Source organism: Uranotaenia lowii, chromosome 3 (genome assembly GCF_029784155.1).
Source record: "Uranotaenia lowii strain MFRU-FL chromosome 3, ASM2978415v1, whole genome shotgun sequence".
Taxonomy (NCBI): Eukaryota; Metazoa; Arthropoda; class Insecta; order Diptera; family Culicidae; genus Uranotaenia; species Uranotaenia lowii.
The window spans coordinates 59821620-59893708 of record NC_073693.1 but is presented as its reverse complement, the minus strand read 5'-3'; the positions used below and the strand labels follow the sequence as shown (position 1 = coordinate 59893708).

General features: G+C 36.2%; 3 protein-coding genes across 3 annotated transcripts; 1 reads left to right on the top strand and 2 right to left on the bottom strand.

The window, feature by feature from the left end:
* Positions 1-14583: 14583 nt before the first annotated feature.
* On the bottom strand, positions 14584-17221 carry LOC129755983 (polyserase-2-like). Its single transcript, XM_055752728.1, has 5 exons — positions 16452-17221; positions 16153-16389; positions 15872-15945; positions 15721-15812; positions 14584-15656 (listed from the first exon to the last, which is right to left on the bottom strand). Exons 1-5 carry the CDS (start codon positions 17176-17178, stop codon positions 14897-14899), a joined length of 1890 nt encoding a protein of 629 aa, XP_055608703.1. The 5' UTR covers positions 17179-17221; the 3' UTR covers positions 14584-14896.
* Positions 17222-26662: 9441 nt separating this feature from the next.
* On the top strand, positions 26663-38615 carry LOC129755984 (uncharacterized). Its single transcript, XM_055752729.1, has 4 exons — positions 26663-27387; positions 37488-37727; positions 37800-37962; positions 38021-38615. Exons 1-4 carry the CDS (start codon positions 26667-26669, stop codon positions 38610-38612), a joined length of 1716 nt encoding a protein of 571 aa, XP_055608704.1. The 5' UTR covers positions 26663-26666; the 3' UTR covers positions 38613-38615.
* A 4134-nt stretch (positions 38616-42749) lies between these two features.
* LOC129755985 (uncharacterized) lies at positions 42750-64477 on the bottom strand. The gene is made up of 4 exons (XM_055752730.1): positions 64128-64477; positions 50762-50936; positions 50523-50694; positions 42750-43725 (listed from the first exon to the last, which is right to left on the bottom strand). Exons 1-4 carry the CDS (start codon positions 64146-64148, stop codon positions 42807-42809), a joined length of 1287 nt encoding a protein of 428 aa, XP_055608705.1. The 5' UTR covers positions 64149-64477; the 3' UTR covers positions 42750-42806.
* Between the last annotated feature and the right edge of the window lie 7612 nt (positions 64478-72089).

Sequence of the window (72089 nt, the reverse complement as noted above, 5' to 3'; positions counted from 1 at the left end):
ATAAAAAGCTGTTTGAAAATGGTTAGTAAAAAAAATTTTCTTTTGTTTTTTTTTATTTCTTCAGCTCTAAAAAATACACCATCCAAAGCTAATTGGGAGCTGAAAGCACTGCGTTAGGCAAAATATTCGGCAAACACTCCAAAAATTGTTCCGAAATTAAAAACAATATAACAAAACGGAATAAATTTACTGAATGGAATACAGCAAATGATACGCACATATTATCAACATACAGTTATTTATTGAACAAGTTACAAAAATTAGATTTTAAAAGACCCGTTGAGTTTGAATTCTTTGGTTTAATTTTGATAGAATTGAGCGGGACGATTCGAGTAAAAGGAAAGAAGGGAAATGTAAAGAAAACTAGGAAAAATAGAAAATGGACGCCAAATTGAACATGGTAAGACGAAGTTTACCGGGTCTGCTAGTAATAAAATAAAAATTGATAAGTATTGTGGTATAGATACAAATGTTGCATGTTGCCCCGTTTGACGGTAATTCTAAAAATTTAAAAGTCAATTCCTACTTTGTTACTTGAAGTTTCATTTTACAAATGTAGCTAGTATCAGCCTCAAAATGCATTGATTAGATATGTGGACTTGTCAGCCAATTCGTCGAACGGCCAAAGTCGCATTGAACCCGCTATGCGCATTTAATAACACTTTCTCCTATTTAGGCGCGCGCTTTTCCAGGCGCGTAGCGTTAGCGTGATATCAACCATCGATAGAAAAAAAATTGAGATGGTTTCTTCACAACAACGAACTACGATGATGCTTCGAATGCTAATACTATGATCATCCCAGACGTCCAAAACGATTATTTATTTATTTACATAGTATTCCGTCTCACGACATAACTTGACGAACATAATTCCTAAAATTCACTCGGTTCATAGCAACCGTTCTCCAATTTCTCGGGCACCCCACGTTCGCCAGATCACGCTCCACTTGGTCTAACCACCTCGCTCGTTGCGCCCCCGCTCGTCTTGTTCCTACCGGATTCGTAGCGAACACCTGTTTTGCAGGACAGTCGTCCGGCATTCTCGCAACATGTCCCGCCCAGCGTATCCGGCCAGCCTTCACCACCTTCTGGATACTGGGTTCGCCGTAGAGTCGCGCGAGCTCGTGGTTCATCCTTCGCCTCCACACTCCGTTCTCCTGTACGCCGCCAAAGATGGTTCTTAACACTCGTCGCTCGAATACTCCGAGTGTACGCAGGTCCTCCTCGAGCAATATCCATGTCTCGTGCCCGTAGAGAAAAACCGGTCTAATGAGCGTCATATACAGGTTACACTTCGTGCGAGGGCTAAGTCTTCTCGACCGCAGTTGCTTGTGGAGTCCATAGTAGGCACGACTTCCGCTGATAATTCGCCTCCGGATCTCACGGCTTGTGTCATTGTCTGCGGTCACCAGTGAGCCGAGATAGACAAAGTCTTCGACTATCTCCAGCTCGTCGCCGTCGATCGTGACCTTGTTATTACTGGACAAGCGGGTTCGGTCGGTCTCGGATCCGCAGGCCAGCATGTACTTCGTCTTGGACGTATTAATCATTAACCCAATCCTTCCTGCTTCGCGTTTCAGTTTGCGGTAGATCTCCTCCACCGCCGCAGATGATCTGCCGACTATATCAATGTCATCGGCAAAGCAAATAAGTTGACTGGATCTGTTGAAAATCGTGCCCCGCATTTCGCCCACCGCTCGTCGAATAACACCTTCTAGCGCCACGTTGAACATCATGCAGGATAGACCATCACCTTGTCGAAGCCCCCTGCGCGATTCGAATGAACTCGACAATTCACCCGAAATCCGCACACAGCACTGCGTTCCATCCATCGTCGCCTTGATCAGTCTGATCAGCTTCCCGGAAAAGCCGTTCTCGTCCATGATTTTCCATAGCTCGTTACGGTCGATCGTGTCGTATGCGGCTTTAAAGTCGATGAATAGATGATGCGTAGGGACTTGGTGTTCGCGGCATTTTTGGAGGATTTGCCGCAATGTGAATATCTGGTCCGTCGTAGACCGTCCCTCCATGAAGCCGGCCTGATGACTTCCCACGAATCTGTTTGCTTGTGGCGTTAGGCGGCGGAGTAGGATTCGGGACAACACTTTGTAGGCGGCATTGAGGACAGTGATCGCTCGGTAGTTCTCACAGTCCAATTTGTCGCCCTTCTTGTAGATGGGGCATATTACCCCCTCCTTCCACTCCTCCGGTAGCTGTTCTATGTCCCAGATCCGGATTATCAACCGATGTAGGCAATCGGCCAACCTGTCCGGGCCCATTTTGATGAGTTCAGCTGCGATGCCATCCTTCCCAGCCGACTTGTTTCTATTCAGCTGGCGAATGGCTTCCTTAACTTCACTCATCGTTGGGAGTGGCTCCTCTTCGTCGTTGGCTACGCCGGCGATGTACCTTCCCCCACCGTCTTGATCTCCTGCATGTGCGCCGTTCAGGTGTTCATCGAAGTGCTGCTTCCACCTTTTGATCACCTCACGATTGTCCGTCAGGATACCCCCGTCCTTATCCCGGCACATTTCGGCTTGCGGCACGAAGCCTTTGCGGGATGCGTTGAGTTTCTGATAGAACTTTCGTGTTTCTTGGGAACGATGCAGCTGCTCCAGCTCCTGGAGCTCCTTCTCCTCCAGGCGGCGCTTTTTCTCCTGGAAAAGTCGGACTCGCTGCCTCTTTGCACTACTGCCGCCCGCGCGGCATTTTCTTCGTCCATCACCCTCCTACACTCCTCGTCGAACCAGTCGTTCCGTCGAGATCGCTCCACATAACCGATGACGTTCTCCGCCGCACTGTTGATGGCTGTTTTGATGGTATCCCAACAGTCCTCGAGAGGGGCTTCGTCAAGCTCGCCCTCTGCCGGCAGCGCTGCTTCGACCGATTGCGCGTAGTCTGCCGCGACCTCAGGTTGCTTCAGTCGCGCGATGTTTAACCGAGGCGGGCGCCGGTTTCGCTTGTTGTTCACTACGGAGAGTTTTGGGCGCATCTTCACCATCACCAGATAATGGTCCGACTCGATGTTGGCGCCCCGACAAGATCTGACGTCGATGATGTCCGAAAAGTGCCGGCTGTCGATCAAAACGTGGTCGATCTGTGATTGCGTTTGGTACGGTGATCTCCAGGTGTACTTGTGTGGGAGGCGGTGCTGAAAAAAGGTACTACGTACGGCCATTCGTTTGGAGGCGGCGAAATCAATAAGTCTGAGGCCGTTTTCGTTGGTCAGCTGGTGCGCGCTGAACCTTCCAATTGTCGGTTTAAATTCCTCCTCCTGGCCGACCTGAGCATTGAAATCCCCGATGACGATCTTGATATCATGTTTTGGGCAACGGTCGTATTCACGCTCCAGCTGCGCGTAGAATTCGTCTTTGTCGTCACCGGTACTTCCGAGGTGAGGGCTGTGCACGTTGATGATGCTGATGTTGAAGAATCGGCCCTTGATTCTCAACCGGCACATTCGTGAGTTGATCGGCCACCACCCGATCACGCGCTTTTGCATCTTTCCCATCACTATAAAAGCTGTTCCAAGCTCGTGTGTGTTGCCGCAGCTCTGGTAGATGGCACGCCCATCTGGATACGTTCGTACCGTGGAGCCCTTCCAGCATACCTCCTGCAGCGCTACGATGTCGAATTTGCGGCTCTTCAATTCGTTGGAGAGCACGTGGGTACTGCCCACAAAATTTAGAGATCGGCAGTTCCATGTTCCAAGTTTCCAATCGCTAGTCCCTTTTCGTCGCGTGGGTCTTTGCCGATTTCCATCCGAAATTTGTTGTTCGTTATTCGTTGCTTATGTTTTTTTAGTAGTCACAGGCTCGCAAGGCCCGCAGCTAACCCCACTATCTCGCAGGAGGACCGTCGTGATGTTGCTGTTTTGGGTCCCGAACACCACCAGGACGTTGTTGCACTCCGCACGCCGCCCCTAACATGGAGAACAGACGCGTACGAAGCCCCCTAACTCATTCTGCATGCGACCAAAGCATCCACCGGGGTTGGGTACCCGATCTCCGCTAAGGTTGCTCGCACCCCAGCTAGTACCACGGGGAGGTAGAGAATCGGAGTTGCAGATAAGAGGTGATATGACCACTACCCGAGGGTTGGGTGTATGGGGTCTCGAGTTGCACATTGTCTACTTCACGTCCAAAACGAATGTGGCACCAAAAGATACAAAATATCAAATCAACCATAGCAGCCCATGAAATCTGACCTTCCATGACTTTTTGATACGCCATTTCAGGAAAAACGCGCTGTTGAGTCCCCCAGTATCGATCACTCACCTCCAGCATCTTTCTTACGTTTTTCGCCTCACCGATGAGCTCTTTTTCCTCCTCGTACTTTCGCAGGTTTAATTTCCGCTTACTTGCTGGGCGCTCATTGACATTATCTTCCGGTTTACTGGGCCTGGTATAGCTTTTGGGTTTGGAGGCTGGACCTGTGCGAGCTTCTCGAAAAAGGCGCCTCAGTTCCAGTTCCATGGCGGTTTTCGGTTTCGTCACATCCAATAAGGGGTTATCAACTGAGATGCAAATTTGACAAAATTTGAGTCGCTCACTTTTGATTAGATTCACTTACCAGTGGCCGTCATCGTTGCAAGAGGTTTGCTGGAATCACTTCAAAGAATTCTAATCTAATGCAATCAGTTTACTTTTTGCAATTGGATACACAAAATGTATAAGATTGACAACGTGTACGAACCCAATGAAAATCCCTCCTCACTGAAACGAGCCGTTTGAAAGACTAAATCTAGAAAATATTCAAATATGTATTTCTAACATCGATGGTTCCTCCGAAAACTCTATCGATGGAACCGGTCTTCTGGAATATGCTTAACTATTCGCCGAAACTAATCTTGCCAAAAACCATAAAATTTTGTGTTTTGATTAAATTTGTTTCGTAGTCGAACGCCTGATAACGGCCAACGATGAGATAATACCATGACCAACTCAACGCAAGTCTACAACGGCCTCTTGATTCTCTGAGATGATCAAAACCTACGATATGAACGGATAAACCTCCGAAAACGACGTCATCGATTCTTAACCGGTTGGAAGAACCGCTCGAACCTGACCTGTACGATAAAAAAAAACTACGTTTTCTTTTTCGAAGTCTGGATCAAAATGGATTCGATTTTGTCGATCCAACATTGTCTCATCCATTGCTATAAATTAAAGAAACAGAAAATTTGCATACATTTTTTCTTCACCATATTTTTTATTCAAACATCTTTGGAATTCGGTTATTGAAAACAGGAAAGGGTGTTTAGAGTGTCTAGGGACTGTAACAAATTTATTCAGCATAGGAAAACATAGAGCCAGGATTCGGGGACCATTTTGCCGAATTAGATATTGCACTAAAACCGGTCCCAGAAGATTTCTGCGTCACGCTTCTTTCTGTTCATCACATCTAAGAATTTAGCTAAATACAGAAAGAAAATGTTAATCAAGCGAAACTCAGAATTATTTTCTCTTCGGAAACATCCTCAGCTATGTGCAGAAACGTAACTATAGCTTATTCCAATGTAGGTAAATAAATTTAAATCTGGAAGAAGCGCGCTATGATTTTTTCAATGTTGAAATGATAGAGCATGTCTAAAATACAGATTTTGCGCTCTATCTTTATTGAATGCATTTATTATTTAGCAGTGTCTTCTAAGCACTTTTATCAAATCAAGTTGTCTATCATGAAGCATTCAGCCGCAGCCCGTCTCGTAGAGGATAGCCTTCAAATCCTCTAAGCCTGCAGGCATGAGATCAAATCTCGGTCACGGCATACATAGTACACTTTCTATGTGTTGGTGGTTTTAGCATTTGTAACAAGGTATCCATCATATTCTCAGAAGATGTACGCTTTGAGTTAAGTAAAAGGAATCTCTTCGAGGAAACATCCAATTTTATTGAGATCCTGTACGTGTATGTGTTCGTTTTTTAAGCATTAATTAGTTATAAGGCTTTTTCTATCAAAATTACGTATTTTTCAAACTGGCGTATATAAGATTGGGGCAAACAAAAAGATTTGACAAAGACAGAGTTGTTTTTTTTCGTGGAAAAGTCGCATTTACATCGTACAGTCTGCTTTGTGCTGCCGTCGCGAATGGTTCATTTGTGTGTGAAGCTTACTTTAAGCTTCTATATCGAATATTCATTGCAAAGATGGTGGTGTACACGCAAAATAATTTTCACTTAAAAAGTAAGTGATTTCTGTAGTAAATTCTCGCCATACGTAATTTCATTTGAATTTTAAGTGATGGGTCAAATGAATTCACTTAAGTGATCGGTCAAGTGAATTACATTATGAGGTTCGAATGAAATTTATCTGAATTTCTAAGTAAGTTTAGGTTAATTATCTCGCGCGATTTTAAATGAAAGAACATTTATAGAACACCACTTCTGTTTCAAATACTTATATTACGCTTTCGCCATAAATTTATTGATTGGAAAATTCCATCGTAATCCCGAGGCACATCGGTTACTGCGGATAGTGCGACTTCTAAATCTTCCCTGCTGCAAACCAGAAAATTTGTCCAGTCCAAGCTGAAACATGATAACACCTTTAAATAAATTTTTCTTACATCTCGTTTAACATAAACTACCGCCAAAATCGCCTAGTAAAGAATTGGGAAAATCGAAATCCAGCATAAGCTTTAAACGCTGCTCTTTAGAATTTGCCATTTTGAACTCTGAAAATAAACACAATTAGGTACAACCCAACATTCACTTGAAATTTAAGTGATGGGGAAGTGAATATTTTTTCTCACTTCAAATTCAAGTGACGACTGAAGTGAATGTGGATGAACTCACTTGAAATTTAAGTGACTGCTAAGTGTCGCTCTTGAATGAAAGAAAATCACTGGATCTTTGTTTTTAAGTGAAAAATCATGTGCATTTTCAGGGTGAATCTGGGTTCACTGTAGTAAATTTGTAATTTGGATCACGAAAGGAAATCTTTTGAAGAAAGTAATCAAATTCGTTTTCTGCAAACTAACACGACTTAGAAGAAGATACGCATTGCATGGACGTGTAATTTGCTTTTGCGGGTCATCAGTTTTGGCATATAAAACAGAAAAGACTGTTCCTAAAAGCAATTCCGAAAAATGTGAATTTGAAAAGTCGATTATACTAAGCGGCCCATAGACTACACCCCATTCGTGCAAATGCGATGAAATTCGATGAAATTCTTTCGCTGTGAATACGATTAGCATCGTGTATGGCACTGCTTGAATGATCGCGCAAACGGTTTGAGTAAAATTTGTCGGGATCGAAATATTTGCACAAACCACCCTCTGTGGCATAGTGTATGGTGCTGTTTGTTCAAACTTCAGGCCATTTACTCAGCCCCAGCCGGGGTGGAGTTGGTTGTCGTTGTTACTGTTGCTGTTTTCGTCAGCAATCGTTTGTGTTCGCGTTAAATATGTTTGTATCGTGTGTGAGCGAGCATGGAATCAAATAATCTTCGTGAAATCATCGAATTTGCACAAGCCATTTGTGTAGTCAATGGCCCGCTTTAGGCTTGGTTCTGGATACTTAACTGCTTTTTTGCAACTCCGTACTCAAATCCAAGGTTTTTAGAAACACAAGGTTCTCTGACTTTTGCCACTTTTTTATTTTGAAGAAAAAAAAACAGATATAGGTACTTTAACCGATATACACCACTAAACGAGAAAAGGGAAGACACGAATAGCATTAGCGGAAGCATTACATTTTGATTTTTATCGGAGCTTTGATCAAAGATGCCAGCTGTACTGATTTGTTCCGATTTTCGTAGATAGATTTGAAAAACTCTCGAATTGTCCCGATTGAAAAAAAAAGTCTTCAAAATATCCTGAATTGTCATGATTTTCATTAAAAAAAATCTCAGTAAGGATCGAATTTTTAGTTAAATTATGAGAACATCCAACAAATTTGCAATAAAAAAGTTGAACCCAATCAACCCATGGTAATCTTCGGTTCAGATGATATTTAAATGGTGTTTTTCGATATGAACTGCAGTCCAGTCAAGAAGATGCTCACTGTTGTTGCATAAATTGAAGTGTCCACATCAGCTAGTCATTGCTTGTTTGTTAGTGATGTCCTGAAAAATAAACCAAATCCTGTTTTTTGACAATGCCATCTGGCACCTCTGTTGGAGAATCGCAAAAATTGTTGATCGGAGATGCCGCTTTTATTTGGAAGATTTATTTGGAGATGTATTAGCTTTTTTAAATTTATACTACCTAGTTGCAAAAAAGAAATATTTATTTTAATTATGTTCATCTTTATCCAATCAAAAATTCGTACCAGCTATTCGAAAGACTTAAGCCTGAAGTTTCTCCAATCCACATTGAAGTTATATTTCCATGATAAATAAATAGAAATTAACAAAGAGATCGTTGCGCTTGACCTCACTTGAAAACTTAAAAAAAACTTTCGTTCTTATAAGAGATTGATGCAAATTTGCCTGTATCGAAAGATTGGTGATACGTATCGAATGTATTATGGCAAATGAATAAATTAATAATTAATATTTTTCTTTTTCATGTTTAAAAAAAAATTATGTAAAGTTGAGCAGTTTTTTATTTAAGGCGATAAAATCCAAATCATTTTATTCGAAAATGAAATATTGCCGCGAGCAAAACATTCAAATCCACTTGGCATACACCTAGGGATTAACAATAAAAACAAATTTGTCTGGAGTATTAAAAAATACTTATAATTGCAGATTTTTGAATATGCTAAAATAAAACATTTGTCTAGGTCACATCGAGCTTGCCAGATTGCTCGGTTTTATCCGGGTTTGTCAGCATATTAAATGCGAAATTTAAGAATATCCGGAATATTCTTAAATTTCGTATTTAATTTGACTCAGTAGACCGGATTTTATTGAAAAATGCCCGATTTTTTCCGAATTTATTCATCAAATAGAACAAAAAAAAAACAATTATATTGCAATTTTTTTTTGCGTTAAAAGCTAGTTAAAAAAAATTAATCATAAATGGTTTTGTGGCAGACTAAAATACGATTTAAAATCTTCTGATAAGTTTTGATGAAAAAGTTCTATTTCTTGAATTTTTTAAAGTAGTTCCTGGGTATTGATCAAATTTGCTCAGATATTGTTCTTTTTTTTGGTCGGCTATTGTAAAATAAAATGCCAGGTTTTAAGATAAAAAAAAAGCCCGGATTTGTCCGATCCGGATACGCAATGAAAAAAACTGGGAATCTTAGTAAAAATTCATCTTTAAAAGTCATTTTAATTACTTGCATATTTTAACAAGTTTTGCTCCATTTGAAAAATAGTAGAAACATTACGCAATACAAAATGAATTATCCCTGAAAACTGATGTATTTTCGTCAATCTTTTCAAGACATTAAAATCCTCCTCGGTTAATTCATCCCAGAATTATCAAATCGCGTGACTGAAATGGACATTAAGTCAAAGTTATAGTCTCCCAACATAAAAAATGACCTCCCATTTTCAAAGTTTTTAAGTTCACCGTTCCCCTTTATAAATTGTTAGACAAATTTGATTAAACCGCAGAGTGAAATTTAAAAAAAAAATTAACTTCACAAGGTTCTGACATTTCTACCGATAATTTTTTAAACGAACTCTAACTATAACTTAAATAATATTGATTTTTCAAAGTACGGACCCCACACAATTCAACTTTTTTCATATCTCGATTTCACAAGTGTATTGCAAAAGCCTTCTATAAACAGGATGAAAATGAATTTGATTCTTTTATGATCATGGAAACTTTTTAAAGTGAAAGCTTTGCAAATAAAAGTCGTTCTTCTGGGAAATATGTCAGTACGAAACCGGTTCTAGTTGAATTCTACTACCAAACTGTATATTTTGTTTAGTTTTTCATTATTGATGTACAAAAATACACGATGCCAATTAAAATATATTTGGATTTGGTTTGATTTTCAAAAATATACAATTCCTGTTAAAACTTAACAAACGATAACAAATTGGAAAAAATACAGAGCAAACATTCGATATTCACATAACCAAAAGTTATTAAATAAAGATGGATGAACGAAGTAGTTGAAGTACAATTCAAGCTACGAATGGTTGAAATTTTTGTAAAAGTATAATTTTAATTTTGATGTTGATATGATTCGGTGTTTTTTTTACGATTTTTAAACGATATTGATTCGATCTTACTATCTTCCTGGGACTATCAAAATTCCTCAATATTAAAACTATCAAAACTAAAGCTTGGATGTTCTTCATACCAATGCATTTCATGAAAAATTTCTAAATTTTAGGGGAAAAGAGGCAAACTGAGTCACTTGTCGTAGTTAAAAGCAAAAATTGGAATACACCAATCGGTTCAGCCGATATCTCTTATCCATAAAAATGGAGGCGTTTTCTTTGTTACACCATCACGTATGAATGGTCTGTCGGAATGAAGGGAAGTTTGGTATCCGAGGGTTTTTCGGGTCAGAGATGGTTTGTATAATAGTTTCAAGAATCTAACTTTTTATGGAAGGTGGTCCCAATACAAATTCAACTTCAAATGGGACGCAAGCCATACAATTTTGTTACGATTTCCATAAAAATTGATTCGCGAGCACGATGAAGTTAAGTACGTGTAGATGAAATTTAACATTTATTACAATTTATACATTAGAAGGTAAAACGAAGTTTACCGGGTCAGCAAGTTTTAACATAAAAATGTATGGTTTGTATGAATTTTTAGTAGCAAGGCCGATTGCTACAATCGGAATTCTACCTGGAAAAAATGGGCTAAATGAGACGTTTAGAGTCATTTTTTCGAAAAGCGGTGTAGACCATTGGATTCCTCGTGTTTTTTTTTTTTCAAATAAAGAATGTTTGTTTTTTCAAGCGAGACATTCTTGCCAAAATTGGGTACCATTTTTGGCTCGAAAATCCCCACTGTGCAATGATAATAGTCACCAAAACCCAATCAGAAAACATTGAAATGTTTGATGGAATTTACAGTTATTTTTTCATTTATTTATTTATCTAGTATTCCGGAATACACAGAGAATGTGGCCAAAATCGTACAATTTTGAAAAATTATAATTGTAATTGTATTTATATTCAGTAAAAATAACCGTTTTTGTAAAATTATATGAGGGCCTCAGAGCCAAAGTTGTATAAGTGCAAAAATGATCGATTCTGAGTTAATAATGACAAACGATCTTTCATGTTTGGAAATATGTTTGGTAAATTTTCTAGATTTTTAAAATTATATTCGCATACTTTCACTTTCGAAAGAAAATTACAAATGTTCAAATGTATGGAAAATGGCCAAACATAACAATTAAAAAGCGTGTTTTCTAAAAATAAGTTTTTATACACTTTTACCCCTTTGGCTTGTATAACTTTAAACCGATTTTCAGATCTTTGCAAAGCTTTGTATTGAATTTAGATAGTGTAGATTCAAATATATTTATCCACACGCAGACGCAGACCAAAAAAACGTTCAATTCTCAGAACATGGCTTTTCCAAAAAGTGCTTCGCGGGCCACAAAAAGTTGGGCCATGGTTTGGCCACCCATACTCTAAACAATGCTCATTGGAATTATTGAAACTAATAAAATTCCAGTACCCTTGAGGAAGACCACCAAAAATGGTCGAAACGTCGGGCATTTCAAAGTTCAAGAAAGCTGTTTGCTTCAAATACATGACCGAAAAATAACCAAAAACAAAAACATAAAAAAAAACAATCGATAATATAAACCTAACCTTACATCATGGCTGACATACGAAACGGATTCTTTTTGCATAGTAGGCGATGGAAGCGAAAAGTTATCCTTTCTCTCCTCAACAAAAACCCGTAATATCTGTCAAAAGTTGCGTGAAATTTTAGCTGCATCCCATTGCACTAGTGGAGAATCATCACCCAAATTCGACACCGCTTCCATCGCCTATGGTTTCGAGCGTTTCGCTCCTCCTCAGTGGACTTCAAAATTAAGTTTATTAATTGTATAATTTTCCATTTTGTGGAGTCGCAAAATAGAGCATTTCGTACACTTCCGACAAGCGTCCTGCTTCGTCAACGGCCCGGAGATGAAAGAGGACGATCAAGGGGGTGACAGCCCTATCCTTTGTCATTGATTTTGACCTGGGGGAGGAAGACTGAATAAAAAAGAAAAAAATCTTTCAAACGTCAAATTCCTCTCATCAATCTACCGACCAGTGCGAAGGTTCAAAATTTTACTTTCTTATTTAGTGATTTTTAATAAAACTTGTTTGATGCTGAAAAGCATTTGTTGTGCATAAAACAATGATTTAATTAGGTTTTGTATTGCTCTGGCAAATTCTTGCATGATCAGGCGTATTGAGTCGCTCAAATTTCGTCAAAATTTTGGAGCTGATAAATAAAAATGGTTTGATTAATGGTTGTTCTAAAAATAGCTAAATCTAAATTTAGCACCTAAACAACTGTGTTACATGACTCGCTACACGAAACGTATCATCTAAAATTAAAATTTGAACGATTATAAATCTTTTCAACAATTGCTGGCTTTTGCCAAACAGTAAAAAAACGATACAGAAAACGATACAGCAAATTTCAGTCTTCCTCCCCCAGATTTTGACAACCATCAAAATTACGGGCCCACGATATTGTGGGCCCATAACAAACCTGACATTTTGCTGTCAAGGGACCGGACTAGATGTCAAATCCTAGAGAATTATGAATGATTGCACACTAACACAACAATCATTCTGGTTCCTCATTGGTTGAAATTTTGACTTTTTCAACTCTGTACTGCTTTGAGAGGAAAACACCATAAACGTTTCTCCCGATGGATAGAAAAAAAGAAAAAGATTCTTGTTCGCAAGAAGAACCAGATTGTCACCCCCCTGAGGACGATGTAATCAAGATGGTTGCCTCATCGCCTGCTTGGTTGATGACGTCTCGGCAGAATGTGTCGTGATGGTTGGTAGCCCTGTAGGGCAGATGTCACGACCATTGTCATCGCATGGGCACATCATTTTCAGGGGCACATTATAGCCGTCACACATTTTACAGTAACTAATTCTAGAGTTTGTTTTGATTAGGTCGTAAAAACCAACATAGTCAAAATAGAGTTATTATCTGCAAACGATTGAAAAACATGTATTCCACGTAGGGTAAAAATTTGGTTTCATTTGATCAATAAATAAATTTTGGAACATGAGTTAAAATTAAGGCGTATGATGACTTTCTCATTTTCGCGTGCAATTTGGTTTTTACGACTATTTGCGTCGCCCTAAATTGCCGTGCATGCAAAAAGTCGCAAAACAACAATTCGGCGTAGTGGTTGAAGCGACCTTTTGCATTTTTCATGTAAAGTGCCCCGGGAAGCGTACAAAAGTGAAAATATCAATCGGAGGTCGTGATATATGGTAGTTTTAACTATCTTGGTACAAAAGAGGCCTTCAATATGTAACTAGGTAAGTTCAATTAATGTTAATTTATGCTGCGCAAAATCGCAAATCATCAGTCTCATATTTTACAGAGGCAATCAATACTAGCGGCTATTTGGATACGTTTCCGAACTCCTGGGATCATTGGGATAACAAAACAGCAAGCCAGCAATGTTAAGTCGGTCGACTACAATCAATCGTGATGGACAGTCCCTCGCAGCACCGATTCCGGTAATCACTGAACGGAAACTTTCAGGTAACACCTCTGCATACTAAGTTAGATATAAGTTTTCCATTGATTTCGATGGAAATTACAAAGATTGAGAAACATACAATCAATTTAAAATGGAATTGATGTTCATCTGCATAACGGCGTTAGCACCAAGTAGGTAATGCAGAATGTCGTAAGAACATTTTCACTGAAAATAACTAAACCAATAGCCATATTAAATACATTAGCATGTTCTCCAACTATTTCCACATCTCATAACAGTTTTCCAGACAGCTCTTAGTGTTATTCAAAATACTAGAATTAAAAATGTATTTAATAATTTCAACAGCGATTTTCTCGGAACATGCAATGTGGCTCATACGACCTAATCAAAACAAACTCTAGAATTATCTTACTTTATCTAGCTATCGTTATACTGTTATTCGCTGTCTGTTGTTTGTTTTTTTTTTATGTTAGACATTGTAAAGCCTAGTCCACACTAGGCAACATGAACTGCGATATTTGTTATGAGACGAACTTTGTTGTCTGTTGTTGTTGTTGGAAACCTGAGACGGTCTCAGTGTCTCCCGAAGCAAATGGGAGACGCTGAGACCGTCTCGAGACGAACCGTCTCCTAGTGTGGACTAGGCTTAAGACACTGACAGATCAATGTAAACATAACATCAAAAAACAAACAACAGTAAGCGACAGTTTCAAACTTCCTTACAATTTTTTAAGCTCGAAGAAAATTCCTGCAAAAGCTTGATTTCTCCCCGCATATGGTTTTCATTTTGAAGCACAACTATTGTACCGTTCTTATGTAGCCTTCAATCGACAGATGTCGTCTGTAGTTCTTTAGTTGTCTATTTAATGAAATCCTTTTTTTTTTCAATAACTCCTTTTTCATAATAAATTTGACAAATCATACGTGCCGTTTAATTTCACAATTTTGAATTTTCTGAACTAATTTGAATTTCTAAACAAATTTGAGAGAGAATTACTAGTCACTATAATTGATTTTATATTTTGATTTCCATTTTATTGCGGTATCAGATTTTGGGAGATGAGATTTAACTTTTGAGCTATGCCGTCAAAATCCAAACCTTCTCAGGTTTGGGGATTTTTGAGATTCAGTGCATTAAACTAACATGTCAATTTGAGTATCGGATAAAAAAGCACTGTAAAACCTATCAAAAGAGAAGCATCATCGACAACAATAGCAGTTATTTCAACGGATCTTTGAAATGAAACCCTTCCACACCCGAACAGAATTGACTAAATTAGACATAAGTTAAAAGGTTTCGAAAAAAAAACAAATATTAAAATTTAATCCGTGAGTCGATGATCTTGCCAAGCGCTGACGGTGCCATCAAGGTTAGCTTCATTTGGCTCAGGTGTCGTCGATGCGTTCCCGGCTAAGTTATAAGCAAATTTGTGTAAAAAGCGTACACGGGGGCGCGCCAAGGGGACGACTTTGTTCGGTTTTGTCAACGGAATCGCTGTGGTGGTCGGCGTCTGATCCGTACTCAATCCCGAGCCCCAAATGATAGATTCCATCCAATCCAGATCACTAGAGATTCGCGAAAACAGATCCACCAGTTCTGTTTCGTTGGATCCGGCTTCGGTCCCGGCAAATAACATTCCTACTACCGTATGCATACAGGTGCGAGTGTTTACCGATTGTAGGGCACTTCCAGACGATCCGTAATTTCCTCCTGATTTGCGTTCCACGTCGGTGCTGATGGAACAAATGACGGTGTCGTTAATTGAAGTCTTGATTCGTTGGAAAAATGGTAATTTGTTGCAGTTGTCCTTCGCAACGACTCTATTTTCTGCCGATTCTATGAACTCTCGCTTTTCATCCATGGAGGTAAATCCTGTCAGCAAAAGTGTATCGTAAAGGTTTTCGGACCAGCTGTTGGCCAAACATGCCGGAAGTATGGAGGACGATAACTTCACCGCCGATTCCAACTCCAGCAGTGCCAGATCGTGGTTGAAATATGTTGATTCCGGGTGACAAGCTGCTTTCGAGACGTTAATCTCGTTATAATCCCCGATGCGAACTTTCTCAACAGGAAGATCTGGTCTGTGGATTAGAAAAAAATATCGCTCAAGCAACGGTACCATTTCCATGAGCCACACCCACTTACACTTTAGCGCAATGGCAGGGTACGAGAACAAATTTTTCGCTAACTAAAATACCCGTACATCGTTGGACGTTTCCTTCATAATATACTCCGACCTAGAAATGTTCCCCTTTAGGAATCTTTTTAACTGGTTAAACTCCACAAGGTTACTTACCGTGTGAGTTCGACGAGAATTGTAACAAGCTCCGTTGGATCGCTTCCGAGCAAGTTCCTTGTAACGGTCGCATTCTGAGAGAGGAATAAATGTCATTAGGAACGTATTTATGAACAGTGGTTAGCTATGGATCACAGCTGGTATATCATTCGATAAATTATCCAGGCCTAAATAAGGCTTAATCAGGCTCTGAATAGCAGAGAACTATTAACTAACAACACCCGAATATGAAGATCCGGATAAGCACATTAAATCTAAAAAAAATACTGCGCGTGCCTTACCGATTTCACTTTTCCGCTTGGGTTTTACAAACTTTGCAGAGTCTCCGCTTTCCTGCTTGGTAACGTTCCTGATCCAGGGTATGTAGTAGTCAACGTTGGCAAAACCAACGAATCGTAATGTGTCACATGAGCCGGACTTATCCTGGCCCGAAAACGAAACGACTCCCCGTAGCACCCAACGATCTCCTTCGCTCAGAAACAATCCTCCTCCGCTGTCCCCACTGCATACACTTGTACCTGTAAGATGTAAGTACTCTTGGTTTGTATCAAATCATTCCAATAACTTTGATTAATGTTACCATTAAGTTCTCCCGCACAAAACATTCCAGGGTGGGCAAATCTTCCAAAAAGGATGGGATCATTCTGAACACACTGAACATAATCGACGATAGGCATTTGAGCCGTTCGCAACATCCGTGAAAGGGAACCTTTATCCGTTTTGCCCCATCCGGTGACGGAACCACGCTGCCCAACCACGGTCAAAATGTCGGACTCCGGTTGATTGTTGAGGCAAACTGGCAGAATGAAATCCGAGTAGCGCACCGATGAATTCAGTACCAAAATTGCCACATCGTTGCGATTGATCTCGAACTCCGGATGGACGTGAAGCTCGCTCACATTCATCACCTGAACGTGTTCTTCCGGGTTGAGCAGATCATATTGTCCTAGGAATGTCCTTAGAATAGAAGGCCTCAACGGCCGACCATTCCTATGAGACACACAATGAGCCGATGTTAGGACATGTCGATCGTCCAGAAGAGTGCCGCCACACTTATACACCGGTTTTCCGCTTTTGGGATCCAAATGGTGCAGTCCCACGTGCCATGGCCATTGACCGAGTTCCACCGGCCAGGAGTGATGAATCAGCTGAATCCCGAATCTCCTTCGAACGCCACACTGGTAAAGAGAATTGCTAGCCTGGATCTCGGATGCATCAAGGGCAAACACTTCTACTAGCAATGTCGTCGTCACCCCCAGCAGCGCTAAGATGATAACCGGGCTTAGAAATCGAACGGACTGCATCATCTTATCAGATGCGAAGCTGAGCGAAAACTATTCGTTGCGGCAAATATTCTCCGGGTGCTGCATCGAGAAGCAAGCTTGAATCTGTGTATATAATTAAAAGGCAATGATGTATGAGAATGCAGCTCACTTAAAAGTAGATTCCGCAGTTGAACGGGTTAGAAGTGTTCATAAACAGAGCCAGATTCGAAACTTCAGGAGGTGGGGACATTTTTCTTGGAGGTTTTTCTAATATTATTCATTGTTCGAAAATAGTTTCGATACAATTAAATCTTAGGCAGGCACACTTCCTACCGAGGTCGTTGGATCTGGAGAAATTTTAGAAGTTCGATCTACGTCATCAATCTATCTTAGGCTGGCAGCCAAATAGATCATGTCGAATTTCTGATGATGATTGTGTTTCAACATTTTATTTAAATATTTGATAAATTATCTAAAATCATTGATATTTGACCTATTCAACTGAATACTAGCTCAACTATTCGGTGAGCCGAATATTCGGCTTAACGGCTTAATTTTCACTACCTTTCATTCCTTCTAACTTTCTATCCATCTATAAAATTTCATAATCTTAAGATGTCCCTACTCAAAAGGACAATACTTTTCACCGATAAGGCCGATAAATTAAAAAGTAACAAACATGAACTACGGTGATTAATCTCTTCATGATATTTTTACCATGCCGGTTGCATAGTATTTTCAACCATAAATCATGTCAGATCTGCTTACCCAGCTAACATGAAATCATAATAGAAATGATAATCCAAATCGAATATTAAGACATTTTCAATAACCATCGTAAACAAGTTGTTATTGAGTGATTTTCTATCATTCATTTACGACAAGCTTTGCCTCAAAACAGCTGAATCGGATAGCAGTTCAATCCATTCGTAAATATGTCTCCAGAAAGTTGAGAATATGCTAATTCGACATTAACGATTTGAGTGAACTGATTTACGATAAATGAGCGGTCCTTCAATTAACGCTCTATCGGGTCTCTCCCTTTCTTCCTTTGACAGGTTCGTAAAAAGAAAATCTCACATATAGAGCTACCGCATGCATAATACCAACTGGTGAGTTGGCACCGTGATAAGATACCGGACAGCAAACTCGGAGGACTGGAGTTCAAATCTCGATCGCGAAATTTTTTTTCGGTTTACTCAAATTACCTAAAATCGTTTTTTTTTTTAAATATATCTTTATTAGTACCAATTCATCATTACATTTATATTACACTAGCTGACCCGGTGTGCTTTGCTACACCTTCCCAAAATATATGTAATTTGTTAAAATTTGTTCAAATTTAGATTTTTGTTAGCATGCTGGAGTTCAGAATTGCAATTCAAAGATGATATATATTATTTATTGAAACTTGATCTCTAAATTTGTTTTTCAAGATCTGAAATTTGTACTCTGTTTTGAAAGCTTCAGAATGACTTAAATAATGTCAAAACTCATGGATTTTCCACCTTTTTCCCAAAGTGGGAAGTTACAAACTTCTATAAAAACATTTGTCACATCTATTTTTGAGTTATGTCAAATATCCGTAAGCAAAAAACCCTCTTATAAAATATGGTCCCTTCTTTGAAAAGATATTTATCTTAAACTTACATGGGAGTTCCCCCATCTTTTCCATTTTGTCCCCCACTGCTTGAAAAAGGTAGGCTGATTTACCCGGCTCGAGTTTACAAATATTTCAAATTGAAAGAAAATGATTCGCATTGTACTTTATGGAGATAGAATTTTGAAAACCGATCAATAGTGTGAATCGGGACAGTTTTTTGAGTTTATTCTCTATATTCTGTATTATCAGCACTTCCAGCTCTTGATTTGCTTTAGATGGTGTATTTTTTTGGAATTGAAAAAATAAGCTATAGAAATTTGAAAAAAAAAACGATGAAAAGGATTTTTAATAACCATTTTCAAACAGCTTTTTTCATCATCCTCGCCCTTCAAAGCATTTTGAATATCTATCCTTTTGCGCCATTATGAAAAAATGTTTCGCAAATGCCAATCTCGTGGACATGAGACATTACAGCTTGAAGTTTTCCCAAACAGCACTTGTCATGGTATAAAAATTATCGAATTTATACAGTGCAAATTCCTTTTTTTTTCTAATAAATTTATCATAGCAAAAAATATAATTATTTAAAAAAATACCAGTTGCATCACTAAATAAATTCTCACCATTTTTTTATTTTCTCTTTGAAAGTCAAATATTTAAAAATGTTGGGAAAACAAATTTTTTAGTTAAAATTTGTCTCGTAAATTGTGGCAAATGTAAATGCAAAGCTTATTTTCAAATGCGTCAAAGTAATGGCTTTAAAATGGATTCAAAACGTATTTCTGCCCTTGCCCGATTGCCCTTGCCCCACCCCCATTTCTCATAAAAATTTTGCTTCCAGTTGAATATCAGTTCTAAAGTCTCACTTTTAAAAAAAAATCGGATCAAAAGTCTCTTTTATGCAACCATGTAACACAAAAACACTTTTCAACACATGTTAAGTACCTACTTGAATTGGAATGTAAACAAAAAGTACGATGTTCTTTTTCAGAATTTTTTGATATAAAAAGCTCCTATTTTCATTTCTAAATTCGTTTCAGTTGTGTAATTGGGGCGAAGTAACAATTTCTAGAAGAAAACATTTTTTTTTTTGTAACAAAAAAAAGTTGAACGTTTGAACATGCTCTATGCTCTAGTGTACTTTGGATGAAAAAATGAAATTTATATTTTTTAGACAACAAATGCTACCTACATTAACACGAACTAAATATGGAAGTATTTTTGCAAATCTTTCAATTGGCTTTCATTCGATTGATAAAATACCAATCCGTGTCCCATCTAGGCGTCATTCATTACGTGCTGTGTACAATTAAGCACTAAAAAACACATCTAGGTTGCATATCGCCTCCACGTGCATAAGAAATATAGGAACTTGGTTGAGAAACAGGCGCCCATTTGTTGAATTTTTCCAGCGATCAATGAACAGTATGCTTTAGTTACTATCCACTTGCGACGACGTTTGCTTGACCTTAGAGACGAATAACAAACCCCTCATAGAAAAGAAAATCTCTAAAAATGGATGCCATGATTTTTCAATTTCAGATTTTGACAAAAAAAATGTAGGTACCTACATGTTTTATTCGATCGGCGAAATGTTATTTAATCTGGGTCACATCTAGGCGTCATTCATAACGAATGAGCTAGGAATCAAGTAGAAAAAAATCACATCAAGGCTTCATATCGCCACCACTTGCATTGAAAATATGCTTGGTTGAGAAATACGCGCCAAAATATTCCAACTGATCAGTATGCTATGCCATGGTTACTATCCTCTCGCGACGTTGGTTCGCGACGCCTCGAGCATGGAGACGAAAAACAAACCGCCCAAAGGAAAAAAAATCTCGAGAAAATGGATGCCATGACTTTAATTTGTTTCGCAAAACTACAAATTTTGTTTGGGAGCCCCTCCTTCCTTAGCGGTCGGAGCGGTTTGTAACTATTATAGAAACCATCCCCGGCTCCAAAAACCCTCAGAGGCCAAGTTTCACGATGATCGGTTCAGTAGTTTCCGAGTCTATAGGGAACAGACAGACAGACAAACATTCATTTTTATATATATAGATTAATACATTAAATTAGGTGTTCAGTTCAATAATGAACTTTCAGAGCCCTATAGTTTAATAATCACTAAAATTTATTTATTCGACTTAAATTTGCTGAGCACAATCAAGCATTTTTATAAAGGAGAACATCCTGTAGTGAAAAAAAATATTTTAAACTAAAAACTAAAGCTATCCTAAAATTAAACTAATTGTAGAGAGAGCGAATCTCTGCGATGGAAGACTGCATCGATTTGCTTCTGAAGTTGGAGATGATTTTGTTGGCCATCTCTTCGATAGATTCAATGCCTGCAATCCGGTGAAGATCTTCGGTGCTGTGCCAAGGTGGAAGCCGCAAAATCATTTTCAGAACCTTGTTCTGAATCCTCTGGATGGCTTTCTTCCTCGTCGCGCAGCAGCTAGACCAAATCGGAACTGCATACATTTTCGCTGGTCGGAAGACTTGCTTGTAAATAAGCATCTTATTCTTCAGGCAAAGTCGGGATTTCCTGTTGATGAGAGAATAAAGAGATTTAGTGTATTTATTACATTTAGATTGAATATCTTCAATGTGATTCTTAAAAGAAAGATTCCGATCAAGTGTGAGTCCCAAGTACTTCACGTGATCAGACCATTCTAAAGAAACCCCATTAAAAGTTATGGAATGATTTTCATTAGGTTTTAAAAAATTTGCTCTTGGCTTATGGGGAGATAAAATAAGTTGAGTTTTGGAAGCGTTAGGAGAAATTTTCCACATTTTCAAGTAATTCAAAAAGGAATTTAAATTTTGTTGCAATCTACTGCGTACCACCCGTAAATTTCGACCTTTGGCTGAAAGCAAAGTATCGTCAGCAAATAATCTTCTACCTTTTCCTTCTGGGACATCAGGAAGATCAGAAGTAAAAATATTGTATAAAATAGGCCCAAGTATACTGCCCTGAGGGACACCAGCTCTAATGGGTGTCCTTTCAGAGCATGAATTTTGATAGCTTACTTGTAAGGTTCGGCTAGTCAAATAATTTTGTATAATTTTGGTGAGATATACAGGAAAATCAAATCGAGCTAATTTAGCTACTAAACCTTTGTGCCAAACACTGTCAAAAGCTTTTTCAATATCAAAAAGAGCAACACCAGTTGAATAACCTTCAGATTTGCTAGCGTTAATCATATTAGTTACACTCAAAAGTTGATGTGTAGTAGAATGTCCATGACGAAAACCAAATTGTTCATCAGGGAAAATAGAATTCTGATTAATGTGAATCATCATTCTATTCAAAATAACTCTCTCAAATAGTTTACTTAAAGAAGGAAGCAAACTAATTGGTCGATAACTTGAAGGCTCTGAAGCACTTTTTCCAGGTTTCAAAATTGGAGTTACTTCGGCATTTTTCCATTTATTGGGAAAATAAGCCAAGTGAAAACATTTATTGAAGATTTTAACTAAAAAACTTAAAGTGCTTTCTGGCAACTTTTTAATAAGAATATAGAAAATCCCTTCTTCCCCCGGGGCTTTCATATTTTTAAATTTTTTGAAAATCAATTTAAGTTCATCAATATTTGTCTCACAAGAACTTTCTAACACAATTTGCTTAGAAAGAATATCATCAAATTCTAGGGAAATTAGAGCATCAATTGTACTTACAACGTTTAAATTAAAATCATGAGCAGACTCAAATTGTTGGGCTAATTTTTGAGCTTTTTCTGAATTAGTTAAAAGAAGTTTATCCCCATCTTTCAAAGTAGGAATTGGCTTCTGGGGCTTTTTTAGAATTTTAGTTAATTTCCAAAATGGCTTTGAGTAGGGTTTTATGTCCTCCACTGCTTTAGCAAAATTTTCATTACGAAATTTAAACGACGTTTGATCTCTTTTTGAAGGTCGCAATAAATAAATTTCAAATAAGGATCCCTAGTTTGTTGATATTGGCGTCGACGAATGTTTTTCAGTCGTATCAAAAACTGAAGATCATCATCAATTAAAGGTTGATTAAATTTATGTTTAACTTTAGGAATTGAAGCGGCTCTAGCATTGACTATTGAAGTTGTCAAATTTTCTACAGCCAAATCAATATCTTCTATTGAATTCAATGGAACGTTTACATCTAAATTACGTTCAATAAAATTCATATATCGCTCCCAGTTAGCCTTTTGAAAATTAAAAGTTGATTTTAAACGGTTTTCAATGGGACTTTGGGATAAAGAAAATGTTACTGGAAGGTGGTCTGAATCGAGGTCCGCATGAGTAACTAATTGACTACAATGCTCGCCTAAATCGGTTAGAACCAAATCAATTGTGGAGGGATTTCTAATTGAAGAAAAACAAGTATGCCCATTAGGATATTCAACAGTGTAATAACCTGCAGAGCAGTCATTAAATAAAATATTCCCATTTGAATTTGATGAAATATTATTCCAAGATCGGTGTTTTGCATTAAAGTCACCAATAATAAAAAATTTAGATTTATTTTTGGTGAGTTTTTGTAAATCTCCCTTCAAAAAATTTTTCTGTTCACCCCTACATTGAAAAGGCAAATATGCGGCAACAATTATAATTTTCCCCATAGAAGTTTCTAATTCAATTCCAATTGTTTCTAAGACCTTTGTTTTGAAAGAAGGAAGAAGTCTAAATTTGAGACGACTATTGATGACAATAGCTACACCCCCACCTTGTCGATCAAGTCGATCATTTCGTAAAATTTTAAAGAAAGCATTGCTTTTCAAGTTATTGTCTGGCTTTAAAAAAGTTTCAGTGATGGCAGCAATATGTATGTTTTGAGTTTTCAAAAATAAAAAGAACTCATCTTGGTTAGCCAGCAAAGATCTAGCGTTCCAATTCATAATATTTAAACATCTATTTGGATCCATGAGGGAATCGTAAAGTCATAATAATTTTGTTAGCATAATTAAAAGAAGTTTGGATAGCTTCAAACATTGAATTTGCTTTCAACATAAGTTGCATCATTTCCATTAAATTTTGATGCAAAAATTTTAATTTTTCCTCAGTAATCTCACCCAAATTAACAAAATTGTTAGAATCAGAAGAGGAAGGAGAAGAAAAAGTATTTGAATTTCGGGAATTTTCCCAAGCCTTCGCATGAACGTTGAGACTTGGTTTTTTCCCATTTTTATTAGTTAAACCTGAAGAGGGCAACCCATTTTCAACCACCTCTGAGAACGATAAACAACGAGTCTGTGGCGCAGAATCAGCCCAGGTAACATTAAAATCACTTCGGGTATTACCCAGCCGTGATTCCAATGTAGGCCGAGGCTGACTGCAAACAGGCAGGTTGTTTGCCGGTCTGACGTGTGTAGACGAAAAAGAGGAAGGAGGAGAAGAAACTTTTCTGGAAACTTTGGGGTTTTTCCTAGAAGCAACAATTTTTGCTCTAACGGGACAACCTAGAGAATTCGAGGAATGATTACCTGCGCAATTCGCACACTTAAAAAATTCTGTTTTTGGCTTATCACCACCAAAAAGGCATTTAGATTTTTCATGATCGAATGAGCCGCAAAACATGCATCTGGCATTCATTCTACAATTTTTAGTGCCATGACAAAAAGCTTGACAACGACGACATTGCCTAATATTTTGTAAAAAATTGGTATGGGATTTACGAAAAGGTTCAAATTTTACTCGACAATGAAACATAAGACGAGCCTTTTCCAAAATTTTCAAATTATTAACCTGATCCTTTTTAAAATGGATCAAATAAAGTTCAGGAGCAAAACCAACACTAGTGGTATTATTCGTGTTGGTTCTTTTCCTCATTTGAATTACTTGAATTGGAGAAAAACCTAACAAAGAATTTAATTCATTTGTGATCTCATCCGGTGTCTGATCGCCGGTGAGACCACGAAGTACAACTTTAAAAGGACGATCACCTCTAGTGTCGTACGTAAAAAAATGGTGTTTTTTATTATTCAAATAATTTAAAATTTTTTGAAAGTCATTAAAAGATTCCGCCAATATACGAGCAGTTCCCCTTCGACCGATCTGAAAAGAAATCTTCACATCCTTGATGGAAGTGACGATTTCTTTTCGAAAGGCATTGAAGTCAGGAATCGTGACCGTTATTGGTGGAATCTTTTCGTTTTTAAGAGTATAAGAAGAAGACGAAGGTTTCTTAGTACTCTTATCAGAATTAAATATGAATATTTCCTCATCACCGATGTTATGAAGGACATCGAATGAATTGGAAATTTCAACTTTTTTGGCAGATGGCCCTGGATTAGGTTCAGCAATCCGTTTTCTTCCGGCCCTTGAGCCGGCCGAAGACTTCCCCATGCTGGAAAGAAAAGAGAAAATATGAATAAAAGAAAATGAAAATAATTTTAGCACTGAAAAGTGCTGATTGAAATACAGGTAAGGAAAAAATAAATAATGTAAAATGTTCCTGCAGGTACACAGCAACGATACGATGCTCCGGCGTACGTGTTGACGGCTCAACGGAACTGATGGAAGTGATCTAAAATCGTTTATTTTGCTTTTTGTGGGGCAATCGAATCGTTGGAATTTTGTCATTGTAGATATATGTCCTCCACTTTTGTAGCTAAATGCTATTTTGGTAAGTTAAATACAATCTTTTCATCTGGTATAATTGTTTGAATAATTCTGTTGTTCCTGCAATATACAGTACCGTTCATAATTGTATAGAAATTAGAAGCACGCGCACTGTCACTTCGACTTTGAACTTCCATAACTTTTGACTCTGATGATATTTTTTGATCAAATTTTTTGCGTTAGATATATCAACTATCTCACTATTATATCACAAAATTTGAAATATGAAGCTAGCATGGCTGAAGTTTTTTGAAAAGTTCTATCGATGAGATCAAAAGTTACGCGAGGGGCAATATTTCAGGCATGAAATGCGATTTCTATAGAGTTTTGGACGATTCATGAGAACAATATCGTTTCCTCCACCAATCAGACAAAAAATGTCATCCAAAAGCAATGAAGAAATGGAAAAATGGAATAAATGATCTATTTGTGTTTTGAAATCAGAATCTCGCGATATTGTTGTGATTTTTTGGTTGAAATAGATTCATTGGTTGTTAAACAGAGAATATGATTTTCCTATGGAAACATTCGTCCAAAATTCTATAGAAATCGCATTTATAGATCCATGCCTGAAATATTGCACCTCGCGTAACTTTTGATTTCATCGATAGAACTTTTCGAAAACTTCAGACATGCTAGCTTAATATTTCAACTATCACTGTGCAAAATTTCAATAAAAAATGTAGCGTAGTTTCAGAGATATTGCAGTTTGAATGAGAAAAGTCCAAAAAGTCCTATTTTCGTAAATTTACTGTTTCTCAGGCCACACAAACTCCAGAAAGCTCAAATTTTGTGATATACATAATTGTGAGATAGTTGATAAATCTAACGCAAAAAATTTGATCAAAAAATATCATCAGAGTCAAAAGTTATGGAAGTTCAAAGTCGAAGTGACAGTGCGCTGGCTTCCGATTTCTATACAATTATGAACGGTACTGTACCTTCTAAAATGTTTGCTGGGTAAATGCATATACTGATTATACAAACGAAAAACCCTTTTTTATTTGTTAAATGATCAATAGCGTTTTCTCGAGTACTTGGAAAAATTGCATTCCTGCAATCCGGCCCTGCATAGGGTAAATGTACTTATTCCTCCCATAAACCGTCTGATAACAGATTTTGCTGAAGGATGTCTTAAAAGTTACAGCTTATACGAGTGATTGTTTGTGCACTTCATTTCCAAACTATTCACACGTCACCGTGTTGTATACGTTAAGCCGTACCTACTATAACATAACATAAATAAATAATCATCGCGAATTAGAATGCAATCTTCCGGTATCGAACAACCCGTTCGGCGAGAACTGTTTCAGTTGCAAACCGCATTTAGATGTCTCCGGTTCTACTCGCAGTAGGATTGTTGTTGCTGCTAGAGCCGTTTATTGTGGCTGGCGTCAGTCAAACCCAGCAACAGCAGTCGCCACCGGTATCAGATAATAATGCGCTGTTCAGATGTGGTGTTCGCAAAAGGCTTGGCATTCAGCTAATCCACCACGCCTGGCCCGCGGAGCTGGGCGAATGGCCCTGGCATGCGGCCCTATTTTTCAAATCCGGTGGGTCCGGTGCAAGCGAATTCAAGTGTGGTGGAACGTTGCTGGACCAGCGTCACGTTCTCACGGCTGCTCACTGTGTCGTGCGACCGAATCAGGCTGTTCGAAAGGTTTCGGAGCTTCGGATTCACCTGGGACAGCACGATCTGCGGGAAGTGCCGGAGTATGTCCAAGTGAAGAATGTTAGTGCAATTCACGTGCATGAGGATTACGGTTCCAAACACAACGACATTGCTGTTCTGGTGCTCGATTCTGTGGTGCAGTATTCCGATTACGTGATACCGATTTGTTTGGAAGATCGACCGCCAGGAAGCATTGACCAGCTTGTCGGTTCCCGGGGTTGGGTGACCGGTTGGGGTGAAACGGAAAATGGAACCATCTCCCAGATACTGCAAACAGCTCAGATGCCGATAGTAGACTATGTTCGGTGCGTACAGAGCGATAAGAATCTCTTTGGACGGGCTCTGCATCCTGGGATGTTTTGTGCAGGAGATGTCAATGGTAACTATGTTTCTGTTTATCATGTGTGTAGGTATACTAAAGTTAAGATTAGCTTAGCGTATCACTGTTTCGTCGCTGTATTGTATTTTACAAAGAATATATTAGCAATTCATAGCACGGGTACCTTAACCTTCAACAAGACAAAGTGCAATTGACCTCTCAATCTGCACAAATTCACGGACGAAATAATAACAGCCATCGATTCTATGATTTGTAACCAGCATGACCTGTACTGCCTAGTTCAGTAGGGATCTTTGATTAAAGCGCGTACCATGCAAGGAAGCGCCTTAGTGAGCAACGAAGGAGGACCACCTGACATTCCCTAGCGCACCACCAACCAGCGCGATTAGGTCAACGGGAGCGTATTTGGCGGATAGATGGTGCTGTACGTCTTGGTAGCACCATTACCAAGAATGACAAGAGGGCATGATGGGAGGAATCCATGGATGCACCATAAAGCCTTTGACCTGGATCGGGGTCAAAGACCGCATGCAAGATCCGCTTCATTTGGATGGAAGATCTCGACGAAGCCACACAATCCTGTGAACGCCATCAACCAGCTGTGAAGAGCGTTCGAACATCCAGGTAGCAATCCGACTCCACCCCGAAAAGGCAAGAATATAACGCTGGTGCAATCCTTTCTCCCATCATGTTCCTACACGACCCCGATATTTGGCTTTGGAAAACCATTCCGCCGTGCCAGCGTCCGTCAACCAGTGCTGGCCGTTTGGGGCTCATTCCTTCGCGCCACCTTGGCAGCATCCGTTTACCCGTGCTGGCCATTCTAGGGCTTGAACCCATTGGTCGGATTACCGGCCTCAGTCAACCTTGCCGTACGTCATTAGGCCCGTGCCGCACCTGGCCTGGCTCTTCGACTGCCCGTACACTGACCGCGTGTGTCGACCATTTGCACCGGAGTTCCCCCCAGAGGTGTTCGGAATTTGTGTAGTGCAATCAGGCAGCCATCAACTACCGACGACCAGGACGTCAGAGGTGGGCAAGCCGTGCATGCAGTATCAGCAGTGATCCGTTGACCTACCTGTGACCCACGTTCCAGGGGTCCTTCAGGCATCCGATCCGGGGAGAAGCCCTTCCTTGGCCCACGTGCTTCGGCGGTACCAGCTCGCCACCTGTAAGACGCCACCCTAAGACTCCTTGTTCCGAAAACTTATCGAGTGTGCCGACCCTGAGGCTTAGAGGGGGGTTCTTGCTCGGCTGAGCAGTCTGGGGAACCGTTGGTTATAGATTATCTTATCTCTTAGAGAATTACCGCTTTCTTTCACGTTTAATACATGAAAGTGCACTTTGTGCTCAAACAAAACCCATCCTAGATTCATCTGTTCCTAGAATGCCCCCTAATCATTGGTGAGACCAGCAATGTTCCAAGCTTTATGTATGTATGTATGTATGTATGTATGTAATGAATTCACCTTGGGTTTACGGCAGCGCCGCGGTTGTGGCAAAAAAAATAAACCACACGTCCATCTTAGCTATCACGCAACACATTCATAACTCATAACCACTCGTGAGACTTGTAAGGGAATGGCATCGTAAGCAGAGGCACTTACGGTATCCAGGGTTAAAAGGGGAAGAAGTCTCGAGAAGCTATAACCATGTTGTTGACTGACCAAGATAGCATGCAACCAGCAGTGCTCCAAACATTATAAGGATAAATCGAAAGCATTCGAAGGTTTTATTAACCTTCCCATGCCGTTCGGGTCAATATGACCCGAAGCGCACATTTAAAATCTCTTTATCATCATTCCAATATACTGAAGAACTTGGAATTTTGACAGACCAAGTATGTTCTATGAAAATAATGATCAAATTAACGTCAAAAAATTGATATTTGAGTTTTTAAAATCGGTTCATTGGGAAATGAAATACAGCTTAGCAAAGCAAAAATTGGAAATCGTTTTTTTAAAGTTAGATTTTTTTCTACTGGAAGATCTGAGATAGCGGTAAAAACTTTCATTGGACCCCAACATATCTATACACTGTCGGATAGATGGATTCTTGACAATTTCAAACATCAATGAAACACTTAAATACAGAAAAGCTGTCAAAAGTTATGAGCATTTTAAAAATAAAATTGATTTTTCGGACTTTTTACATTCTGAACCATTTTCTGAAAACTTGGTAATACATATCGACTTTATTTTAAAATTTTGAGTAATAAGAACAAATTACCTACAAAATGAATATAATATCATCAAAATCGGTTAACATTTACAGCCAGGAGAACGAAATCAATCTACAACTCAAATTTCCCCGAAACGGATATTTTGCGAACGGCATGGGAAGGTTAAAATGGAACTCTCGTCCTTTTTCAAGCATATGTTTTTTTTTTAAATTGATCAAGAAGAAGAAAAAGTGCGTATTGCAAACATCCTTGAGTACATGCTCGCAGGGGCAAAGGAACAAACGATTGTTTTGCTTTGCTGTATTCAGAGATACAAATGGCGTACGTAAAACGTGAGCAAATGGCTTTAGTGTTTCTAGTCATAAAGCGAGCTTTTGATGCAGTCTCAAAAGATGTTTAGTCAGACTAGTTGCACTCCCGAGGTCTGCCACCACAATTGAACAACATCTTATACAGCTTGCTCTGTGAGGAACATTTGAACATTGCTAACGGGAATCTTGCGATTAGAAGGACCTCTTACATGGGCCTCCCGCAGGGTTTATGTTTAAGTCCAATTTTGTATAACTTCTACGTAAGCTACATCAACAGTTGTCTCTCTGAAGGATGCACTCTAAGACATCTTGCAGGTGACGGCGTAGTGTCTGTAACAGGATCTACTGAGTCTTATCTGCACGTACCTTCATGTGTAGCCGATAATTCGAGAGCAACACTCTCTCGGCTTATAGGCCTTTACACTACACGCACACACACGACGGCGGAGTTGTCGTGTCATGAGCGGTTGTCGCCAGTTCACTTACGATCCTCAGCGAGAGTGGACGCGTGTCTCCCATTCAGCCAGTGTAGTATACATATAAAGTTGCACACTTCACAAGATACTTTTAACAGATTGTCTTCCTGGGCTTTGGGGCTTGGGATTGAGTTTTTCCCGCAGAAAATGGAGATGGTTGTTTTCTCTAAGTAACATAGCCCTGATCACCCAAGCTTCAACTCCTAGACAGAACCATCACTCAATCGAAGTGTTTCAAGTATCTTGGGCTTTGGTTTGATTCCAAGTGTATTTGGAATGAGTATCTGAAAGGAAAATGCTAAAAAAGAATCAATTTTCTCTGACCAATCATTGGCACTTGATGGGGAGCCGATCCAGACAACCTCGTAAAACTGTACCGAACAACTATGGATGTGATGGAATATGGTAGCTTCTATTTCCAGTCAGCTGACAAAACTCATCTCATCAAACTCGAGCGTTTGATGAGATGAGTTTTGTCTGCTGTTTGGTTTGGGATGTATACCCTTAACGCATACCATGAGTCTTAAAGTTTCGGCAGGAATACTACCTTTGAAAGATCGATTCAATTTACTATCTTTTCGATTTCTTATCAGCTGTGAGATCATGAATCCATTGGAGATTGTAAATTTCGAAAGGCTAATCGAGTGAATTCTTTAAACACGATGCTTGCATGCTCACGTGAATTTCAAAGATGGTCATACTCAGAGCTTGATTTTATATTTTTTGCTATTTTTCTTTTTTTTTAACTGATGTTTAATGTTTTGCAGAGAAATACGAAGTTTGTCATTGATCTATTTTTAGTCTGTTCAATGGATTCTAGTCGAAACGGGTCGAAACAAGTAGAAATGGATTGACAGTTGATCACCTGTCTCTTTCCAATTGACTTCGACCGATTTCTACCAGGTCGAAACGAATCCTGCTGCCGAGCTGGATTGGTTTCGACTGATTTCAACTTGCTCCGTTGAACAACGACCTGACTAGTTTCGACCAAAACATTGGCTCGTTGAACATCTATCAGTTGACAGAAACCAGTTGAAACCGATTTTTACCAACGGTTGAACGAAGCTTTTGTGAACGACAGACGTGTCTGAGTGAATATATGAATAGAGATTCGTAAGAATCATAAAATCACAAAAATGGCGTAGTTGGTAGAATAAGAACAGAGAGCGTAGATTGTCACGGCTGCTGCTACAAAAAATTTGTTTATGATTCAGCCTCCGATAGAAAAGATTGACAAAGGAGCGCAAATTTTAAAGGCTGCTGCTGATTGTTTGTTTTGATTTGGCCTGATTTTCCAGTAAAAAGACGGATTGACTTAGGAAGCTTAGATTTTAAAGCTGCTGCAGCTGATTGTTTGTTTTGATTTGGTCTTCCGGTGGAAAAGGGTGGATTGGCTTAAAAAGAGCAGATTTTCAAGGCTGTTACAGCTGATTGTTTGTTTTAATTTGGCCTTCCGGTGGAAAAAGATGGATCTATTATTGTGTACGACAGACGTGTCTGAGTGAATATATGAATAGAGATTCGTAAGAATCGTAAAATCACGACAATGACGTCGTTGGCAGAATAAGAACAAAGAGCGCAAATTATCTAGGCTGCTGCTACGAAAAATTTGTATATTATTGGGTAGAAAGACGAATTGGTACAGGGAGCGCAAATTTTAAAAGCTGCTACGAACAAAATTGTTTCTGATTCGGCCCCTGGAAAAAAAACGGATTGGCTTAGGAGTACCAGTTGTGCTGATTGTTTGTCGCGGTTTAGCCTTCTGATAGAAAAAGACGGATTGGCTTAGGAAGCGCAAATTTTAAAGCTGCTGCTGCTGATTGTTTGTTATGATTTGGCCTTCCGGTGGAAAAAGACGGATTGGCTTAGAAGGCCCAGATTTTTAAGGCTGCTGCTGCTGATTGTTTGTTGTGATGTGGCCTTCCAGTGGAAAAAGGCGGATTGGCTAAGGATGCGCAGATTTGAGGGATGCTGCTGCTGACTGTTGTTTGAATTGGCCTTCCGGTTGAAAAAAATACGGATTGGCTTGGAAAGCGCAGATTTTTAAGGCTGCTTCTGCTGATTGATTTGATTTAGCCTTCCGGTGGAAAAAGATGGATTGGCTTAGCAGACGTAGATTTTTCAGGCTACTGCAGCTGATTGTTTGTTGTGATGTGGCCTTCCAGTGGAGAAAGCCTGATTAGCTTAGGAAACGCTGATTTTTTTATTCGATTGGACAGACGGATTGGCTCAGGAAGAGCAGATTTTTAAGGCAGCTTCTGCTGATTGATTTAATTTGGCCTTTCGGTGGAAAAAGATGGAAGCCGATTCCGTCGATTGCCGCAACAGCTGCTGCTGTTGAATGTTTGTTTAGATTTAGCCTTCCGAAATAAAAGATAGATTGGCTTCGGAAACGTAGATTTTGAGACTGATGCTGTGAATTGTCTGTTTCACATAGAATCTGGTCGCATCTTTTCATTTACTGCAGCGCCCCTAGTTGTCACATCGCAAATCTATTGACAGTGTTTTGATCCGGATGGTTTGTTTACTTACCCAGACAACAATTTGGTGGGTATTTCGAATTTGCAACTCAAATATACGTGCAAATATACGTGTAAACATATCGTATATAATGTAGCAAAACCAGTATATACGTACACTCAGGCAAATTCTTATTATAATTTTCATAAGATACGTCTTATGAAGCCCTTTTTTGCGTCCAAACTAATTTTTCATAAGAGTCTTATGAAATTCTTTTAATTTTCATACGAAGTTCTTATGAAAAATAGAAGAAACGGCATTGAGGGAAAATAATGAACGCATCGATTCCATCAGTCATTTTTCAATCGTCAAACGAAGTTGTGGAATTATTAATGTTATTGTTCTAAATGGTAAGTTTGAAATGAAGTTTATTTTTAGTGATCGTTGAACATATTTGAAAACTTTAATTTGTTTTTTGTTTACTTTTCAGCATGTAGAACGGGAAAAAACCCAAAGTCAAAGGACCGTATGCGGCCGAACAAACCGGAACCCGTGGCCCGAGTATTGATGTGCTGCAGATGGTGACCATAATGTATGTACCAAACAAATTAGCCGAACAATAAAATAAGTTTTTATCATCAATTGTTTTGAATTGTTTGCATCAAACGTGACATATCCTGTTTTTATAAGACCCTCTTATGAAAAGCAACAACCTCTCATTGAAGTAGGTGTTCATCTGCAGAATTCATTCGCGTCATAAGATAATCTTATGAATTTCATTGATTTTTCTTATGGCGCCACTTCATAAGAGAATCTTATGGAATGTATAATAGTATTTTTCTGAGTGTATCATTTTGGAGGCCATATAGGTACATTAGCAAACATATTCTTGATTTGGATTGTATTAAATTACGATTTGCACGACTTGTCATGCGTCATTTACGACTACCCTGATTCTTTTTGGAATATACTATGACAATTTACATCATCATATAGATGATTGAGGTTGTAATATACGACATTTTTCGTAACAATATGGAAAGTTTGACGACTTATTTGGTCGTCTTTTGCGACTTGAGTGCAGGGCTCTCATTTTCCGTCAGTTGAATAAAAATAAGATTATTATTTTTTTTGTACTTTAAATCAATTGGTTGATTCATCCCCAAAAATAATAAAAATAAGATTATTTCAAAGAAATGCGTTTTTTGCTGTCAAACTCAAGTTTATATTGTACAAATTTATTATTTGCCTGATTGCTGATTTTTTTCAACGTTCATGAAGTAATTGTTAGTACCTGGACTTGATCCCCTGACCATACGATCGGCAGCTCATGATGGTTCCTCGACGCTATCTGGTATATATAAATTCAAGGGGATTTGCTTCAAAGGCATTAAACCACAAGCAAATCGTATATTTTTATAACTTAAATCTTTTATATCGTAGAACACGTCATCAATGATCTAAAAATAGACCAACATTTTGAAGCCTCCTTTAATACGATCCAAATCATCGATGTCCCATAATCATAAACGATTTTATTGAACTTTTTTGTATTCTTTTACGATTGCCAGCAAATACGTTTTACGAAAATCAGACATGCGAATTAATTTGCAAAGGTATACGATTGCATGCACATTACTACGAATCAATACAGTTATATACGTTTTTTATATCGAATTATTTTATGCATAGCACGACAAAATCTCTCAGTCACGGCTGATCACCGTATATCGGTCGTTTCACTGATTTTTTGCGAATTGTCGTACACAAAGGTCGAGTTCATATGTACATAAATACGAGTCTCTCTTCTTGTCGTAATAAAATCATGCAATGCTTTTAAATACGATAAAGAATATGCATGGACCACACATTGGAGGTGCAGGTATACGAAAATGAGTATAAATAACATTCTATACGATGTAATCTGTAAAAAAAAATACGACTTCTGGTTGTCTGGGTAGTGGTGAAAATTTCGTCAAGATTGAAGCAGTCAGTCAAAAGTTATCGACGATGCAACGCAAAAGGCGAGAGAAAATTCTGCACACTCACATAGAGAAACCGACGTGGTCAGGGGTAAAGATCGCGAAATTTCTGAAATATCTAAAATCGACTGTAAATTCGGTGCTGCAACGTTACCGGGAGACCCTTACAGTGAATCGAGCAAAACAAAACAGGCGTAAAAGTGGAACATATGACCGGAAGCTGCGAGCAAAGGTAATTCGATCAGTTCACAATAATTCTGGAATCTTCTTGCGTGATTTGGCGAAAAAGTTGAAGCCGAACCACAGTACAGCTCGACGAATTTGTTTGCGAGAAGGCTTGCGGTCGTATCATGCAAGCAAACACCCCAACAGGACGCTGAAACAAAACCTGGTTGCCAAAACCAGGGCAAGGAAGTTGTACGAGAAAGTGTTGACCAAGTACAACGGATGCATTTTGATGGACGACGAAACGTACGTCAAAATGGATTTTGGCAAATACCCGGTAACAAATTTTACCTTGCGAAGTATAAAGGGAATGTTGCGTGTAGATTCAAGTTTGTTTTCGCAGATAAATTTGCTCGTTAGTTGATGATTTGGCAAGGGATCTGTAGTTGTGGGAAGAAGACTAAGATTTTCATCACTGGGGGGGGGGGGGGGGGAGGACACAATGAATGAAAATGTTTACAAAGAAGAATGTCTCCATAAGAGGGTTTTGCCATTCATTCGGTCCCACAAAGGTCCGGTGAAGTTCTGGCCGGACGGAGTGGCAAGCTGCCACTACAGCCGGGATGTCGTTAAGTGGTATAAGGAGAACAAGATCGATTTTGTTGGAAAAGTATTAATCCACCAAACTGTCCGGATTTTCGTCCCATCGAGAAATATTGGGCAATAGTTAAGGGCAAACTGAAGAAATGTGGCAGAACCATGAAAAAAACCCGCTCAAATGGAAAAATGGTGGAACAAGATGGCTAATGAGGTTACCAGCAGTACTGTGCAGAAAATGATGGGTGGTATCACAAAAAAGTCCGAAAATTCATCCGAAAGGCTGACGAATGATTTTCATGTATTTTTTTCCTAAAAGTGTAATGAAAACCCTATGAAATGACGTTTTTACTTTTGTTGTACATTATTTCTTTGCGGAGAAATGATCTATTTTATCCGACCAGATTCTATGTGAAACAGACTTTATAAAGACGGAATTGCCTCAGGAACGCAGAATTTTAAGATTGCTGCTGCGGATTGTTTGTTTTGATTTTGTGAGAATAATCTCAACTGCCTATAAAAAGTACAGTTTATAAATAAACAATAAATAAATAAACTGAAAATAAATTGAATTTAATGCTCCAAATTTCGAAGAAATCATTACAAAATTCTTCGAATTTTCTAGAAATGGACAACAACAGCCTATTTACAATCAAGATCAACATTGCAATGTCCATTATGAATATGGTAAGCATTTAAGTAGTGGTCAGCATGTATTTTATAGATTTTTTACAAAAATACTATGAGTTTCTTCGCTTTAGGCGCAAATAAGGCCTTCAGAGCATAAGTGCAAAAATCTCAAAAATTCATGGGAATGTTCCATGCCCAAAACCCATTTGGCTCTGAGGGCCACAAGTTGGTTAGAAATGATAATGCATTCATAGTATTTCGTCTCACGTTATATATTCTATAGGATTTAAATAAAAACATTACAAAAATTCGTACTTGAACTAAGAAGAAAGTTTTTAAAATTTATTTTGGTTGTGACTGTTCCAAAAATTCAACAGGCAGCAGAAAATTGATTTATTTTAGGATCTCTTTGTCATTTTCTTAAATCTTGTGTTTAGCAATGTAGCACATCAGTATAACACATAGTAACAAGTTATAAAATAGTATCGTACGATGCAAAATGGCAATAGATAGATAAATAAAAAATAAATGTATTTTTTAATATTTAAAAGAAAAATGGATTATACATCTCAACTCAATTACAGCCATAGTGATTTTCTTCAATACTTTGGCTTGTAAATTCTGAAACTTTCTTGATTTTATCTTTCTTTTTTTGAACGCCCATAATGCCTTCAACTAATAAAGCTGACATTTTTTATCACAAAAAATTAGGATATATATCAAAAACTTTACTACAATATCTTCAAACCGCATTTAATGGTTTGGTATGTATTCATTGTTTGCATGGAAGTATCTCGAATCTAGGCCAACGAATAGAATTATTTCCAACCTTCGATGTTTTAGAACCAAAGTAAGGAGTAGGTCTAAAGGTGGGCAACTGTTTCTGGACTTACTGTTCAGAAAAACAAAATCGGTATAATTTTTCCCGAAAAATTATAATAACGGGAAACGATGAATCGAACTCATCTTACAAAATAAGGTCATCTCTACCCATCAGCTGTAAGCTTGACAACTGCGCTATCCCAGCTTGTCGAAATCAATCATTAAATTATCGTTGGAGAGAAAGCCATGGCATGCTGATTTTCTTGGTATGCCAAAATGCATTTTGTATGGCCAGAAAGGGTCACAATTTGGAGCGGGGCCAGAATAAGGAGCATTGCAAAAGATGGTTTAGAAGGATATTACTCAAATAGTCCACAATTTAAGAGGCAAGGCATTTTTACTGCACGCTAGGCTAGCAAATAATCAACTAGTAGATCGGCAATCAACTAATTTCAAAAACTATGGTAAACTGTTTTTTTTTTCTTAATGTAATTTTGGCAATACTCGTTTCCAGGAACCAGCGTCTGCCGGGGGGACAGCGGGGGCGGTTTGTACGTCCGGGACGATGATCGATTCCTGCTGAAGGGTGTGGTTTCCTTTTCTGGTGCCAGCAAGGAGGGCAGCTGCGACACGTCCAAGTTTGTCGCTTTTGCCAAGGTCGATCACTATCTGCCGTGGATCAGAACATTTCTTCTAGCCGAATCGAGCGCTACCAACGATGATGACGGCAGAACGTTGCGGGTTAGTGAAATTGGTAGGAGGAATTTTAAAGTATTTTAATATCAGTTTTTTTTTCTAAAAGAAATAAACTTTCTCTTTTATCTAGAATGTAAACGATTTCAAAGGTTTGTAAAGAAAAAGCCGAACGGGCTCTGTTTCAATGCTCGGCATACGAGTCGGGTTGGAATTCTGTATTCTGGTGACATTCTGAGATGCTCTGGAGTGCTCGTGAGTGAAAAGTTTGTCCTCATACCATGTTACTGTGCAAGGTACGTACGGAAGAAACTTAAAAAAAATTTCACAAGTAGTTATATTTTTTTCTTACAGGTTAACAAATTACGGCTCACCGGAAAAAGTCAGAATTCCCGATTTTAATGATTTTGCTTGCAAAAGAGATCCGATTTGTCATCCAGCTGCCTCCAAGTATTATAACAACCTGGCTCTGTTGGAGTTGGAGCTGGAGCTTGAACTGAGCGCCGCTCTCTTGCCGGCTTGTTTGGCCACATTCTGGACCGAAAAACTTTATGACACGCTACTGTTTACCGGGTTTTCCGAAGTTGATGATGTTCTGAATGCGGAGGAAACTGTCGACAATCGTGTTGTCCGACAAATGGCATGCGACGTTCTGCGACAATCCAATCGTCAAAATCTGCGGGCCCTGCAAGGAAGCCAAATTTGTGTCGGTAGTTCGGAGCCGGAAGATTTCACGGCTCTGCCGGGAGCATCGCTGCAAACGTTTGACACCCGATCGTGTTTGCATACCTTGGTTGGAGTTCGAGACGGTTCCAGTAATGAAACTTTGGTGAACACTCTTCATTTGAAACTGTACTATCGGGCAGTGTTCTATCTGGATTGGTTGGAGGCAAATGTATGGACTACGCAATACCGGACATTAAACAGACTTAAAGGAAGGATTTAAGAACTGATTGGGTGATGTTTGATACTTGCTTATCTGAGCTGATGACTCCATCATTTATGATAGTTCGATATTGCCTCAGAAGCGGTTCCTTTACCTCTGCATAGCTTCGCATACATCTTCAACCATAACTTCGGAACTTGTGATAAGAATGACTTGAAATTTGGAACTGGAAGTTTTTGTTGGCCAAAGTTAGTTCGTATAGAAGTTTAAAGACCCTGAAATTTCTATGGAGAAGGGCTCTCATACAAAATCATCATTACAATAGGACAAAACTCGAAGATTTTCTGATTATTTTCATAAAAATTGTTTCAGAAACATGATTTGACACGAGAATGAAATTCATTATGCAGAACGAAACCTCTCACTTTGAAACAAGGGCTCCTATAAAAAATTTAAATAAAAAAAATCACATAACTCGGAGAATTTTCATGTCATTTTTGTTATTTTTGTCATTTTTTTCATTTTTGTCATTTTTGTCATTTTTGTCATTTTTGTCATTTTTGTCATTTTTGTCATTTTTGTCATTTTTGTCATTTTTGTCATTTTTGTCATTTTTGTCATTTTTGTCATTTTTGTCATTTTTGTCATTTTTGTCATTTTTGTCATTTTTGTCATTTTTGTCATTTTTGTCATTTTTGTCATTTTTGTCATTTTTGTCATTTTTGTCATTTTTGTCATTTTTGTCATTTTTGTCATTTTTGTCATTTTTGTCATTTTTGTCATTTTTGTCATTTTTGTCATTTTTGTCAATTTTGTCATTTTTGTCATTTTTGTCATTTTTGTCATTTTTGTCATTTTTGTCATTTTTTGTCATTTTTTGTCATTTTTGTCATTTTTGTCATTTTTGTCATTTTTGTCATTTTTGTCATTTTTGTCATTTTTGTCATTTTTGTCATTTTTGTCATTTTTGTCATTTTTGTCATTTTTGTCATTTTTGTCATTTTTGTCATTTTTGTCATTTTTGTCATTTTTGTCATTTTTGTCATTTTTGTCATTTTTGTCATTTTTGTCATTTTTGTCATTTTTGTCATTTTTGTCATTTTTGTCATTTTTGTCATTTTTGTCATTTTTGTCATTTTTGTCATTTTTGTCATTTTTGTCATTTTTGTCATTTTTGTCATTTTTGTCATTTTTGTCATTTTTGTCATTTTTGTCATTTTTGTCATTTTTGTCATTTTTGTCATTTTTGTCATTTTTGTCATTTTTGTCATTTTTGTCATTTTTGTCATTTTTGTCATTTTTGTCATTTTTGTCATTTTTGTCATTTTTGTCATTTTTGTCATTTTTGTCATTTTTGTCATTTTTGTCATTTTTGTCATTTTTGTCATTTTTGTCATTTTTGTCATTTTTGTCATTTTTGTCATTTTTGTCATTTTTGTCATTTTTGTCATTTTTGTCATTTTTGTCATTTTTGTCATTTTTGTCATTTTTGTCATTTTTGTCATTTTTGTCATTTTTGTCATTTTTGTCATTTTTGTCATTTTTGTCATTTTTGTCATTTTTGTCATTTTTGTCATTTTTGTCATTTTTGTCATTTTTGTCATTTTTGTCATTTTTGTCATTTTTGTCATTTTTGTCATTTTTGTCATTTTTGTCATTTTTGTCATTTTTGTCATTTTTGTCATTTTTGTCATTTTTGTCATTTTTGTCATTTTTGTCATTTTTGCCATTTTTGTCATTTTTGCCATTTTTGTCATTTTTGTCATTTTTGTCATTTTTGTCATTTTTATCATTTTTGTCATTTTTGTCATTTTTGTCATTTTTGTCATTTTTGTCGTTTTTGTCATTTTTGTCATTTTTGTCATTTTTGTCATTTTTGTCATTTTTGTCATTTTTGTCATTTTTGTCATTTTTGTCATTTTTGTCATTTTTGTCATTTTTGTCATTTTTGTCATTTTTGTCATTTTTGTCATTTTTGTCATTTTTGTCATTTTTGTCATTTTTGTCATTTTTGTCATTTTTGTCATTTTTGTCATTTTTGTCATTTTTGTCATTTTTGTCATTTTTGTCATTTTTGTCATTTTTGTCATTTTTGTCATTTTTGTCATTTTTGTCATTTTTGTCATTTTTGTCATTTTTGTCATTTTTGTCATTTTTGTCATTTTTGTCATTTTTGTCATTTTTGTCATTTTTGTCATTTTTGTCATTTTTGTCATTTTTGTCATTTTTGTCATTTTTGTCATTTTTGTCATTTTTGTCATTTTTGTCATTTTTGTCATTTTTGTCATTTTTGTCATTTTTGTCATTTTTGTCATTTTTGTCATTTTTGTCATTTTTGTCATTTTTGTCATTTTTGTCATTTTTGTCATTTTTGTCATTTTTGTCATTTTTGTCATTTTTGTCATTTTTGTCATTTTTGTCATTTTTGTCATTTTTGTCATTTTTGTCATTTTTGTCATTTTTGTCATTTTTGTCATTTTTGTCATTTTTGTCATTTTTGTCATTTTTGTCATTTTTGTCATTTTTGTCATTTTTGTCATTTTTGTCATTTTTGTCATTTTTGTCATTTTTGTCATTTTTGTCATTTTTGTCATTTTTGTCATTTTTGTCATTTTTGTCATTTTTGTCATTTTTGTCATTTTTGTCATTTTTGTCATTTTTGTCATTTTTGTCATTTTTGTCATTTTTGTCATTTTTGTCATTTTTGTCATTTTTGTCATTTTTGTCATTTTTGTCATTTTTGTCATTTTTGTCATTTTTGTCATTTTTGTCATTTTTGTCATTTTTGTCATTTTTGTCATTTTTGTCATTTTTGTCATTTTTGTCATTTTTGTCATTTTTGTCATTTTTGTCATTTTTGTCATTTTTGTCATTTTTGTCATTTTTGTCATTTTTGTCATTTTTGTCATTTTTGTCATTTTTGTCATTTTTGTCATTTTTGTCATTTTTGTCATTTTTGTCATTTTTGTCATTTTTGTCATTTTTGTCATTTTTGTCATTTTTGTCATTTTTGTCATTTTTGTCATTTTTGTCATTTTTGTCATTTTTGTCATTTTTGTCATTTTTGTCATTTTTGTCATTTTTGTCATTTTTGTCATTTTTGTCATTTTTGTCATTTTTGTCATTTTTGTCATTTTTGTCATTTTTGTCATTTTTGTCATTTTTGTCATTTTTGTCATTTTTGTCATTTTTGTCATTTTTGTCATTTTTGTCATTTTTGTCATTTTTGTCATTTTTGTCATTTTTGTCATTTTTGTCATCTTTGTCATTTTTGTCATTTTTGTTTTTTTTTTTTGGTCTTTTTGTCCCGTTTACTTAATATCTCTTTTTCTTTTTCTTTTTCGGGAAACTGATACCTTAATGCTATTATTTTTATTTGGCCAGAACCTTACTGAAGTAAACATAGTTTCATACCAATTTTTGTCTTTAAAGCGCAAATAAGAGCTGATCTTTGTATGAAAACTATTATTTAGGTTAGAGTCCACTAAGAACGATTTTCATCACACGCTGGAAGATGTTTGGGGAAATATATGGTCCAAACGGTAAACGAGAGATTTCATAATGGCTTGAATGAAAACCAGAATAAAAGCTACCATTTTTGAAGGAATCTTCATGGGGTCAAATCAAATAGAAAGATGGTTCATAATCTAAGGCTGTGATTTATTGTTAATACAATTTTTTTCAAACAAAAGTTGTTCAAATTCATATTAAACTTTGTTTGTGGTTTCAAGAAAATTCTGTTTGGGTTAATATTTAATCCAAAGCAAAAACGCTGAAATTCTTAAGAGATCAATCAATATTGAAAAGGTACCATTTTTAAAGGATTTCTTCTCAAGTTTAATTTGAAAAAATCTAACGAATCCTAGAGTTGTGAACCAATTCTGCAAAAGTCCATTTTCGCTGGATTTTTTCCATATATATTTTTAAAAAGATCGTTATCTTTTCACAAAAAAATGGAAACTACTTCAGTAACAGAACAGAGAACAACTCCATTGCGTCATCAGCTTTGGTTAGGGATCTGGCATTCCTATTTGAAATCATATATTGCCACAAGAAATAATATACAATTTGGAAAATGATGGGAAAGGAAACGATTCTTTTTCATTTAGTTATTTATGTAAACATCATGGGATGTTTTCTTTTAACAAGTGAATATCAAACATTGGCAAAGTTATTTTTAATTTTTATAAACGTCATAATTCAAAATTTCAAATAAATAAATAAGTTAGACAATCCAATCCAATCCTCCCCCGATCAACTGCTTCCCCCGGTGGTGGTCTTCTTCGCCTCCTCCGGCATCGCAGTCGTCACTCCGTAGATAACCTCTGCCTTCCGGGTTTCCAGGAACTCATCCAACCAATCGGTTCCATCGCGGGTTTTGTAGCCATTTTTCCGCTTGGTGGTTCCGGTAATGCGACGTTTGGTGGTAGGAATTCGGTTTCCCATCATGTTCCCCATCATCAGCGGCATATCCCCATAAACTCCGGATGGGATTCCACTTTCCGAGTAGATGGCACCACTGCCGCCAGGTGTTTGCTGCAGATAGACCTGGGATTGCGGGCCTTTCGGGGGATTCTGGCCAAACCATCCGGCGAACGGATTTTGCTGCGGGTAAAACTGTTGAAGCTGAGATTGGGCGTTGTTGATGAATCCATTGAAAGGATTGTTTTGGGCAAATTGTTGATAGCCACTTTGGAAATTGGTAGCAATGGTGCTGAATGGGTTTTGCTGAGGCAGGACATTCGGGAAACTGGTCTGCAGGTTGTTGTAGAAGTTCGAAGGTACCAAGCTCGTCGGGAATTGATTGACGAGGGTGGAGAAAAAGTTTCCATTCGTGGGCGTATCGTAGAAAGTGGGTACCAAGGGTTGTCCTCCGTATGGTAACTGGGTCATTGTTGGGATTCCATATGGATACTGCACCAAACCTTGCGAAGGGTAGAATTGTTGATTGCGAATATGACTCAGGATGGCGTTGGTGTATTGAGGATCAATAAAGTTTGGGTTCAGTACTGGGTTGTAGGTCGGTGGAAGCATAATCGTTGGATATTGAACAGCACCGGCTGTGACCATGGGCTCGGGAGCGCTGCCTTGACCTTTGAGAGTTTCCGATTGGGAGCGCGATGGAACCGATGCCAATACTTGTCCATCCGGTTGTTTTATTTCGGTGTTGGCCCTGTGAAAAAAAAAAGTTTAAGTATTTGTAATATGCTAGTCATCATATCGAAAGTTGTACGCGTAGAATTAAGTGAAGGGAATCTCTCCGAGGAAACATCAAGTTTTAATAAGATTCTGCGTGTTTAGCTGTTCGTCTAACATTGTCCAATCAACTACCCAATTTAGTTTTGGCTGATTGAGCTTTATTTTTTAATCCTATACAACGAATATTTTAATGACTGTGCTGAAAATCAAAATGCCATGATAAAATGGAGAAAAATATACAGAGTTATAAATAAATGACACTCCTTCGTGATCCGATATTGGTTCTAGAAGCCTTTAAAAAAAGTTTCTATGAGACTAATCTACTAAATAGAGTAAGATTTGAATCATTTTATTTAAAAAACGATCTAAAAACCGTCCCTAGAAATCTGGGATCATCATCATAAATAATCAAAGTTGGTGTCAAAATGTTAGATTTTAAATTTATTCTTCAAAAAATTTGCAACAGACTGCAAACCGTCTGGCTTATGCTTTTTATGAAATAACTAAGAATCTTTTAAGTATAAATTTCTTACAATTTACAGAACGAGGAAAAACAAATAAAAATCTTCTTTAACAGCAATTTCAGAAGTCAAAACGACTCGCGGTTTTCTACAATTCTGCTGAAAAAAATCACAAATTTTTCAAATGATTTTAATCCTATTTTAGAAATGTTATCTCGAAAACACGAGTTGATAAGGGAAAACTAAATAACGTGCACGATTCATTTGGGCAGTTTTCATGAACAAACACGTATTTTAGGAAAAAATATTCCAAGTTCTGTATGCCAACGGCCGATTTGATACCGCGTATAAAAAAACTTTAGTGTATATGGATCAAGCGTTCCTTAATTATTAAAAGATATGTAGTTCTAAATTTTTGTGCATCGCGGAAAATGTGAATTTTGTTGCTTTGTGTTATAGGATTATTAACACGTTTTTGTAATGTAAATGTTTCCAGATCGCCCGATTTTATCCGGCAAAGCCGGATATTTAGTATAAAATTTGAGAAAAGTCCGGTCCCGTCTGGTAGCCCGGATTTCATTGAAAAAGTCCGGATTTTGCCCAGGTTCCATAGAAATAATCATGAAACGTTTTTGGAAAGCCTGAAAAAATATTTATACTGATGAATTATGATGACAATTTTTTTTTAGTTTTTTTAATCTTGATTTTTGTTGAGTGATTCTTGAATTTTTGGCCAATAATTTTGAAATTAATGCCCGGATTTAGTCAGGTTTTTAGATAGAAATTTTCTTAAGTTTTGGAGAATTTTAAGTAATTACACTGAGGTTTTTTTTACGCGGTATTTCGCCCCACGTAAAAAAATCGCATAAAAAAAATCGCGTTAATTCGAAAATCCGCGTAAAAAAAAACCGCTTTAATTCGAAAATCCGCGTAAAAAAAACCTCGTTAATTCGAAAATCCATGTAAAAACCCCGAAATTCGAAAATCCACGTAAAAAATCCATTTTAATTAAAAAATTCGCGCAAAAAGACACGTTACTAAAAAAAAACGCGTATGAACCATGATTATTTTAAAATTTGCGTTCAATGATAGTTTATTTTTAAGATAAAAAACAAAATCAATTAGATTAATATAATAGTAGAATATAGTGAGGCTTATTTGACAGTGTGGAATTTAGATCGTCTCATGTCTCATGTCTCAGGTCTCATGTTCCATGTCTCAGGTCTCAGGTCTCATGTCTCAGGTCTCATGTCTCAGGTCTCATGTCTCATGTCTCATGTCTCAGGTCTCAGGTCTCAGGTCTCATGTCTCATGTCTCATGTCTCATGTGTCTGGTCTCATGTCTCAGGTCTCAGGTCTCATGTCTCAGGTCTCATGTCTCAGGTCTCAGGTCTCATGTCTCATGTCTCATGTCTCATGTCTCATGTCTCAGGTCTCATGTCTCATGTCTCATGTCTCATGTCTCATGTCTCATGTCTCATGTCTCATGTCTCATGTCTCAGGTCTCAGGTCTCAGGTCTCATGTCTCATGTCTCAGATCTCATGTCTCATGTCTTAGGACTCATGTCTCATGTTTCAGGTCTCATGTCTTATATGTCTTATAGGTCTCATGTCTCATGTCTCATGTCTCATGTCTCATGTCTCATGTCTCATGTCTCATGTCTCATGTCTCATGTCTCATGTCTCATGTCTCATGTCTCATGTCTCATGTCTCATGTCTCATGTCTCATGTCTCATGTCTCATGTCTCATGTCTCATGTCTCATGTCTCATGTCTCATGTCTCATGTCTCATGTCTCATGTCTCATGTCTCATGTCTCATGTCTCATGTCTCATGTCTCATGTCTCATGTCTCATGTCTCATGTCTCATGTCTCATGTCTCATGTCTCATGTCTCATGTCTCATGTCTCATGTCTCATGTCTCATGTCTCATGTCTCATGTCTCATGTCTCATGTCTCATGTCTCATGTCTCATGTCTCATGTCTCATGTCTCATGTCTCATGTCTCATGTCTCATGTCTCATGTCTCATGTCTCATGTCTCAAGTCTCAGGCCTCATGTCTCGTGTCTCAGATCTCGAGTCTCATACTTCAGGTCTCAAATCTCAGGTCTCATGTCTCAGGTCTCAAGTCTCAGGTCTCAGGTCTCAGATCTCATGTATCACGTTCTTAGTCTCAGAGCTAAGATTTTCCAACTACAAAAAGATTCTAAGTGTTTTCCTTTGAAAAAGTCTTAGAATATTTTCTCTGAAAAACCGCATTAATCCGAAAATCCGCGTAAAAAAACGCGTTTATTCAAAAATCCGCGTAAAAAAGCCGCGTAAAAAATACCGTGTAAAAAAACCGCGTAAAAAAAACCTCAGTGTATTTGGAATTTTTAGATGTGTTTATTCATATTTATTTCTTGTTTGTATTATTTATGATGTTTGATTTAACTGCAATATTTGGATTATTTGTCATTGTGATCAAATTGAGTATATTTTAAGCATTTGTTATTGATTTTCTGTCTTATGTTTGTGTCTGTTTTTCTGTTAAAGGTTTTTTTCCATTTATGTCCTTTTTAAGGTACCTAGTGTCATTTGCTTTATTTAAGTAGTTGTGGTTTTATTTGAACAACATTCAATGACATGCAATTTTTTTTTTGGAATTTATTAAAAACATAAAAATTATACTGGTCCAAAAAATTTGGAGAATATTAGAAATTGATTCAGTAACCCGCACATGTGCGTATATCGGGTAGGTTCTGTACTTACGATTATAATTTCATTCACTCAATTCATCGATAACGAGTGTAAATGCATTCCCATAAAACTAAAAACTATTCCTCAAGATAAATTTCAAATTTCTTAAACATTTTTTTTTACTCAATGAATCACAGTGGAAGAATATTCCTTTGAAGAGATCCATTTTAATTATTTACAAATTAATTATTTATTTATAAGAATTAAGATGAAAAAACTAAAACTAAATTATTAAGACTAAATTTACTGCTAAGGAATAAAAAAAATTTGTTTCCTTTTTTTAGGAACTCAATCCATTAAGGTCATTCGACCTCAAGAAATAAAAAAATCTTAAAATAAAATAAAAACAGGGTTTTAAGAATATACGAGTTTTGATGGTTTAACAAATTTGAGATCTATTTCTGATTGTGTACTGTCTGATGTAAGGTTGATAAATTCTGCGAGTATGGTTAGTGTTCTGGTTTTCGACACTCAAGCGAATGCGATAACCCATCGATCGATAAAAGTATTGGTGAACGTACAAACGATTAACATCGATATCACGCATATAATAAATATAAAACTCGGTATAGGTGTTTAAGCAAGGTTGACAATGTTCCTGATTTTTTAAAATTTGCCTGATTTTTGGCGGTCCAACCTGATTGAAAAATGCCCAGTTTTGCCTTGATTTATTCACTTTATTCAGGCAAATCGAACAAAAAAAGTACAATTTTTTATGTAGGTGCATTTTATTTTATTTATGCCTGTTTAGTAGTTGAGCATCACTGACATCACATGCTAATTAAGTTCGATGCACTCTCGAAAACCGGTTTGGCTCAACACCGTTCGACCCAGTCAAAACACCAGCTTCTGATACGGCAAAGGCATTGTGAAGACCCCGTCACAACAAATTACCCACAAATCACCCTTTGTGAACCCGGCCTGGGCATTGTTGCTATTTGTTGTCTAGCAGAACACAATAGCCGATGACCAGAGAAGCAACAACAATCGAGAGATGGGAGTAAGCTGATACGGTGCGATCGCGGTCGATCGCGATAGTCAAAATCATCGCACGAGAGTGAGTTCCACCTCAGAACCTCCAAGGACGCAGATAAAGCGGAGGATCTGAAGACCTGCCAGTCCAAATCTAATACACACCCAGCTCACATCGAGCGTTCGCCGGAATACTTTATCCGCTTTTTGTTGCCTGAATATTTTAAAGTTAGTTTTAAGTGAAACAGTAATTATAAGTTTTTAAGTTGAAGTGAAACTGTTTTACTGCCTAGACGGCTTTTATATTTTGAAAAACCCCAAGAATTCAGTAGAATTCAGTTGCATGCGAATGCATGTAGTGATCGTAGGTCAAATTTGGAAGACCTTTAGTTTAACACGATCGGGAATCAGTGTTGGGATAGGTCGGACCTCGCCAAGGCTGTCGAAGGATTTACACCAACCAAGGTAAAAGGAATCTGTACCCAACAATTCGCATTCGCATTCGCATTCGCATTCGCATTCGCATAAACAGTCGCCTAAAACTTCGGTTGGCGCTACTCGTCAACTCTCCGTTTTATGAAATAACAGTCTTTGTGAATTGTACCACCTTCTTTTCTAGATGTTACACTTCCTGACTTGTAATTTCAAAAGAAGCAAAGTCTTCCGATTCGTTGCCTAAGACTATAGAATCTCTTAAATTGAAAAACTTGCTCCCACAGAGTGTTGAAGGTGACCTGGCCGAACCCTGCGGACTGTGTAGGGAGAGGGAAGGGTATATTAGTCGCTTTAAGTGACTCACGTTTACTTGAACGGTAGATGCAGAGATCTCTACGATCTACCCATAAACGTGGGGAGGATTAAGAAAGGTAAAGATGGGGAAAGCAAACCCTGTGAGATGCTAGGCCAGCATTACGGGTGATGAATTTGTCCTGTACCTCCTATGCTCCTAAAGTTTCCTACCAAAACTCCTAGCTTCAATGAGGCTTTTATACAAAAATAGGGACCTGAACCCAACAATGCCTCTAAAACGAAATGTTTTAACAAGTTTAAATGAAAACATTTTTCAAGCTTTTTTTTGTTGACTTTTGTAGAGTTATTTCTGGGTTAGCTTTTGACTAACTTTGCCCTGATATCATCCGGATACTGCCCGGATTTATGGTCGTCAATTTTCAATCAAATTCTCGGATATTGCCAAGTTTTTTTTAAATTGGCTGGATTTGTCCGGCCCGGATACATGCTGAAAAAAATCAGGTAACCTTTATTTATCTACCAGATAAGCCTCCGTTTTTCCCTGGTTTTTGGAAAAGATCCTGATTTTCCCTGATTTTTGTAAATATGATGAAAAATGGGTAGTTTGGAACTGCATTAATGACATCGGTGGAGGTCAAAATGTGGATTGACGATAAAAAAAATGTCCTCACTTCAACCGAAATTACCGTTAAACCATGAGTTTTATTCCTCCTGAAATTTGAAAAAAAAAATGTTGTTGGCTTCACTGGGTTTGAGTTAGGTTTCATCGATGTGAGAGTCAGTCTATCAACTAGTTTCAGAGAACACAGTTGTGTCCGCGAAGATGCGTTGAATTTAAAAGAGGGAAATCGAAGTTCCGAGTTACCATGTACATGTAACAAAGCAAAATTAGAAAGGAGAAATTCGGGTATGATGGCCACTTGAGGCAAGATAGGCACTTTCAGTTTAAGCAAAACTTTTTGTGTTTGAATCTTTTTTTCAAAGCACTTGAACTCTTTAAAGTTCATTTTCTATTGGATTTTCACTTGGATTTTCATTTGGTAGATGCATGATTTTCTAAAAAATAACATTGAGTTGCGATGAAGTAAAAAAAAATTTTTTGAAGCGACTCAAAAAAAAGATCTCCCAAGAATGAGCACGAATTGCATCTTTTTGTTTTTCCACCCCCACTGCTCGCCTTCCCACCGAATACCAGAATTCTTTAAACTGGAAATGACCACATTTCAGAAATATCAATCAAACGAAGAACAGCAATTTAGGGATCATCTTACCCCGTATGTTGGAAAAATCACCTGATTTGTAAGGTTTACTTTGTATAATTTTTTAGCAGTTTGAACAGGTATTTTTGCTTCTTTTCATATTTTCAAGTGTCTCACATTCCACTCAATCAAGTCCCAAGTTGTTACTTTACTCTTTTCCTCCTACCTAATCTTAGAGTTTTTTTTTTTTTTTTGGGAACCATTTCAAATTATTAACTACGTATTCTGATTTCATTCACTCAAACTCATTTAGTTAGTGAATATTTATTTCATTTTATCTAGGTTTTAATATTTATGGTATAGTCAGTGAATTAAATTCCATCAGATTTTTCTTTTTTTTAAACTAAATAACGAACATTAGTAAGCTTTCATAGTGACATAAACCATTATTTTTAAATTTGACACGAATGCCAAAACGTTGGTAAAGTGTCACAAATAATCCAAAAGAAATATTTTTTAATTTTCAGAAGTGACGGAATTTATTTGAGACACATGAGTTATCAAAGGAAGATAGAACATAAGCCGTAAATTTTCTCAAAAATTTGTGGATTGCGAAGCTTAGAGTTAATATAATCATGCCCACACTTACCGATAGCCGAACAAATCCGCCACAAACCGGGTGATGATAACGCTTCCATCCGGTTGCATGTACCCGAAAGATCCCTTCACCGTCCCATTGGGAAGTTTTTCCTCGTCTCGAAACTGAACATTCCCACTATCGGGGTCGTGAATTTCGTACCCAAAAGCGTACGTACCAGGACCTGGACGGTAAAAAAAAATTATAACTTAATCACATTTATGGCGTTTGAATTTGAAAAAAAAACTCACCATAAGGTTCGGGAATATTGTAGGAGGGAAAATCGGCCGTCTGCAATCGTTGCAAGTCGATGTTTGGCGAAAACTCACGTACGAACTTTGCCGTGCGATGATTTTTCGGAGCTGAAGAACCGATCGAGTTCGCTGGCGTTGCATACGTGCAGGCGATTGCAATGGTAGCGAAGAACTGGAAAACGAAACAAAACGATTGAAGTTAAAGTGGCGCTCTATTCTTACAATACAATGCATATTTTAATATGGAAATCGAAAAAAGTCATTCGAACAACTCTAAATATGCGATGGTCAATTTAATTGTCAACTTATAGACAGTACCGCGCAAAATTAATTTAAATACAAGCTTGAATTCTTGGCATTGATCGCACAAAATGTAACATTTGAAAACAAAAGGACAAATTAAATTTAACTTATGAACGATTGTTTTCTTATTTCTATATGCTATTCGTAATGAAATTTCGATTTAAAAAAACTAAACAAACTCTTTAAATAATCTAATCGAAAAAAAAAGTTTAATATACTGTAATAAAAGTATTTGAAAATGATCAACTGTGGAACTAAATCAACATATTATGCATCATAAAACCATTCATAAGCCGTTAACGATTGTCGAGCATTTTACGATTCAACTTCCGAATACAAATTCATCCATCATTAGAAGCTCGTAGCATCCATTTATGAATTTGCCAAACTCATTAAACTTTCCCCGGTCCTCATTGTTAGCAACGCCCCCGAGATCAAGCCTCCAAATAGGGAGCATCCATTCAATAAATCCATCAATCACTCTTCCACTAATACGATGATCCAGCAGAAAAGCTGCGCCAGCCGTTGGACTTCGATTCGAATCTTCGCCATCTCCTGATCTCATCCCGGGGGAAACTCCATTTCTGTCATTGACCCAGTTAGTTGGAGACTATTTGGCATTATTTTGTTTGAGAATTAACTGAACCTGAATAACCCAAAAAGCCTCAAAAGTTGCGCAACAACAAAAGTCAAAAATAATATTACTAAAATTATAAAACAAAAATGACAAAAAAAAACAAACGACAAAAATGACAAAAATGACAAAAATGACAAAATTGACAAAATTGACAAAATTGACAAAAATGACAAAAATGACAAAAAATGACAAAAATGACAAAAATGACAAAAATGACAAAAATGACAAAAATGACAAAAATGACAAAAATGACAAAAATGACAAAAATGACAAAAATGACAAAAATGACAAAAATGACAAAAATGACAAAAATGACAAAAATGACAAAAATGACAAAAATGACAAAAATGACAAAAATGACAAAAATGACAAAAATGACAAAAATGACAAAAATGACAAAAATGACAAAAATGACAAAAATGACAAAAATGACAAAAATGACAAAAATGACAAAAATGACAAAAATGACAAAAATGACAAAAATGACAAAAATGACAAAAATGACAAAAATGACAAAAATGACAAAAATGACAAAAATGGCAAAAATGACAAAAATGACAAAAATGACAAATATGACAAAAATGACAAAAATGACAAAAATGACAAAAATTACAAAAATTACAAAAATGACAAAAATGACAAAAATTACAAAAATTACAAAAATGACAAAAATGACAAAAATGATAAAAATGGCAAAAATGACAAAAATTACAAAATTGGCGAAAATTGCAAAAATTGACAAAAGTTGACAAAAATTGCAAAAATTGACAAAAATTCACAAATATTGACAAAAATTAACAAACATTGACAAAAATGACAAAAATTTACAAAATTTACAAAAAACACAAAAACCACAAAAAAAAGTTCCAAATTGAGGGAGAATTACTCAGGAAAGAAAATACTCAAAATAAAAACTCTTGGTTGCATTTAATTAAGACTGAAAACAACTGAATAAGAACTCGATTGAACTCTATCATAAATTTTTTGACTTAACTGTTTTGCGGCCTGGTGAGGCAAATGTTCTGGTAATGGTCCGAACCTGCTGTGTTTAAAGTGGGCTACCAGCCATCCAGCCATTCGCTTCCGAAAGGAATCAGAGCCGAAAATGAAAAGTCAAATAACAAATCGGAAATCAAAACACAATCTTGCCCAACGAAAGCTCAGTTCATCTAACAGGAGCATGTCAACTTTCTGATTCGACTGGAAGAAATTTGTTTGAAAGAAGGGAACTTAGTACAATGTCTTTCCTATATTTTTTATTTTGAGATCTTTGAAGTTCGTTCCAGATTATTTAATAATACTTCTAATAATACTAATAATACTAATAATAATCGTAAGCAACCATAATCCTGGCGGCGCTTGCCTGCAGAAGTTTGTGTTTGACTTTTGGATGCAAATTTGAAACGCATCTGGACCAATATTGACCGAAGAAGGTGTCACAAAATGAGTGGGGCGAGAATTGAAACGGTCATCATCGCACATCACAGGTCGTAGAAAAAAATATTTGAAATTTGAAAGGAAGGCGCGCAACACGAGCAACCGGAACGCCCACAATCGGCAGGTATTTATACATAAAATAAATTCGAAACTTCCCTCGGCGTCTTTGCCGCAGGGATTAAAATCCTAAGTGGGTAATTGTGTATTTGCGGAGACAAGAGATTGTTTGTAATTATCTGATGCTTGACATCATCTCGAACATCTCGAGGTGTAGGTACACAGATTGATGAAGATGCCACTTTCAGGAGGGCGGACAAATCGCTCACTTCTTTGGGTTTTTTGTAAGTTTTCTGGATGAATACAATTCATGTTGCCGAGTATTTGAATGATCCTCAGCTGAGACTTCATTCATCTGCATTCTGATTTATTAATGAAAAAGTATCAAATGGAGTTTTTAAATCAGTTTCTGAATAATTAACTTTTATTTTTAATTTGATAATTTTGGATTTAAAAATACCAAATACCGTTGCGAAAAATTTTTATTTAAAATTTATTAAACGTATGATCTATTATTTTTATCACTTTTAAGACCAATATAATTTATATATTTATCAATATAAGTTACAATGTTTTTTTTTAAAGCAGGGTATTGCATGACTACTTTGCATGCAATATTTCGCTAGGCACCCAGCAGAGATGTCAATTGAATTTATTATTTTACAATTCCAAAAGATATACCCCTGTTAAACAGCTTATAATTTTTCTGCCTGACGAGATATGAAGTTATGGTCTTCAACAACGTTGTTCAGCGGAAAATTTCTGTTAAATAATTTAAAAATTGGCATCAAAACCATTAACAAGCTTGATTTCGCAGAAGATACAAAAATGATTTTGATTTTTAGAACAAAATATTCAATTATACCATACAAACCTAAAAGTTTAAATTTACTTATGTAAACGTTATTCAAAAATTTTGCAAAAAATTATGGATGAAATTGAAACCAAAACGAAGCTTTTGAGACCCCAGGGTTTGAGAAATGACCACAAATCGGCTCTGTCTAATTATCATGCGCTTTCGGGGAATCCATCTTCGGGGAAATCTTCTTCGAAAAAACCTTCTTATTTTCGGTTGATATTTTTCGGTGAAAATTTATTCAAATCCAAACAACATTTTTGAATTTTTCAAATCCTGGGGTCTAAAAAGTTTCGTTTTAGTTCAAAACTCCTCCATATTTTTTTGCAGAATTTTCAAGGAACGTTTACATGAGTCTATTTGAACTTTTATGTTTGTATAAAGGTTACCGAAAAAAATCTGTGTTTTTGAGAAAAATAATTCTGACTTTCTGTGATATTACCAAAAATTATGTGAAGGTTTTCTGTGATGCTATTTCCTTAAATTTCATTGAAAATTCATGATAAATTGGATCTTTTAACATTTTAGTTGGGAAAAGTTAATTTACATTACCAATGTTGTCATACTTTCCTAATTCAAGGTTAAAATTCTAAATTATTATTATTAAGGCCAAATTAAGGCCAAAAAATGATAATTTCGGAAATCCTTTCAAAATTCAAAAACTCTGTGAAATCTGTGAATATTTCAAAATTCTGTGTTCTGTGACACAGATTCTGTGATGAAAATTTGTTCAAAATTCTGTGAAATTACAGATTTTTTTTGTGACTTCGGCAACCTTGGTTTGTATGACAAAATTGAACATTTTGTACTGAAAAATCAACATAGTTTTTGTTTCTTCTGCGGAACCGAGCCTGCTTATGGTGTTCGTGCGAATTTATTAATTCTCTCAAAGAAATATTCCACTGTAAAACTTTGTCTAGAATCGTAACTTCGTATTTTCTGAGGCAATAAAGTTATTAGCTGTTTAACAGGGGAATATCGTTTGACATTGAAAAACTTTAAAAAAATTAACATCATTGCTGGTTAGAGTGCCCCAAATGACCCGACTGTTGAAAAAGTTATACGCTGCAGGCTAAAATTGATCCTAGTCCTAGTACAAGATCTCATGCCAAATTTGGGCCAGATCGGATCACGGGAAGCGGTTGCTCAACGAGCCTGAAGTTTGTATGAGATTTTGAGACATTTTTTTCGAGAGAAACATGGAAAACCAGTTTTTCATCAATAACTTTGGTTCGTGTCGGCCGATTTCTTTCAAAACGGGTTTTCTCAAAGCCTAAACTATGGAAAATATTTCATCCGAAGAATACATTTCGATAAGAGTTAAGATAAGAAAGTAAACAGGCTTCAAAACTGCGCTAACTTTATTAACAGTGGTATTCAGCACTGTTAATAAGGCGTCAATATGTTCGACCGCCTCGACTCATTAACAGTGATGAATACCATCCTTAAAAAAGTTAGCCTATTTTTGAAGCCTAATAACTTTTTTATCTTAACTCTTATCGAAATGCAGTCTTCGGATGAAATATTTTTCATAGTATAAGCTTTAAGAAAACCCGTTTTTGAAAGAAATCGGCCGACGAGAATAAAAAATATTGATTTATTTTTGTTTCGATTATAGTCGTTTTACCATCTTTATGGCTTTCGCGACTTTATCAACATTGCGGTTGGCGAACCGTTATTGAAAAACTTATCCGGTACCACTGTGTTCGATGTTTACTCTTGGGCTCGAACTCGCGGACATTGGCTCAGGAGACAACAGACTTGCCAACTGAGCTATATCACAAGCCACAAAAGTTATTGATGAAAAACTGGTTTTGCGTGTTTCCCAAACAAAATGTCTAAAAATCACACACAAACTTCAGGCTCGTTGAGCGACCCCTTCCCGTGATCGGATCTGGCCCAAATTTGGTATGAGATCTTGTACTAGGACTAGCATCAATTTTAGCCTACAGCGTATAACATTTTCAAAAGTCGGGTCATTTGAGGCACTCTAATATGCAACCTTGTATAGCATAGATTAAAAATTTTGGAGATTTTGAACAAAAAAATCTTTGTATTGAAGATTGATTATCTCAGAAGTTTTGGGACTCTTCCATCCTTCCATTAGGTGGATAGGAAGAAGAGAGGTTATCTAATTTTTTCCTACTCGAGAACCCATTTAGCAAATGAAACCATATGTAACGTGTAACGTCATTTTAATACAAATTTAGTTTTTTCGATTATGCTTAATTTGAGATCCTCCCCGTATTCGGAGCGTCGAAGGGAAGATTCCATATGAATTAAAAAATAAATTTCGGTATAACTTATGATCACATGAAGTTATTGAAAATCAGAGTTTAAATTTCGGGTTAAGGCAATCACAAATAACAAATTTGAAAACGTTGCTTTCATTTAAGAAAGGTTATATTTTGGAATTTTCATAAATTTTTAAAAACTTACATTGAATAACAGGTACAGACCCGGTCGTTTTTGGCAATTTCAAATGAATCAAAATTAATATAAAACATAATATTTTTTTTTTGATTTAGCTCAATTAAAAATTATGCTGATATTATTTTTTACATTAATTTTTTACATTAATTTGATTAATAAAAATCGTCTTTTTTAATGTTGCCTAAACGAACTGTTTTGAACGGATTTTGTCAAAATCGAACGGGGTCTGTTTTTCAATCGTTTTGCAATCTTCAACAAAGTTCTTAATAAGTTAAAGTCTTTAATATCAAATAATCATAGACTTTCTTTAGCGGTTTCAAAAATAGTTGTAATGTTATGTTTTTGAATTTCTAATAATTGTAGAATTAAATTTTTATTAAAGCATTGTATCTCTGAATCTAGAATATCTAGGCAAAATCTGAACCCTTGATTGAAATAAGTAAAATTAATAAATAATTTCAAAAACAGATTTTATATTTCATATAGGTTTCCTGCTAAGCCTGTAATTGCTGGTCCATTGATAATGGATTCGATTCCCATACCGGTACTGGGTGTTAAATGTTAATCTTAAGTTCTGTCTGTAAAGGCTGAATCGGCTAAGACGGTGTATGTCTTTTCAACGATACACGATGAATTTATCTTCAACAAACTTGCTTGAAAATCAGCATCCGTTGAGATGACAACATGTAACAAGTAAAAAAAAATTAAATATTGAGCAATTCGTAAGGGCTGCTGGATTATTTTTACAAATTTAAGCGGGTTGAGAGGACAGCTTTAAATTATAAGGCAAGTTGAGTGGACAGCCTGAACGTTTTGATAGAAATTTCAAGCGAGTTGAGAGGACAGTTTAAAATTCAAGAATGAGTTGAGAGTACAGCCTGAACGTATCGATAGAAATTTCTAGTGAGTTGAGAAGACAACTTTGAAATGGAAGGTGATTTGAGAGATCAGCCTGAATTTATCGATAGAAATTTTAAGGGAGTTGAGACATAATTAACTAGTTTGTTTGTGTGAATTGATGAATTCAGCTTAGTAGAAATTCTATTGAGATGAAAACATGAACTAAAAATAAAAATGAAATATTGGGCTAGTCGTAAAGCAGCTTGATCATGTTCACAATTTCAAGCAGGTTGAGAGGGTGGCTTGAAATAAGAAGGCGGGTTGAGAGGATGGAGATAGAAATTTCAAGCGAGTTGAGAGGACAGCTTGATATAGAAAGGCGAGTTTAGAGGGCATCCTAAACGTATCGATAGAAATTTTAAGTGTGTTGAGAGGACAGCATGAAATTTGAGGGCGAGTTGAGAGGACAGCCTGAACAAATTTAAGAGCGAGTTGAGTGGACAGTCAGAACGTATCGATGAAGATTTTAAGCGAATTTAGAGGACAGCTTGAAATTTAAGGCCGAGTTGAGATGACAGCCTAAACGTATCGATAGAAATTTCAAGTGAGTAGAGAGAACAGCTTGCAATTGGAAGGCGAATTAAGCAGACAGCCTGAACGTATCGATAGAACTTTCAAGTGCATTTAGTAGACAGCTTGAAATTCAAGGGCGAGTTGAGAGGACAGCCTGAACGAAATTAAGGGCGACTTGAGAGCACAATTGCGTTGATAGGATAGCTTGAAATTGTAGGGTGAATTGAGAGGACAGCCTGAACCTATCGATAGAAATTTCAAGTGAGTAGAGAGGACAGCTTGCAATTGAAAGGCGAGTTGAGAGGACAGCCTGAACGTATCGGTAGAAATTCCAAGTGAATTGAGAGGACAGCTTGAAATTTAAGGGCGAGTTGAGAGGACAGCCTAAATGTATCGATAGAAATTTCAAGTGTATTGATAGGACAGCTTGTAATAAGTTTTAACTATGAATCGAGTCGAGAGCAAAACTTTGTAGCTATTAGGTAAAAAGCGTCTCGTGAGGAAAGCTTGAATCTAGTTTGTAATAAGAATGAACCAGCTGACAGCTCAAAATTGATTTAAATTTCATTTGTAAAGACCGTTTTACAATTACAGGAATAAATTGGAATTAAACAGCTTGAAATGAGAACATATTATACATTTCTTGAGGGCAGCTCGAATGAATTGTTTAAATTTCAATTGAGTGGAGAACTGATCCTGGAACTGGAAAGTGTGTTGAGATGACGGCTTTGGTATTTGATCGCATAAACAACGAAGCTTCAGGTGACAGCTTGTGATAATAGAGATGAATGAGAATGATAATAGAGATTGAGGGAGTTTAAATAGAGAACAGTTTCAACAAATTTTTAAAAATTTCAAGTGCGTTGGATGGACGGTTAAACATGTAAAGAAATGCATGTCGAGTGAGAAGTTTGAAGCTGAACAAAATACCTTCTCAACATGTTGAGAAAACAGCTTTAGTTTCTCACAAAATAAACAAATAAATAAATTACGAGGACAGATTGAGGTGAGAGTAAACAATGATGAAAGTTGGGAGATTACTATTTTTTTTTTAATTTCGAATTGGGAATACAGCTTAAAAAAGTGAAAAAACCACGTCAAGCTCCCAAAATCTCACCGATTTCAACCAAGCGGTTATGATAAAAGTTTAAAAAAAAGGATTTACAAGATGAGTTGAAATTACAACTTAGAGTAGTAAATCGAGTAAGATGAAGATACTTTCATTAACAATTTAAGTAAATAAACAAATGTTGTTGTAAAAAATTACAGTAATTTTATATAAAGTGGATTTGATGTTAATTTATTAAGAGTTTTCACCAATGAATTGCATTTCGAAATAGAGAAAAGATTGAGCCCTTGGCAGTGTTATAGAATTTGATATATTTGGGGCCTTTCATAGTTCGCATCGCAAATCGGTGATCAAACAGAGATCTCAGTCCATCGAAGTAATGTAATTGACATACCAAAGCATTGTAGCGTAAGTTCTTCATACATACTTCGAGTCAGTTCATTTATAGGGTTCATAAGAGGAACTAAGTTGACAAGTTTTCTCGAACAAAAACAAACTTGTTTTTAATTTTGTTGAATTTAATTCCAGTAAGTTTTTTATTATACTTAAGTTTTTTATAGCTCCAAACAGGTCTGCACCAAGCTTATATTCATAATTTGAACCAGGTTAACAAATAAGAAACTACAAATAAATTTCGCAATTTGGAATTCATAAAAGGCTACAATTTACTTCATTGCAGAAACATATGACTGTGAGATGAGTTTTGAAGATTAAAATTACAAAGTAAAATAAAGGCATCAGTGTTGAGTTTAATCAATTGATCAACAAAAAAACATCAACACAAAAAAAAAGATTCAGGATCATTTTCAGAAATTCTAATTTGTCTTCGAATTCACATAAAGCTTAGTTCTTTTAGAAATGGGACACTTTCATTTGCTAATAGCTCTTTAACTAGTTATCGGATATTAAAAATTTTAACAGCATTTTTTTGTCTGTAAAAAGTACTATTCGACCTATTTTTTTCCAAATTTAAAATTTACGCGTTTTTGAGATATGTACGATGCAAAAGAAAAAGAAAAAAATAATTTTGCACAGTTTCCTTAACAATTCGTCATTATCAAATTGATAGCTGACAAAACCGTTGATTATTCAAAGAATTACTGAGTTTTAGTGGTGGATAAGTATGTAAACACTGTCAATAATGTCCACAAAGTTCAAATCAAGTATTGGAGTGAAAAACATGATCGGCAACTACGGTCAAGGATCATCAGGGAAGTCAAGTCTCATACCAGCATATTTAATTTTCAATAAGTGAAAAACTAAGGGTAGATCGCAGAAATGTCCAAAAAAATTTTTTCCGATAAGCTAAAAGTGTTGCCTAGTGATGACTCATTAAAATCCAACCTCAAACAACCATTTTTTTGATAGTTCCAAAGCTCTTAAGCTGTAAAACCGGTACCGAAAAAAAACGTTAAAAAAAGTTGTTAAAAAATAAACAAATTTGTTCATTTCGAAACAACTGTATCCACTAAAATGCTTCCAGTTTCTTTTAAAAGAGAAGTATTGGACCGAAAAGTATCAGAAATTGAAAAAGGAGAGTGCAGCTACCTAAAATATAGATTTTACGAAGTATAAATTGGAGAAAATGATCAATACCATGACTGAAAAAAGTGTGCGCCGGTCAATGGGAGATACCAAGAATAAAGTAGAAATTTCTTTAACAAAAAACGGTAAATAATTTTTTTCAATTTTTTTCATGAAATATCATAACATTATCTTCACTTTCTTCATAGAAAGTATTTCGTTCAAACGAATGGTTTTTGAGATACACGCATTCGTAACTGTCCCATTTCTAAAAGAACTAAGCTTTAGATTATCAAATTGATTCCACGTTGAGATGAAGAGAAGCAAAATTATAAGCAGTCTTTTCCGAAATTTTGGTAACAAGAATTTTTTCATTACTGACGGGTGTTATAAATTTATAATCTTTTTTTTCCAACTTTCCACTTATCATCCGCAGATTTCATTTCGTTTTTGGAATATTTAAAAAGGTTTTATCACAGCCAGTATAGTAAAAAATACGAAATTTAGAAAAAAAAAATCCCTCATAACCATCAACATAAAAATTGTATCTAGGTTTCCAATCTTAAGCTGCATGAAATACATGACGTTGCTAAAATGTTGGTCGATTTTAAGTGATTCTGTTTTTAAAACACTTTGTTTATAGCGCTCTAGCTTTGATCTTATCTATATATATAAAAATGAATTTCTGTCTGTCTGTCTGTCTGTCTGTCTGTCTGTCTGTCTGTCTGTTCCCTATAGACTCGGAATCTACTGAACCGATTTGCGTGAAACTTGGCAGTTGGGGGTATTGGAGGCCGGGGAAGGTTCCTATTATGGTTTTTGACCCCTCCCTCTTTCAATAAGGGAGGGAGGGGCCTCCCAAACAAAAGACAATTTTTTACATAACTCGAGCACCCATCAAGCAAATGGTATCAAAATTGGCATGGGGTGGTATTTGAGTACGAAGAATATTCCTATGAATATTAAGTACCCCTCCCTCCTCTCAGTGAGGTGATAGGAAGGGGGGAGGGGGGCTACCTTACAATTTTTCATATAACTCGAAAACTAATCAAGATATTGGAACCAAATTTGGCACGGAGAAGTGTTGGGATACGAAAAATATTTCAATGATTATTTGAGACCCCTCCTTCCTTCCAGTTTAAGGGGGGAGGGGCCTCTTTCATTTTTTTAACATAACTCAAAAATCAATAAAGCAAATGGAACAAAATTTGGCATGGGAGGGTAGTTGGATACGAAAAATATTTCTATGATTATTTGAGACCCCTCCCTCTTTCCAGTAGGGAGATATGAAGGGGGAGAGGCCTCTTTCATATTTTTTTTTACATAACTCAAAAACTAATTAAGGCAGGGGAAGGTTCCTATTATGGTTTGAGACCCCTCCCTCTCTCATGAAGGGAGGGAGGGGCCTCCCAAACAAAAGACAATTTTTTGCATAAGTCGAGAACCCATCAAGCAAAAGGTATCAAATTTGGCATGAGGTGATATTTGGGAACCAGGAATATTTCTATGAATATTTGGTACCCCTCCCTCTTCTCAATGGGATGACAGGAAGGGGGGAGGGGGGCTACCTTACAATTTTTCATATAACTCGAAAACTAATCAAGCTAATGGAACAAAATTTGGCATAGGAGGGTAGTGGAATACGAAAAATGATTCTATGATTATTTCAAACCCCTCCCTCCTTCCATTAGAGATACAGGAAGAAGGGGGGGGGGCCTTTAACCACTTTTTTATTGCATAGCTTGAAAACTATTCGAGCAAATGAAACCAAATTTGGCTAGAAAGGGTATATGGGTACGATAAACAGTTCTATGAATATTTGGTACCCCTCCCTCCTTCCAGTGAGGATATAGAAAGGGGGGGAGGGTGCTCCTTTACAATTTTTAGCATAACTGGATAAATAATCAAGCAAATGGCACCCAATTTGACGTGGGAAGGTATATGATTACGATAAATGTTTCTATGATATTTTGAGAACCTTTCGTCCTTCAAGTCGGAAAATCTTAAGGGGGGAGGGTCCTTCCATATAATTTTTACATCCCTCGGGAACTTACTAAGCATATAGAATGAAATTTGGGTTGAGAGGGTATTTGAGCACAGGGAAGGTTTATGTGAATATTTGGTACTACTGCCTCCTTCCAGTGGGGTGATATGAGGGAGAGGGGGAGGGGGGGGGCTCCTTTACAATTATTCGCATTACTCGAGAACTTTACAATTATTCGCATTACTCGAGAACTAATCAAGCAAATAAACCAAAAACTTATCTAACAAATGGAACAATCATTCAATTTAGCAACTAGGGAAGAATTTGGCATAGGAGTGTATTTGAATACACGGAATGTTCAATCTTGATCCTGTTCTTCCAGGTAGGGGATAGGTAGGAAGAGCGGCTCCGATACAAATTTTATAGCATAACTTGACAACTTATAAATCAATCGAAACCAAATTTGGCATGAGAGGGTATTCGAGCTCAAGATATGTTTTTTTCCGGTAGTTTAGCATCACTACCACAAATCAGTGGAACGATATAGAGGGAAAAGAGGGCATTGATAAAATTTGTTTAATATTTCTAAAACTTATCGAGAAAATAGAATTAAATTATCATGGGAGCAAATTTGTGTACAAGCAATGTTTCTTCGATGGTTTGAGAACCCCTTCTCTTGCCAGAGGGGAGATATACAGTAGGAAGAGGGACACCAATTTTTTGAATAACTCGAGAACTTATCGAGAATGGGGCCATATATGACGTGGGATCGTATTTGTATACAAGAAGTGTTTTTCTGATGTTATGAGACCCACCTTCTTTCAATTAGGGATATAGGAATGGGGGTAATTCGTATGATAATTCGAGAACGAATAGGTAAAATAAATCTACCATGATGTTATTTTGTTACTGAAAATTCTCACATGATAGTTTGACAAAGTTTCATATTTATAAAAAAAAATATTTTGGCATAAGTTATAAACTTTTTAAGCAAAGAAATTCAGAGTCATAAAAAGGATTAAAACACGGATTTTAAAAAAATTATTAAGATTTCAAAATAAAAAATTTGCAAATTCATTTTGAAAAAAAAATTTAATGATATTGAAATTGAACTTAAAATTTTGTGCAAATAAATAACAAGTTAAATAACTAGGTACCACAAGTTTCAAAAATTTTTGAAGGTGTAGCAAAGCACACCGGGTCAGCTAGTCACCTATAAATACTTTCATTTTTGTGTTGTAATTCTACTTAGCCAAAATTCAAATGGCAATATATCCCTGTGGTGATCATTGTAAGACAGAATCAAAGTATTGTAATCTTCACTCAGAGTTTTGAAGTTTTGAATATCTTCATTTTCGTTGCTGCTTAGTTATTACTTATCAGATACTCTGATACACTTACATTTTTTTTTAAACTCTATAGCTAAAAGACTTTAAAAATTCCAAATTATCTGTTTAAAATTTCAAATCTTCAATAAAAGTAAATAATAAAAAATACTAAAAAAAAACTTATAATTTCTATCAATACATATATTCTAAATGCATTATTTTAGACCAGAAAGAATAAGAATAGATTTTTTTTATTTCATTTTCAAACAAAACGCTGCGTTCGTTTGGTTTTGATTCAGTAAACTTTCAGGCATACACTCACCAACACCGTTTTGGAAAACATTTTGCAACTTTTCCTACTGCTTAACACACCACAAATATTGTTTTTAAACACCCAGAACAATTAACTTCAATCAACCTGTCAGGTTCACTTCAAGAGGTTCAACGATCTTCCACTTGAAATTATACCCCAACTGATTCACAAAATTCACTTCACAGGACAATCTTGAAAGCAATTCTTCCCGCGAAAAAGAAACAATTTAAAACCGCACGCGAACTGATCCCCGAAATACGCGAACGGGACGAAAAAAAAATCCTCAAAGCTCAACTGCCAGTGCGTGGAGCACTTTTCGTAATGGCACTTTTCTTCTTTCTCCGGAAGTCCACCGAACGTATGGGACCGACTGGTTCAAATCGTCCGTTTGACAATTGTATTTATAATCTCCATCTTTTTATTCATTCTCCACATCTTGATCCCATCGTCGGTTGGCGGCATCTGGAATCGGAATCTCATTCAACTACCTAATTCTTTTTGTGATTTTTTTTTCTTTCAGTTTTGGTTGTCCCCCTTTCTTTGCGCCCGGGGATGGAGAATATTTTGTTTTGTTATTTTTTTTTAGTTTACACATCCACAATGCGCAGATTGTCAAGCACAGGTCAATCTGGCCCCCAGGAATTACCTCCGAGGAGATGTGCCGGCCAGGCGTATCACACTATCCTCCTAATGGCGAATTTCGGCTGAGACTTGTTGAATGCTCAAAAGATGGTAAAAAGTTATCTTCGTCATGTAGGAAGAACCGAAAAATTAAGTATTTTGATTTTCTACCCTAGACACGTCTCAACGCATCTATTTGCGGGGGAGTCGAAAGAATACTCCCGGTGCTGCAAAAATGCCCAAACTCTCGCTAGTGCAAACTTTGCCGAAGATTACTCCACAGCAAAGTGACAGCGGCAGATTGAATCGAATGCCTCTGCCTTTCTGCCGGCAAGATTGAAAGAAGGAAAGTATTCTTTTCCCAAATGGAGTTTTAATTGTTCAACCGTCCAGGAGGGTGGCTTCAAATGAATGGGCACGACGAATAAGCTTTGACTTTATGCTGTGGAGAAAAAAAGGCAGTTAATTTTTCATATTTTTCTCGAACTAAATATAGAAAATTATCTGCGACTGATGATAAATTTCATTTATCTGGTTATTAAATTTAAGTTCATTACTTTGTTATTATTTGTTTAAGTGATTTCAAATCCAATTTCATATTTTTTTTTAAGTTTTATTAGTGACACTTAACATCCTTATGGCATTCGTGTCGAATCTAATTTCATAATATTGGTAAAAATGATCAATTCTGTTCAATTTCATCAATATGATTTATTATGAATATGGTGAACTTCCCGAAATTGGTAAATTGAAGCATCCTGGTCGAGAAGGAAAATTTTCCCACCATCCCAGATGAGCCCGTGAATCATTCTGTCAACAGACTTCAGATCGCACATGCAAAATGAAAGTTGTTTCTGCCAAATTGCGTGTGCGCTAAACAGAATTGTTTCAGATTTAAAAACAAGCCCTCTCGGTGGTTGTAACTGAAACGGGTTGGTAACGGTACCAAATTAGTCGGAGGCATTTGACAAAATTGTTACGGAGTCTGGCCGGTTGTTGTTGCTTTTCGGGAAGGGAGTTCTCAGTCAATGATGGCTTTTGTTTTATTTTGGAAGTTATTCATTGAACGCTGATTTATACTCTATTTTGCTATGTAGTCAGTAATTAAAACGAAATAACTGGGAAGTTTTACAAATTTACAGTGAATAAACATTTCTAATCCAGAATTATAAAGATCTTGATATTTAAAAGTCAACTATAAATCCTTCACTCCAAATATTGCCAAATCTAACCTAGGAGTCATAGAAATTGGTAGTGGCACCAATAAGTGAATGATTCATACCAAAAACCACATATTTAGCAATAAAAAATGGGTTTTCGGCTTTGAACGGGATAACAATGCATAGCCCGTCATAAAATTGTAAAACAATTATCTTAATATTTACCTTAGCGCTCGAACTTTCCTTTTTATTATCATCCTAAGTTAAAGTGAAGCTGTACCATCCAATGAATAGAAGGCACTAAAGGAAATCAGTCAATGAACCAGTCACATTAAATAAAGTTGTAAACGATATTTTAAGATCCTAGAAAAAATTTCCTTAAACAGTGTAATTACTTATGACTATTTCATGTCGGATTTTGAAAGCGTATCATGAACATTTTACAGATTGGCCCGAAAACAGACATCTGCTAATTTCAGCTCAATCGGATGTTGGATTTGATTACGAAGCCCTTCAAAGGGCTCAATGTTAATATTTTGTATACCCTTGAAAATCTCCTAAGGAGACCAAATGAAAACAAGCTAAAGGAATTTTAGTTCTAATATCAAATGATTTAAAATCACATAAAACGTTGAGATCTGGTGTTATTGCGAAAAAATTTAGGCCAAAAATTGACTTTCGGGAACTTTTAAATTTTTATTTTTGACATTTTTGAATTTTAGAGTAATCTGACATTAAAATTAGAATATCGATTTTCCCTTTTTTCCTTTGGTCCCCCTTTGGGTGATTTTTGAGGGTAAGAATTTTGGAGGAATTTTTGTTACTTACAGAACTTTTTACTACAAGAGCTACAAGGTAAATTTTTTTATCTATTTCATCTATTTGAATAAGGTCATCAAGCTGTTAAAATTCAAAATTAATTTTAACATAAGGTAGGAATTTCAAATTGTTGTATAATTTGCACCAGGGGGTTTCACTTTTGCTCCAAAGAATGGTTCCGGTGTTATGAAAATGAAGTATTTTTGCAGATTTACATTAAATTTACACAGTTAATGTTTAGTTTAAGAAAAATATTGTTTTTTCCAAAAAGTTTCCAAATTTCATTTTGTTCAGATTTGAAGATTTTTCAAAATTGTGTATCAGAAAACATTAAAATTTCCGAGTAACACATTGGAACATTTAATTCCACTCATTCGCTCTTGAGTATCAATATGAGACGATTGGAAGTTTGGCAGCTTGTAACTTTCTTCGGGTGCTTCAAAACAAAAAACAATTCTTCTGGGACCCCCAATGAATTAATGAAATCTTTAATTCTTTTTGTAATTTTTTGTGAAGTATCACAGCGGTAATGTAATTTACTCCACTAGAACCGGCATGAAATTGCTTATCTGGTCAATATATTTTTTGACGAAAATCTTGCTTTTATTTTTTAAATAAGTTCTCAGAATCCAGAGCAAAATTGGATTTAGATGAAAATCTGTAAAATTGCAAATTGATAAAATGTTTGAAAATTCTTTGATTCGTATTTTTAGAATCTAAAGATGCGAAATGAGTAAAAATACGACAACTTTCAGATCCACTTTTCAAAATTTTTCTACTGTGACTAAAACAATTTTGACAGCTCATTGTTTGAAAAGTACAGTTTCACACAATTTTTGTGTATTTTTTTTTGGGGTCAAGATCTTAACCAAATTAAAAAAAGAGCTTCTGATTTCAGCTTTTTTAGGCACTTCTTACCTAAGTGAAATTTGGTAGCTGGTCTATAGTGTTTTCACCGAAGCATGTTTTATCTGATTTCTTTTTCTTAGAATAACGTAAAAATATGTAGTTGTAGCTAAATATTGTCTGGAAAACATATTTGAATTACATAACGAGTTTTTGTAAAAAAAATTCATTATCGATTGTGTAAAAATCGGTAGAGGAACAAGAAATATATTATGATTTGAATCATGAGGGTCAAATTGACTCTCCAAGAACTCCAAAGGGTAAGAAATCTGGAACGGATTAGAGTTAAAGTATAAGAAAATTGCATAAAAAGACTTAAAAATATGTTTTTCAATATTTAAATTTCCTATCGACTGATCCAGTAATGTTGAAAAAGTTTCAAGTGATTTCAGTCTCAAAAAATCATAAAACGATGTTTATTTACTACAACCGACGTTTCGGCATGTTTATTTTGCCTTTATCAAGGAATCTGGCGAGATAGAAAAAGTTAACAAAAAGTGTCGATTGATTATTGTATCAGCTAATCTGATTCTTTACTTCTAACTGTTTTAACGTTGTGAAGACAAGACAAAATAAATATTATATAATTAGATGTTGAGAACATTACAAATCAAAAGAGTAAAATATGGTAAAATATAAATCTATGTGTATGTTAATAACTTAATTCTTCTAACAGAATTTTTACGTTTTAATTGTCCAAAATGTTTTTAAAATCTATGAAACTGTCTTGAAGAAAAAAGTCGTCCTGTTGTTGGCTGAGCGTATGGAAAATATTGCAATCTAATGATGTTTTCGATTGGTGATACTTTTAAATACTTTTTGTAAGATTGTTTTGCATGGAGTTGAAAATACCGGCATAAATAAGACTTAGCCCTTCAGTATCAGTTTTTTTTGTTGCCAGTGTTACCGTTTCTTGCGATGTGACACATTTCAAGAGTTTTAAGTCCAGAGGTGTATCTATGTCGATCGATTATTTTGATTCTTTCCAAGTTGAATGAGTTATCTTGTTTGATGATGTGGTGCAGAAGTGCTGTTTGTCCTTTCAAAGTTGCCATTCTTGGGTTTTTGTTCGACTTGTGTCCCCCAATCCGTTCTTTTAGTGTATTTGTTATTATGCCAATATACTGAGAATCGTAAACATTGCACGGTATACTATAAACAACGTTCGACGAATCGTCTAACTGAGACTGAAATCGCCGAGAAACTTTTCCAAAAAAAATTTTTTCTACATAAAAGAAAACTAAAAAACACAAGCTCCGATGTGGTCTAGCGGGTAGGAGGGCGCGAATCTGGTTTTGTATGCAAGGCGAACTGGGTTCGATTCCTGGTATCGGCAAGAGAACTTTTGGGTTCGAATTCCATTAGTGGTCGACAGGTAAGATGTTTCCTCTCATAACTGGCTATATAATAAGAATTTTCAATCAGTTGTAAGCTGGCCAGGTACATACACGGATGCTGGAATACCTGTTAGTAAACTAGCCCTATCTTATTGACTTGTTCTTCCTATATATACCTTACATCAACACAATACATTCACTCCAAAACAGTTCATACGAAGCCATGAGATTTGTTGAACTTAAAATCACTCCACTTAACATCACTCCGGAGGACGATAGAGAGTGGGTGGAGGCAGCCCCAACGATTTCATTGGAATCCAGAATGGAGATAATTTGGACCGACGCGACTGATTGAATACTTAAATACTAGGCATCCTGTTTGTTGAAAGGTAGCTTGATTTTTTTGACTGATTGATATGCTTTTTTAAAATTCCATTTATGACTTCTTTCCCTGTTTTGTTATTTTTTGTATTATTCTTGCAAAATTCTGATAATAAAAGTAAAAATAAAAAACTGATTTTTCAAAATGGGGGGGGGGGGGTTATTAAAGCTACGTTATTATCTAGGGGGGAGTCTATGACTTTTTGACGAAATGCTACGAGGGGGGAGGGGGGGGGGGGTATAAAAACTCCAAAAAAAGCTACGTCATTTATGGATGTTCCCTAAGAAGAAACTGCACGCTTTGTTACCGGAAGATGAGAGAAACTGTTGAACGTCAAGAAGCGAAAAAAATGTAAAAAAAAACTTCATCATACTGTTTGAACTGTCCAAATTCACCTCAAATGTGTTTGTCATGTTTTAATGCACACATCACATAATAATTATATTTTATATGTTTATCTTAAATATGGTTAAATAAAAATTATCGGTTTGTTGTACATTTATCTTTAGGTCGCATTTTTTTTTCATTTCGTAGAACGCCTAACTGTGAAAAAAACGGCTCTGTGAGAGGGTGTCAGGTGGAGTGTTATTCAGACGTTTATGTTCTATGCCATTTTCACACCACAAAATCCACAACAGTAAACAAACTTTGAAAAGTGGAATACAAACTTCACGTCATTCGACATCATTCATTGGTTCTTAAAATTACTTAACACAGAACATTCATAATGTTTTGAAAAACATTTGGCATCTCTGCCCCCAAGTCCTTTATTTTCTCTGCAATGGGTGGTTGGGTGGTAAAATCGAGAGAGCAAAATCAAAAACGTAAACAACATTTGGGAATTTTTGCGTTGAACGTGAGAGAATCCCTATTTCTTGACCGTTCCGCCGCTCAGCAATCCTACGCCCGGGTGAAAGGAAACGAAAAAATACCTTGCATATGTTCTCGCAAATGTTCAAGATTTGTATTCAGATTTCTATTTTTCATAATTTATCCAAAAACTTTTGCGCTAATGTGAAAACTTCACGAGAACCAGAAATAAATTTCCTTTCTGATGAATTTAGGTTCAATAAGAAAATTTTGCGCAAAGTTATCATAATCTGGGTGGCATTTGAGTAGGGTGTCGAAAAATCTGACAAATTTCTAACGTGTGGGGAAGCTGAGCGGTTAACTTAAAAAAGAGAGCGTCACCCGCTTTTTGATGTGACGGGGCCCCCCAGGAAATACACCCGTCACCTAAATATGGGTATCATGGGGTCATTTTGGTAGTTTTGCTAGCCGGGCCCAAAGAAATTTTCAGAGAGAGAAAGCAAAGAGGGAGAACTCCCATATTTGAAACGTGTGACGAAGCTGAGCGGTAAACTCCAGTAAGAGAGCGTCACCTGCTTTTTGATGTGACGGGGCCCCCCAGGAAATACACCCGTCTGCCAAATATGGGTGACGTGGCGACGAACGTGTTAATTGAGAAATTTATAGAAACAAAAGGTAAAATGGCGTGTTGTGACGCCACGATTTAAATCCAACATATTTCGAAAATGACTTCATCAAGAAAAAATCTTTAAAAATCAATTTGAAGCGCTTTAAATATTAAATTTCTAGACAGTTTTTTCAGTGATAGAAACTACTCTAAATTTTACAAACGATTTACCAAAAAATCCTAAAACATTATCGCTAACCGGTGAAATGAGTCTGAGCTTTAAGGTTAGTTGACAACGTAATTGTCGTTAAACTTTTTTGCTCAAATTCTAGTAGTAGGTATTGAATGATTTTTTTAAAGATTTTTATGATTTTCAGATAAAAAACATAATTTTGTTTTATGGCACCTAACTTGATCTTTCACTCTTTTTTTAATCGGAATTTAGGTTATATATTGTTCATTCGATTGTGAAAATTTATTGAAGATTATTTTTACCCCGAACATGCTATGTATTAAATAACTTTTAGTATAATCGTTTATGATATTTCATCTGCTTTTTTTTTGTATAAATTGTGTTCTTCAAATGCAGTTATTTAGTTTGACTTTGAAAGTGTTTTGCTTTGTAGCATGAATGTCACAATTTTAAGATTTTCAAACTTTTTTTGAAAAAAAAAACGTGTCAATTTCTCAAAGAATAATAAACGTAATATCTTACAAGGGGGGAGGGGGGGTTTTGAAAAAGTTTCAAAAAAATTCTTCAACGCTTCCGGTAAATCGTTAATCATTATTCAAAATCTGCTCTTTTGAATTGATGATTTGCTTGAAAATAAATTTGAAGCAGTATAGTTAACAAATTAAAAATCAGTATTTCCAAAACCAAGAAAACTAGTTCGAAGTATAATTCCGAAGAAATCCAGAATTAAAAGTTTTGGACATAAAAATAGAAAACATAAAATATAACAACACTTGTAAAAAAATACAAGTCCAAATTCCTAAATAAATTCCATATCAGGTCAAAATTCATTGTTTACCAAAATGATAAGAACTGTTTATTATTGATCATATTATAACATTTACATTTCTTTTCTTTATTTTCAATTGCAAGGTTGATTGAAAAATCCCGGGGTAAATTTTTAATTTCAAAAAAGTATTTCAGCCCTATGTGAATTCTCGATTGGGGAATAAAATTAATAGGCACCTCTCTTATGAACAAAATACAGAGTTGATGACTCTATTTGAAAAAAAGAAGAAATTTAATTTTATTCTAAGAGTGTCAGTGCTGAAATTCAAAAATGAAATGATTTTTTCTATTAAAATTTTTCCAGTTAT

What these genes read in the sequence shown, in the direction of transcription:
- LOC129755983 (XM_055752728.1), bottom strand. Translation starts at nt 17,178, where the DNA reads ATGATGCAGTCCGTTCGATTTCTAAGCCCGGTTATCATCTTAGCGCTG. An exon ending in ATTCTCGTCGAACTCACACG is followed by an intron (nt 15,813 to 15,871) that starts GTAAGTAACCTT and finishes GAACATTTCTAG; the next exon opens with GTCGGAGTATATTATGAAGG. An exon ending in CCCTGCCATTGCGCTAAAGT is followed by an intron (nt 15,657 to 15,720) that starts GTAAGTGGGTGT and finishes TCTAATCCACAG; the next exon opens with ACCAGATCTTCCTGTTGAGA.
- LOC129755984 (XM_055752729.1), top strand. Translation starts at nt 26,667, where the DNA reads ATGTCTCCGGTTCTACTCGCAGTAGGATTGTTGTTGCTGCTAGAGCCG. An exon ending in GTTGCGGGTTAGTGAAATTG is followed by an intron (nt 37,728 to 37,799) that starts GTAGGAGGAATT and finishes TCTTTTATCTAG; the next exon opens with AATGTAAACGATTTCAAAGG. An exon ending in ATACCATGTTACTGTGCAAG is followed by an intron (nt 37,963 to 38,020) that starts GTACGTACGGAA and finishes TTTTTCTTACAG; the next exon opens with GTTAACAAATTACGGCTCAC.
- LOC129755985 (XM_055752730.1), bottom strand. Translation starts at nt 64,148, where the DNA reads ATGTTTTCCAAAACGGTGTTG. An exon ending in TGTTTTCCAAAACGGTGTTG is followed by an intron (nt 50,937 to 64,127) that starts GTGAGTGTATGC and finishes TTCGTTTTCCAG; the next exon opens with TTCTTCGCTACCATTGCAAT. An exon ending in GCGGATTTGTTCGGCTATCG is followed by an intron (nt 43,726 to 50,522) that starts GTAAGTGTGGGC and finishes TTTTTTTCACAG; the next exon opens with GGCCAACACCGAAATAAAAC.